Raw genomic sequence first — 70,966 nt, forward strand, 5'->3', positions numbered from 1 at the left:
CTTGGAGACCCTTTAGTGAAAGGTGCTCCAAGGTCTCCCTGGAGCCCTCTCTTCTCCAGGCTGAACACCTCCTGCTCTCTCAGCCTGTCTCCATAGCAGAGGTGCTCCAGCCTTCTGAACATCTTCATGGTTCTCCTCTAGACACACTCCAGTAGGTCCTCTCCTACAGGAATGTGATAGATTCTTTGTTGCTAGTACTCGGTAATAAATCTGAGCAATTAAGTAAATGTTTTATATAGCACACACCATTGCTAAATGCCAGTGCTTCCTTGGAAAAACCAATTTTTAGTCATTGCCCCTGCTGATTTCATGACATCCAGTGTCACCCCTTCCCATCTGGTAGTTGTGAAAAGTATTTGGAGGCTTTTTTTCCCCCTGAGGTTCTTATAGGGATTTCATACACACCTTCTTCCATTTATGCAACCCTCTGCATTCAGGCTGTAGCAGGAAAATCCATCCAAGGAAGACTTACCATGTACACCTTCAGGAGAATTTAAGCCCTATTTGCATTTATTCCCATGTTCTCAGGTAAGACACTGCATACAGATAAGCCAGACTGATTTCCACCCATATAAAGTTTTACCTGGTAAAAATAACTTTAAAATTAAAACCAGAAGTCTTACAAAGAATTGACTGTATTTTTATTAAACTCTTCAGAGGCTTTTAAGGTTAAATGCATGTATTCATTAAGCCTTTTGCCTAAGGGCCATCCAAATAACACTGTTCATTTTAAACAGTCAAGCTATCTAGCAAAAAAACCCATCAACCCCAAAAACCACAAATGAGAAATCCTGCAGTATGTCTTTGGAAGAAAATGTCTTGTAATCCATGTAAGAGCTTGAGTATTTATATCTCAACTCCTTCAACAGCTCCAAGTCCACAAACACTTCTTTAAAAATGGCACTGAGAACCTCAGTCTTACTGAGCTTTGTCCTGAATGGAATGGTGCTTAGCTGCAGTCTAGCAAGTTTTACAGTATCAGAGAAAGGTTTGAGTTGAAGGGAAAAGAAATGGCCCTGTGGCTCTTTGGATGATAACCTGAAGCTAGCACAAAGAGAAATGCCTATTTTTGTACACTATTATTTTCATGTTCATATGGATTTTTAACAAGTTGTTTCTCACAGCTTTTAAGAAGCTCACAAATATTGAAGGCATGACAGATCACTTTGAGAATTTAAACTAGGGGAAAACAATGTGTTTTAAGGAATGTAAGTCAGGTACTATCATTAACTATCATCAACATAAATCATAATTTTGTTTTGGTAATTATTACTAAGTTTTCTATGAGGCACTTCTGTGCATTAAAAGATGCAAGGGTATAAAACATTTATGACTGTTACTCTGTTGTACTTTTGTATCGACAAAAGAGGTAGGATGAACAAAATCAAAGTTTCACTGAAGTGAAAATTTCCAGTCAACTCAGAGTAGATTCCACTGCAGTAGCAATTAGGAATTTAAAGCTTTTATTACATGAGATACTATTGGCAACTGGCCTGGCTTTAGTCTATAAAACCATCTGCAACTACATGCATCTAAGATTCTCAAGGACTTTTATGATTTCAGCCTCACATTCTTTACAATGAATATTTTTATTCTGAACAGGCGAAGTGCTGTAGGAACTGAATGACTGGCAGTGGCAAAACCACAGCTCCAAAATCCTACTCTCTCTTCTGCAACTATTTCAAGGGCCACATCCCTTGTGTCAGTGCCACATTATGTAAATTTTCAGAAGCAAATGTTACAAAGTGCTTATTTGTGAAGGGTGCTGTGTACTGAAAGGTGCATGTGAGGCAACACCACCTGGTCCTGTAAGAACCTTCCAAAGGTTAAAAAATCTTGCAGAGGCCATTTTAAATCTAGAAATAACTTTCCCACAGAAGTACTAAGAAAATATTTTAAATTCAATTGCTAATCGACTCCTAGATTTTTTTATTAGTTTTCAGACTTACCAACAAATCTGTCTGAAAGTCCAGAACTCCATTTGATTCTATTCAGATGAAGAGTAACATGTCACTGAAGAGCTCTTTGAGAAAGAGAGATAAATCCACACAACCTGTCTCAGTGTCAAATTTTCACTCTGTACATCTATACAATCCAAAACAGCAGGTAATGGAAAACAGAGAAGCCATTGTTATTAACAGGTAGTTTACTTAATTGCATAGTAGATGTTGTATATAAAGCAACTGAGATATGATGAAGCATAAATGTTCTTAAACTCAACCAGTCCGGATTTTTACAAATAAGTATTATTTAAAAATTCCAAAGTTAAAGTCCAACAATTAAATGTTAGTTTTCAAGCAGTGCTGTCAGATCTGTCTTCAGTTCCTTACCCCTCTATGAATTCTTGCTTGCAGCCACATTTGTAACCACTTCCAGGCTGGTTGCAAGGTAGCTCAGATGAGACTCATGAAATGTTTCATGGTTGTACTTCCAGTACTTGTAGCATTTTTACATCCTGCCACCTGTTCCTGCTCAAACCAGTTGCCTGCCATGGTAATCAAGAGGTTATCATGTAATCACTGGCATGCCACCTCTGCCTAAGATTTACTGGTAAGATCCTTTTGATTATTCAGGTGGGAGGTATTAAGAGCTTTTATTCTTGTGGACCAAAGCTTTAAAGTATTCCTTTCTTTATTTGACCCACCTGTGATTTTAATTTACAAATTAAAGCTCAGATGTTTTCTGCACTCCATTCAAATGTATGTAAAAAAAGTCCCATCACCTAAAGGACATTGAAACCCTAAGCAATGCAGCTCCTGGAAACCATCAGATTTTAACCATGTATTAGCAGTGTAGGTAAATGGGTTGACAAATCCTTCTGTTGTTTGAAATAAAGATATCCATCAAAAAGTATGCTAGAGGCAAATTAATGAAATAAAAGGTCCATACAGGACTTGTAAATCTTCAGGGATTACATTTCTTAGCCTACTGCAACCCTTTGTGATAGATGTAGTGGAAGTAGCTCCTTCCAGCTGAAGGAACACAACGGGTGTACTTGTTTGAAAAACAACTGCAAAGATTAACAGTAACTTTACAACTGGAATAAAGAATAACAAAAGTATCAATGAAGTCTAACCAAAGCAATTTTCTCAGTTAGCCCTTTATTAAAGAATCAAAACCCAATTAAAAAATATAAAGAATTTAACCTACGTTAAAACCTGAAAAAACAACAGTACTGTAAATATAGAAGGATAACCGTATTCCATCCAAAATGTAAGAAAGGAAAACAGGGGTTTAAACAAAATTAAAATCCAGAAGCTGACATCAGGTGAGTAAAATCCACAGATAAGGTAAAAGTGGAAAGGAACTGAGAAGATTTACATCTGTTTTCAACACTGTAAAAGAAACCTTTAGAGTTTGTACTCTGATCGAACATGAAGTCTCAGAAACAGATCTAGCAGGCTTTTAACCAAACCCACTATGAAACACAGTCAAATTAAAAAAGTTAAAACATACCCAAGTTACTACTCATCGTATTAGGCAAACATCTAGAATGCAAAATTTGGCTCGGCAAGTCGGGCAAGGCACTTGGCTCGACAGCCAGGTCTCTGGGTGCTGCTGGTCCTGTCTGCTGGCAAACCACTTGCCCATGCAGGTGAGGCACCACATGGGCCGGCAGTAGCACTGTTGGCATTCCCCCTCGTTGGGCTCCTGGCAGTTCTTGATGAGCTTGATGTTGGCAATAGTCTGCATACACCCTATGCATGGCTCCAGCTCCTGAGGGAGGAGAAAAACCATCAGAACTGTGAACTGCACAGAATGGTTCCTGTTAAGTGTTTTTCAAAGGCTTTTAGAAAATCATCTGTGGCAGAATAATCAAGGCAGAACTGCCCCACCAGAAGATATCAAATGGTTTTTCTAGAACACTCTAAGGAACAACAGCAAAGCTTTTCTCTGAACAGAAAACCCAGAACTGCTGCATGAGACTAAAGATTAAACAAAAATTACTGAAAAATAAGTGTTCTTTCACTCTTTGAAGAGCTTCCAGCAGCCAGCAGCCACAGCAAGGTAAGCATGCAGCCAGCTTTGTCAGTCAAGCTATTTTTCAAAAACCATACCAGTATAAAGTAAGGAAAACAAACCAAGCAAACAGTTCTTACCACTTACACAGCAAATGGCTGTTCCTATCTTCCATCTTTCTAAGTAAGAGACATAAATGAGGAAACCAAGACTGTATTGAACACAAGGTTGCTCAGCCTGAAGGTCCAGAAATGTACTTAATTTTTTTGGATAAAATTGGAATAACCAATTTTGCCCACAGTTTGTTAAGCCACATGAACTTGCTGTTGCATATGGGGACAACACTTGCTATGAAGTGTTTTACAATTAATAAACAATAATTAGCATTTCCCACATCTTCCAGCTGTCCAAGAATTTGACAAAGCTCAAAAGACAGCACACTGAATAGGCATGGAGACCTGAATCTGTTCAAAATGCTTCTGGTGGAACAAAAACCAGCTTTCTATGTGGTCTCTAGTTCAGATCTCCAGTGACTCTTCCCTTGTCAGCTCAAGTGTCTGTTCAGCTGCACTGTCAGCTGGGCTGTGGAGCAGGTGCAGATGAACGCAAGCTACTCAGCTTTAACTTGTGAAATTAGGTCTTATCTCAGCTTTTAAGCATGAAAAATTCTAGCATAGGAAGATTAACTTTTTCAGCATATTAATGGAGCTTTAGATTAGGGGAAAAATCAATGTTTTTGTGTATTTTTAACATCCTTATCATCATCTGTGATGTCATTTATCAATCAATGTCAAACCCAAGTTCAGTAGCTCAGCTGCCACTTAAATGTGTCACAAATTAAATGTTCTGCAAGAAAGCAGCTTTAATGTCTTCTCTTTACTGTGACCCTCTCTTTTTGCTGGCAGTGCAAATGGAACACACAACATAATGTGCAGACACACCTGATCCAGTTTTATTTTAGCTAATTCATAAACCATATAAGCTGCACAACACTACCAAAGACACCAAACCCTCACTCCATTAGCTGAACCAGTGGACACAGACTTCCTGCAGGGTCACCAGTACTGGTTTAATTGGTTCCCTGTGGTACACTGGACAGTGCTCCAGGCACACTTCCAACTGCTGCACAAGTATAATAATGACCAGGTCTCTGGGAGTATCACTGGAAGTATGACTCTGTGCTGTTATAATTAACACCATATAATAATAGCTATAATAATTATAACTAAAGCAAACCCCAATTCAGAATCATTAGTTTATTTCAGCAGAAGATCCAGCAAAACTTGGCTGTCTAGAAAAGCAAGCTGTATTAGAGCAAACTGCTTAAAGAACAGCAAAAGCAGCTGTGGCTCTGGCTCTCCATAAATGATGACCTTGCAGTTCTACAAGTGCAAGGTCATAATTTCCAAATGTGTTTGTGTAACATTTTAGTAGCAATTACTACAGAGAGCTTATTTCATGATGTTATTTCTCATGTCTCAAAACCCTAATGCTCAAGATACAATTTGTTCCCCGAGTAGGAACAGAAGCTGCAGCCAGAGTTACATTTCTGATGAGTTTACTGACACAGCAGGTGACCATTTGTGAAGGAAGCATCACCCTGACTGAGCAAATAGCACTTGGGTTTCTGGCATCACTGACCAGGAGGCCTGACTGGAGTCAGCCTTGGCTGTGCAGACCCTAAGAAAGTGTGCTTGGCTGCATCTTCTCAGGAAGTTAAGGAATCCAGGTCAAGTCTTATCAGGGGCCAATGAAATGAAACTGTAAGTCCTACAGCTGTACACCCACACCAAGCGGCACTTCAACCATCAGTCACTCTCTAAGTAAGTGACTGCAGCCCCCAAGCCCAAGGAGCTCTCCTGTAAGGCAGCCTCAGGTAGGCAGGAGACCTCTCAAAGGATCTCTTGAGATCAAGAGATCCCTTACTTGATATCTGTTACCTACAGAAAGGTAAGTAAGGTAAGTTTATAATAGATCTAAAACATATTGTATGCAAGCTAGCTGAATTATTTGAAGTGTAGCGAGTAGTAGGGTGCTTAACTGCTGTTCAATTACCATTTAATTACTGACTGAATACTGCTAAATTATTAAATGAGGATTATTAAGCAGTAAACACATGATAATTATAATTTAGCAATAATTTGTCATTTAATCAATATTTTTAATAAAATGTTTTTGCTAACCTCACAACAATGAATTCTCTTAATAATTCACTTGAGATAGCCCTAGGTAAACATTTATCATTTACACAGTAATCACAGGCTCATCTATTTTGAAAGTATAATTGTTACAGTCTCACACGGATAGAAAGTTTCACCTGAGTGCTTGGAACATGGTATGTCTGGTTTATTTCCACCAGAGATGTAAAGGTTTCTAAAAATAAATCACTAAGGCTTTGATGGATCACAACATTAGCTGCATTGCTGATAGGAGCACGGAGCTTCTCCCGGAGCTCCCCATACTCTGTGGAGTTCAACCTGAAGAAGAGAAGATGGAGCAAAATGTTACCATGATTATCCACCCAAATACCTTGACAGTACCTTGCAGAGGTTAACTGAAGTGAATCCACAGAAAAGCTGGTACTTATTGATCAGAATAAATACACAGAATTGTGTTTGTTTTCTTGTTTTCTTCTGCTGTTTAGTTACTGGTTTTGGCACAACTTGGTCAACAGAACACGCTGTCCTCAATCATATCTGTGTAAGATTGCCAGCAGGGTATGTCAGAGATCAGCTAAAACATCGTACAGAAATAAAGGTTTTTTAAGTAATCAGCACGAACAAAAGCAATATAGGTATGTAAACCACACATCAACTGCAAAGTGCTGTTTGCACCATTTCTGTCACCTTTTTAATGCCTGTTTACTTAGACAATATCTAAATTCTCCATTTTAAACTCCTGAGGAATTTAGTTAGGAGCAATTAGTTATATCATGCAGCAGGCATCACAAGGTGTACAGAAGTAGCGGAGAAATGACAATCTATCAGGTTCTGTGGTTTTACGATACAATTTTAGACTGTATCATAACATCATCCCAGAAATTTCACAAAGGTCACAAACCACTGCTGATTTAAGGCTGCAGCAAGCTGTGTTTCACACCAGCTGCTTCTGTAAATTAAATTTAAGTGATGTCCACAGCACTCAAGTGGCACATGAGGCCTCACACAGATCCTACAGTGGTACATCCCTGCTGTCATCCCTTTTTACCATAAGAGTTCTGAACTGTAGTGTCAGAACTCTCTAGCTCAATGCTTCCACTCACTAAACAGCTTTCATGGAGAAGTCCCTGGAAGACTGCCCTCATTTTCCTACTACTCTCTGAGTTCCCAGAGCCCAGCACAATGCAAGGCTGGCTTAGCTCTAGCTCTCGGTGGTCTCCATTGTTTTTACTGCTACAGGAAAATGTCATTGAACAGATGCTGTCCATACAAATCAGAGACATTTACATCCACAGGAACAATTCACACTGAATGTGCAGAGAAATGTGGCCCACCAGCACAAAAGCATTTTTCCTCCAGAAACCTCTCACTGCATTTGATTCTGATTCTGGATATATACAGTGATCCTGTATGATTCTGCTACATTCTAGCAGAGATTTACTATCACTGACATCTTATTAGAACAGCTTTTAAGCACTGTTCTTGATGCTATTCTGTTTAGTCACAAAATAGAGTTTGGGCTTAGGACTTTTTTTCCATAAAAGGTATTGTCAAACAAGTAATGATTTTCTCAGCTGTAGTGTACTCTGGCACTGAAGTGCTTGCAGAAGAAAATCATTCCTTGTTTAATACTAATTTGGTCATCGCTGTCACAGGTCTGTAAAAGTCTCTTTTCTTATCATTGTCATGCTTACCTTGAGCAACCTCTTGTTCTGAGTTGTGTTCACCTGGATCTCTACCATAATCACCTCTTTGCTTTCCTTGTGCTTGCCCCACTTGCACACCTACCTGCATGCTTTTAATTACCTAATAAATGCTCCTGACATACATATTTACAGCAACAAGACACCTTTTCAAATATAATTTTAGGAGCACTAAGATGGCTTTTGACAACACAACAACAAAAACTTTAGCACCCTTCTACTCAGAGGTTTCTGCTGAACTTGTACCTTACCCTGGTTACACAGAGACCAATGAGATAATCAGCATGGGCTTTTGCAAAACAAGCCCTAACAGTTCACAATTGTTATGATTTACTGCTATGAGAACACATAAGTCAGAAAGGGACCAAAATTTCTTCCTTGTTTTAGGAGCAGTTGGCTTGCAGTTGCTCAGTGAGAGCTCTTCTGAGCAGTGATGAAACTATGAGCCTAAAGCACAAGGAAAAATCCAAAGTCGTGGATGAAAAACAGACAGTTTTAGACAAATAGCTATTTCTCCTCACCCAAAATTTAGAAGACCAAAAATTCTACCTTTCACTCCTGTTCTCCATCTCTCACCTAATTTTATCCAGTTACTTCTTACTGCATCCAGCACAATCCTCTCCCTAAGAATGGATCAAAGAGGCCAATCCCTTTGTTTATCTGTTGTGTATTCAGTGTCGCACGGGTATGAATCTTCCTAAACAACCTTCCCTGCACTGCACGGCAGAACTGCACATACAGCAGCCCTGAACACCAGGAAGGGACCAGAAAGGAAGGGATGAGACCAGGGAATCTCCAGACTGGTCACAAAAGTGCTCCCTAAGCACCATCAAACAGCGCACATGTAACATAACAGGTTTAGCAGTTGTTTTACCGGATATCAAATGCCTTGACGTAGGGATTAACACTGGCAACTCGGATGGTGAGGAACTGCACAGGCACGTTGGAGTCTGGGGTGAGCTCGTGCTGTCTGGAGTCTGTCACCGTCAAGTGAATGTCCTGCTGCTGGGCAACATGCAAACAGTAGGTGGTCACCTTAATCACCCACGTGTCCGTAACGATCACCCTCGCTCCTGGCGCTCCGGTAGCGAATTTGTCAATTCTCCTGAATTCTGTGTTGATGGAAGAAGCTACTGCCCTCCAGCCTGACTGTGGGAGGGCGTGAACAGCGAGTGTCCGGGCTAGCGGATGATTATTCCAACCCTTCCGTGACCAGTAATATGCCAGGCCACTGGTGATTGCTGGGAGGAGAACGGCGAAGAACAAGAAAGTTTTCCACTCTTTTGAAGCCAGGTAGAAAAAACAAAGATGTTTTTCAGGTGCAGCAAAGCACATACCAAGGTAATAACCTGCAAGGAAAAAAAACTTACTTTCAGAAAATAATTAAGTACCTGCAAAAGCAGATACCCCTGAATCATATGGTTATCTAACAAGTGAGCTCACCTCCAAGAGAAGTATTGTATTTCTGGATGACTTGAAATTCAAACCTCTTGTCTCAAGCAAGCTGAATTAAATTCTTAGGCATCAATGATTTTTACCAGAATTATATACCTAAAGGAAGGTGATCTGAATTTGGTTGTTGAATAAAATTACCTGTGAGATTCTGTTTAGTTTTAGGAGAATTATATGGCTAAAGGAAGCAGATTTGCATTCCTTGGTTAAATCACAGACTCACAGAAGATGATGCACTGGAAGGGACTCACAAGGATCATCAAGTCCAACACTTAGCCCTGCACAGGAGACCCCAAGAGTAACACCATGTGCTCGAGAGCATTGTCCAAACACTCCTTGAACTCCATCAGGCAGGTGTTGTGACCAAGGCCCTGGGGAGCCTGTTCAGTGCCCAGCCACCCTCTGGGGGAAGAACCTTTTCCTGATACCCAACACAAACCTCCCCTGACACAGCTTCAGGCCGTTCCTTGGGTCCCGTCTCTGTCACCACAGAGCAGAGATCAGCGTCTGTCCCTCCTCTTCCCCTCTCGAGGAATTTGTAACTGCACTGAGGTCTCCCCTCCGTCTCCTCCAGGCTGAACAGACCAAGCGCCCTCAGCCTCCCCTCACACGGCTTCCCCTCAAGGCCCTTCACCGTCCGTGTGCCCTCCTTTGGGCACTCTATTCTAATAGTTTAATGTTTTTCTTATACTGTGGCACCCAAAGCTGCCCCAGCACTCGCGGTGAGGCCGCCCCAGCCCCGAGCAGAGCGGGACAATCCCCTCCCTTGCCCGGCTGGCCATGCTGGGCCTGCTGCCCCAGGACAGGGATGTCCCTCCTGGCTGCCAGGGCACTGCTGGCTCAGGTTCAACTTTCCACTGACCAGAACCCCCAGAACCTTTCCCTGGCACTGCCCTCCAGCCCCTCATTCCCCAGTCTGTACTTAAACTGCAATTCCTTTGTGAGTGCATGTGCTGCGGTAGCGCCCGCTGGTTACACAGCTCGGGGTGCTCACTGCACGGAGGCCGGCGCGCTACTCACCGAGGGGCAGCAGGGAGTGCGCCAGCAGCGTGCCGGTGCTGCGCCGCAGGTGGTACTGCACGAAGGCCGCGTCCTCGCTGCCCAGCCAGGCGGACAGCAGGCTCTGCACCGTCAGCCCCGCCGAGCGCACCTCGTCGGGAGGGAACACGAAGCACACGGCGAACACCAGGTAGGCCAGCGTGAAGGTCACCGCGGGGCTCTCCATGCTGCGCCCCGTGGGGCGCCGGGGTCTCCGGGAGCGGTAGTTCCCGCCGCAGCCCCGGATGCTCCAGCGGAGAGCGATGCTTCCCGCCGCTCCAGCGGTAGCTCCCCCCGCAGCCCCGGATGCTCCAGTGGTAGTTCCCCGGCAGCCCCGGACGCTCCAGCGGTAGTTCCCCGGCAGCCCCGGACGCTCCAGCGGCAGTTCCCCCCGCTCCAGCGGCAGTTCCCCCCGCTCCAGCGGCAGTTCCCGCCGCACCCCCGGATGCGCGGCGCGGGCGCTGCCGGGCTGGCGGGGCCGCCGGGGCGGGACCCGCCTCCCCTCGCACGGATGGTCCCCGCCCCTCCATCATCTCCTCCCTCCCCTCCGCCCCTCCGCGCCTGCCCGGCCGCGAGCCCCGAGCCACGTCCCCGTTCCAGACGGAGCCGGACCTCGCCCGCACCCCGCGCCCGCCCAGCCCGGCCGGGACGCGCAGCCCCTGCCCGTGGCCCCAGGCATTGTCCGCGCTCGAGGTCATGCTCCACAGCCCTGGCAGAAGGAACCGATTCCAGTTCTTTATGCACGTAAAAGAGCTCTGTTGGATGAGGGCAGCGTCTTTCTGAAGCAGGGAAATGGCCTGTTTTACTTAAGCGTCGAAAAAAGCTTCTCTTTGCTCCTCCTTGTGCATTTTATGTGATGTTTTCTAATATTTTCTAATAAGACAAGGATGTAGCATCTTAAAATGCCCTAAAGGGAGGCATGTTTCAAGGTATCTTCGTACACCCCCAAACACAGTAGAGGGAGAGGCTTGACTGGAATATCTTGTTACTATTGAAGTACAAACAATAGCTAATAGCCACAAGATTTGCTGTTTCTTACAGACTGTAGGAAACCCCCTGCACGCACCCTGTTATAACCACAAAGTTCCACATTTCTCTGTTTTAGAGAAAGGGAGATTGTATAACTGGAAGAGCACGGCAGAGAAAGCAGCATGTGATGTTATATGCTACTAATGATGGCAAACCAAGTCAATAGTAAATACCACCCACGGAGTGTGACATCCTAACGCTGGCAGATGGCTGACGTGCTGACGTGATGGAGATCGGGAATTCATGGTGGTTTAGTGACTCTTGAGGATGGTTACATCGGTAAAATCATGCTTGGATTCTGTGCATCTTACTTCATTCTAAGAGACATCCTTGTTAACAACTTTATTGTTTTAACAGTCATTTCATTGTTGCTGCCTGATGACTCAACAGTAGGGACTGTTTAAATGTGCTGAATAGACTGTAAAGTCCAGTAATAAAAACCGGGTTGGTGAAGCAGCAAGTTTTCCTTCTGTGATTTCATGCAAAAGCATGAAGCAGAACAGCTGAGACTGCAGAATCATAGAAACGTTTGTGTTGGAAGGTACCTTACAGCTCATCTCATTCCAACCCCCCGTCACGGGCAGGGACACCCTCCACTAGCGCAGGCTGCTCAGAGCCCCACCCAGCCTGGCCCTGAACGCTGCCAGGGATGGGGCAGCCTCCGCAGCCGGGGCTGTACGTGGGGACACGGGGACATTGTGCAGCCAGGCCAGTTTGTCCCGGGCGGGGCCGCGCCGTCACCGCCCGCTCTGCCCCGCGCGGGGGCGGACTCCGGGGGAGCGCAACGGTCACGCGTGGCGCTGTCCCCGCCCCCTCCCGCAGGGCGCTCTTCTGATTGGCGGGCGCGCCCCGAACGCCGCTCCCTCATTGGCGGGCCGGGGCTTCCGTTGGGTTTGAAATCGTGAGGCGGCGGCGCAGCGGCTGCGGTTGGTGGTGGGTGCCGCGTGCGCCGTCTCAGCTGAGCGCCCTCCGGGCTCGTCCCGGGAGCTGCCGCCAGGTACGGGGGGCTTGGGGACCCCGCTGTAAGGTGGTGTGAGGCTGGGGTGTTTTGGTTTCCCTTTGTGAGATTGGCTGCTGCAGGAGGCTCGGTGAGCCCTCTGTGACCGGGGGAGGGGACGGCAGACTCGGGGACGTTCTGGCTCTGTGGGGCTGGGAGGGGCCGTGTCGGGACCTCTTTGTGGTACTAGAGGGCTCGGGGACCGCTCTGGGAGCTTGGGGTTGCAGGAGGGTTTGGGGACCTTTCAGTGACCCTGGAATGCTGGGCCAGGCGAGCTCTGGGGTTGCTCTGTGTGTTTGAGGGAAGGCTGGGTGACCCCTCTGGTCTTGGAGTGGTTTGAATTTGATGGGGGGACTGACTGAGGACCCCTCAGTGAGTTTGGGGTGCTGTGGTGCTGGAGGAGTTTAGCGACCCCTTTGTGAAATTCACGCTTGGGGTGCTGTGGGACCGGGGGTACCTCCTTGTCTGCGGGTGTCAGGGGCACTTCTGTGAGCTTCAGATTAAGACGTTTGGGGGCTATTTCTGTCAATTTATGGATGAAGAGAAGGCAGGAACTTGGAGGTAATGGCAGGAGCTCAAGGGTGGAGCTCAGGTGCTCCGCCCCACTGAAGTGGGGGTGAGTTAAGGATCTTGGGAGCATCTGTGTGTGTATTTTCAGGATAATATGGGGTTGATGGGGAGCCTGGGGTGAGTCAGGAATAAAGAGGGACTGAGGTTGGGTTTGGGTTTTTGGGGGGCTTTTTTTGGAGTTTGTTTTTTTTTTTTACTTAAAACATTTCTTCGTGCCGGGATGGGCCTCCTGAAAAGCCTTCCCGGCCTTGCTGCTTCTCCCCTGCAGTCAGGAGAAGGTGATTATGAGAGAGTTGCTTCTCAGGAGAGTGTTCATTTGTTCTAAAGTGAGATATTTGCACTAAAATAAATATATATATATATACACTTCAGTCAGCTATGTGTCAGTTTGTATGGCAATATTCACAGCACGTACCAATTTGCTTTGCCATCAGCGAGTGCTCTGTGTCTCAGCTGCTGGAGGAGTTCAGAAGGATAATTAAGTAGAAAAATTCCATCTCTGCCCTGCATGTTCAGTGGCTTTTCAGGCATTTGAGACCACGTTGGTGTTTTGGATTATGTGTCCTGGTATTTGTTAAACAACAGGTTAGGCTGAAGCACTTTACAAATGATGGTTAACTGAGGATTAATTATCTGATGTCATGTCATTGAATTTATGTAGATTCTTAACTGTAGAATGGCAGGTTCCTGCGTGTGCCCACAAAAATATCCTTCTAAAATAAGGAGCATTTTCATTTTTGTGAACTTTGATAGATCCATGGAAAAGTTTGGGCTGAAAGGGACCTTGAATAGCATCTAGTCCAACCTCCCACACAGGGGGAGGACCTCCCAGGGACATGGACACCTTCCAATAGACCATGTTGGTCCAAGCCCCATGCAGCCCAGCCTTGAGGTTTGTTTTGCTGTAATGGGAAAACCTGCTGCCTTTCATAATACTTCTGTGCCTTGGATGCTGACCACTTTAAACAAAGCTATGAATTAGGCCACCCTTTCACTTTATCACCGCTACTAGCTAATGAACTCGTGGAATATTATTTAGATCAAATCTTGACTGCAAATTTTAGAAATAAAATGATTAATTACTTTTAGTATTTTAATCCTAGAAAGAAATTTTTAGATTTAATATCTAAAGTAGTATATGGTGTCAGTTTATTTGGTTTAGCAATGGTGTACAAGTAGCTCAATGACAAAGCTGAGAAAGTCTACAAACAAACCTCCCCTGCTTATGGAGCTTGTTTTAGAAGGTGTTGACAACTTTACCATGTCCTAGGCTTGCTTCTAAAGTAATTCCAGTAAAAAAAATACAGTTTGTAAAGATTTGCTTAATCTGTTGTCTCAATTTTAGTTTGGAATAAAGGAAAGCAGTGAAGTTCACTTCAAGTTCTACAAGTGGTTAATATAAAAATACTTAATACAAAAAATAACCTGTACTGAACATTAATATGATGAATAAAGAAGGACTGAAGAAATAGCTAATACTGGCATGCTTTGCATGCCATTGCTTCTGCAGCTATTGTTTGCATTCCATTGCTGATTAAAAGTGCTGCTGTCAGGCTTGCAGACAAAGCAGCCGAGTTCTCTGGAGAGTAGGAAGCAAATTTTCCCATAAGGATTAATGCCTACATTAATGTGGAGAAATGTTTGGAAGCTTATGTAAAGAAATTTGAATACTGAGAGGGAGGGAGATTGAAAAATATGACATAAAATTTTCAGACCAAATGTTCTTGTTACCTCTTTATGACACTAAAAACAATTGTATGTATAGATTAATCCTGATTATATGATGGAAAAACAGGTTAAGGATTGCATGTTTGGTCAAATCAAGCATTTGAGATCCGTTAGAATGGTTACACATTGCAGAAAGCCAAAGTCTCTTCCACTTGATGCTGGTTATCTTGCACAGGTAACAAAAGACAATACCTCAGCTCTTATGAAATAAATTGCTGCAAGAGCAGTTTTTCAATAAATAACTGCACTTCACAGGTGTCATCCTTCATGGACAGTGGTTATGCTTAGATTTTCCTTGCCTTCTGTCTGTCTCTTTTTTCAAAAGCAGCTGTGCATCACTGAGTGTTAGTGTTAAGTGTTTAAGAGCAGCAGTGGCTTCAATGGGAATAAAAAGCAGGCAGAGTTCAAGTACATATAGCATGGTGGCTTGCCTGGTGTATTTTAAGTGTGCTTTTTCTCTAATTTATTTTCATCCTTACTCTTAGTAACAGCCCAGGCCTTAGTTTCAAATCCTTCCCACTAGTTCAATTAGATCAGTATTTAACAATCTAATAAAGTTTTTGCATGTCCAGTGTATGAACAATATTTCAGAAATACCTTTCTAATTATGACTTTTCTCATTTGCATACCAATGATGTCTATGCTGCAAAGGATTCCTAATTACTATGTCTTTACAAGAGCAGCATATGCTCAGACAGTGCAGGAAAAGGCTAATTTGATCCAGGACTCTGATCCCAAACACACCCTAACTAACCAAATTTGTTTCTGCTGTTTGCTGGTGTACAATGTAGTAATGAGACCATGTGAGTAAACAGAGATGATTGTCATCTGTCTCATCTGCACTTGCAGAAGCAGTTGTGTTGCTTTGCTGGATGCCCTGTTCCAAGAGAGACGGCTGTATGTCACTGGTTGAAGAGGTTGGGAATGAGGGAACTTTGCAGGTGACAGAGCTCCCTTTAAAGGACAGGCAGCTTAATTAATGAGGCTAGAATGTGAGTTGTGGCAGGCATATCATCAACAATTAGCTTCTCAAGCCCCTACCAAAAGCAGAGGGACTGTGCACTGCTGCTTTTAGATACTTCAGAGTCTTCAGAGATAAGACCTTTCCCTGTGAAGCCTTTCCATGCTTCCAACTTTCTCTTTGAAGCTGTCAGTCTTGGCTAGTCAGTGCCAGACTGCCAACTTCTTCCATTATCTCAAAGTGCATCTGGCTGACCACACCCTCTCATTCATGCTGCGGTGCTGTGTGTGTTGATGTTCCAGAATGAGTCTGCAGATTTTAAATGCAGAAAATGGAGAAAATGGAGGAAGCCTTAAGGATGATTTAACAGCGGAAGACTGTGACTTTTTCTTTGCACCGCCGGAACCTACAGGGAGACCTTCTATTCTTCGCCTGTCCCAGAAAGAAAACTTGCCACCAAAAAATGGGGGAAAAGCGATGAAGGTAAACATCTGGTTTTGTATTATTTTTATTCTTTCTCCTTCTATGATATCTGCCACTGAATGCATGTGCTATTTGGTGCTTGAAAAATAACCGTGCTCATGTTTTTTCTTTTTCTTTCCCCCCACCCCTTTCTTAAAGGTAACTTTTCAAACTCCTCAAAGAGATCCTCACACTAGAAAAATCCTGAGTCCTGCTATGACAGACAAACTTCAGACTGCTTTTGCACTTGACGATTGCCGTGAAGATGTGGCAGATGGTACTTTATTTGCACCCTCTGATGCTGAGTGAGTAGTGGGTCTGCTGCTTGCTGTGTTACCCATGTGGGACATGCTCAAGTTAACTTTCCCTATTTTAAACCTGTATAGTTAAAGTATAATTTTCTATCCTATAATAAGATGTAAACTGTGCAAGAGGACCAAAATTAATACTGACCAATGCATGAACTTCTCCAAAGATAACTCTCATTATTCTTAAGAAAATTTTATCTTGATTGCAATATTAATAATTGAACTTTATTCCTAACTCCTCTGTAACTGATTTCATTAAGGTAACTTATGGTATGGATAAATAACTTGAGAAGTGATACTGTAAGAAACAGTTTTGTATTCTCTACTTGATGTAAGGTTTTCGTGTGAGAATACAACTATTCTGAAGTTAAACCTTTAGAATATCTTATCTTGTATGTTAAGTACTGTTGTATCTTGAGGAGTAAAATTTAGAGATAAATCTTCTGAAGGGTTAGCTTGAATTGACACCTTGAGTCAGGCAGTATTAAGATTTTCTTTAATCTAGCAGCACAAAGTAAATATAACATCAGTCACAAATGTAAACACGTTTATGTGCCTTTATAGTCTAGCAGCCTGAGTCTCAAAGTGGCTCATAGTAGCTGTATGTAGAAAAGCATAAAATCTGTAATGTTTCAATTTGGGGGTGTCGTGACAATATTAAATGCAATTTTTGTAACTGCCTTTTAGACCCCCTTTAAGCTAGTATAGACATCTGACACCTGTACTTCCACCAGCAAGAAGTCTTAGGTCTTAATTTTGCCTTCTGCAAGAATATACACTCTTTTATTTAACTACCCAGTACTTTCATTTGATCCCTGTTTTTCTTGTTGGGAGGGGGGAGAAAGGGAAAAAGGTGGCAACACTTAAATGTTTAAGTGTGTATATATGCTTCAACTGTTTATTTCTATTTCTATGTACAGTCTAGTTCAGAAAGCTATTTCTGAACTAACCAGCACAATTAAATAATGTAATGGTGTTTATGCTCCAGATTCATTGCTTGCACAAATAAACAAAGATTTAGTACTTAGGAAGTTCAAGTGAGTTTAAAAGATCAGCACCGAGTTGTTTTAGTTGGGGCATGATTGTATCAATGGATTGCTTGTACTGAACGTGTCCTCTCTAGTTTTAAGGATTTGTTTGTAGCAAATAAGTGAAAGGGCTCCGTGTTGCTGAGAGGGGTCACTTTTGGCTCGTCACAAGCAGTTGACGTTCCAAGCAGGTGCCTCGCTCCTGACTGGCATTTATTAGGTTAAACACGGAAGGAGAGTGGGAGGGACCTGAGTAGTCGCAGCCTGGGGCTGAGCTATTGCCGGGAAGAGGTGCTCAAACCGGGTGAGAACTACTCCTTCAGCTCTTATCTCCCGCCTTTGCTTTCGAGTTTATCAAAGTGGAGTTTTTAGTGAGTGGCTTTTAATCATGTTCTGTTCTGCAGCAGATAAGGATGGCACATAGAAATAATAACTTTATGGAGGGACAAAACAATGGGAGGAAATCCTCTTTCAGGAAGTAATGGCTTAACTCTCTGTAGTCTGAGGCTAAGCTTTCAGAAGTTGTGTAGAGTTTGGGGAAATAAAGTGGACAGCAATAACTTGTAGAATACTCAGAAATAGTAAGTACATAAACTCTTTAACCTGTGTCTTTCTATAGAAAATCTTAACTGTCTCTTAGTGGAGAAGTGTTTTCTTGTATATTGCTCTGCTCTTCAGATCTGCTGTTGTACAAAATTTAGAGTGCCTGAAGTCCAGGTTCTGGTTTTGTATGTAGGCCTTCAAAGACCAAATGCTGGTGCCTACTTTCGGGGGGAAAATATTTGCCAGAATGCTCAGACAAAGTAATGACTAGTGTGGGAGAGCCTGAATCATGACTTGGTTTGGTCCCAGACTTGAGTCTGTCATGACTCAGATGAATCTGCATGAAGATGGTACCACAAGTTGTGCTTGTGTTTGAGCTGCTGGCTGTCAATAGCTCCTCCCAAGCAGTGTGTGTTTCACTGCCTAGTGAAAGGGCAGTGTCCAAGTGGCAATGTCCAAATGCTGTGGTGAGTACAGCAGTCTCCAGGGATGACTGGCATAAGGTATCAAGGCTGTGTAGAACAGGTAGCTTAAGAACACTGGCAACTTCAGGGGTTGATCTCCCTATGCTTCATGTGTACAAGAGCTCATAAGCCTTGACTGTTTAGGTGACAACTGAATTCTGGCTGTTATATTTTGCTGTCAGCTGTCTTACTGGAAAAAAAGAAATCCTATTACTCTGACCATGCAAAGGTACTTGTACAAATCTTTCTAAAGATAATTTCAAACTATGTCTTTTTTTTTTTTTTTAATGCAGCACATGTCAACAGAAGACTGAAGCTGAAACAAACAATACACAAATGCCAGAGAAGGTCAGCATGGCTCCTTACCCAGATGATGAGATGCCAGTGAAGAGTCGAGGTTCCTACAATCTTGATTTTGATAACTTAAATGACATCAATCCTTTTCAAAGTTCAGTACAGTTGCCTCCTTCTCCTGGAAATCTGCAAAAGTCTCCTGTAAAAGTATCCAGCAGCCCTGAGAAAACTATTGAAAAAAGTAATGATTCTCTTCTGCAGGATGATGCAGCTCCTTTTGCTTCAACCACAGCAAGTACAGAGTATTTAAGTGAAGACAAGGCTCTCATCTCTGAAAAAGAATCTGCACTGAGCGAGCTGGAGTCTAACAAATCCAAGCTGTCCCCTAAGCAAGCAATTGGTGACTCTGAGCAGGGTGTGAAGTCTGCTTCCACAGATGCAAGCCAAACTGATAATTCAGTGTTATTAGCAGAGGCACCTACACCTCCTGTACAGTCACCTGGCAGCTTAGGTCCCAGTAGTTCTGATGTAAGTAACTCTCTTAAAACTGAGGAATCAAAGCTTCAGAATGTTTCAGTAGCAGAACAAGCTGGTGCACTAGAGTCGAAGCCTGATGAAGAGCTGGGTGTCTCCAAAGGGAAACCTGCAGAAAGGCCTGATGTCACCAAGGCTGGACCAGTAAAACTGGAATTTGACTTTGATAATACCACTGCTAGAAAACCACCTCCTAAGAAACTAGGTAAAAGACCTGGAATTAAGCCACCTTCCAAAAAAATTCCTATTACCAAAATAAAACCGGAGAATACTGAAGTGCAAAATAAAAGTAATGTGGAGGATGAGATCCCTATTCCTAAAGCATCTTATAAGTTTGACTGGGACAAACTTGATGATCCAAACTTTAATCCATTTGGAGGAGGCTCTAAAATTTCCACCTCACCCAAGCGTTCTAAACCCAGCCCTCAGAAAGTTCACCTGCCAGAGGAACAGGAGAGTACCTCGCCAAGAAGGGAACCTCTTCCAGTGGAGGAGGAGAACAGGCCAAGTACCAGTGAAGCTCTTGAGAAGGAAGAACTCAAAAATCTGTAAGTGAATGCCAAAAATCTGTAGCTGAATGCAGGAGCACCTTGAATTCATGTAAGGAAAGTTAGATAGTATCTCAAACTACTCCATTCCTACTTCTTTGACTGCATCCCTCCCAGGTTGGCTGTGTCTGTTGTAATCTATAACACAATTTTGTTGCAACAGCAAAGATCTTAATTGGGGAAACTCTTGAGATGATTAGCTTTAGGCAAAAGGTGTTCTTAAGTCTGGCAGAATGGGAGAGAGCAGGCTTAGGTGGAAAGAGCATTGTTCATGTGGTGCTGTCCACAGTTCTCCACGATTAAAGAGTGGAGAATCAGGTGACTGCTATTGTCTTTAAATAAAACGGGGAAGTAGGCAGCAGTGTTGTACATGGTGCAGCATGGGAAGGGATCAGGCAATTTTGTGCTCTGCTGCATTCTGAGGTGCTGTTTCTTCCCTACATGTTCTTTGTATCTAAATGCTATCTTCAATAAAAAGACCTGGCTCTGAAGCTGCATTTTTTTGGCAGCACACAGACTTTTAACTTGAGGATGGAATATGTTGTCACCTTTCCTAGAAAGTGTAGTTAATTAATGTTACTATTGACAGTCAGGTGCTTGCCAGAACTAGACTGGCACAAATTGTTTGATTGACAGAAATGTTTGCATGCTTGCTCCCTGTGTAACATGATCAGTTAGGTTTACCAAGGTGAAAAGTTTACTTCCTGATGACAGTGCAAGTGGAGTATGGGACTTCTCTAAGAAGTTCACACCAATAATCACAGCATTGCCTTGGAAAGTGGAGCAGGCTGCTTGTAATTCTGTTCTTAATTAAACAAAGATCCTATCTTCAACTTAGAAAAAGCAATGAGCCTAACAAATGAAAATAAGAGAGCAGTGTTAAGTGAATGGAAATAAGTGATGCTGCTGTGATTTTCTGCTTCCTGAGAAACACTGCTTCTCATGGAGGGAGAGCTTTCTGTCACCCAAGTTGTTACCAGGCAAGACAGTGAATTTACATTCCCACCCTCTGGAAAGCTTCCTGTGCTGTGGCAGTAGAATCTCTCAAAGGAGCTACCTTTGTTCAGTTCACCTGGTAATACAGAATTTGAACTGTGTGATGCAAATGCTGATTTTTTTAAATTCTGTTTGTTTGTTTTTTAGGGAAATTGTTGAGCAGAGACAAGACATGCCAAAAGCTCAAGAAGAGAAGCCAGGAGTTCAAGTAGAAGCTGAACTTCCAGGAAAAAGAGAAGTGGTAAGGTATAGGAAAGATAGCCAGTTCTTACCAAGTTGTTCCATGAAACAGAGTTCTCTGGCTTAATGACTTAATCTTGTGAAACCTATTTTTGATATTTTGTCAAAGAATTAGCAGCCCTAAAAGGAATGTCAGCTGTGCAGACCTGTGTTTTGAAGTTAACATCAGAGACAGCCAAATTGGTGCCTTGGTATTTAGTATCTTTTTTGATCAGTAGTTGCATATGAGGACAAACATAAGTGTGTGGACTCTAGAAAAGTGGCTCCTGAGCTGTGCTTAGTGTTGGTAGTTTATTTTTTATGCCTGTGAATTCTTGTTTTTTTTATATTGTCTGCCCAGTTAATGACAAACCAATTTGATCATTAAAATTATTTTCATTGCATTTTAAAATAATTATTTTAATAATTAAAAGGATTTTGTTTTTCTCATCAGGAGAAGCAAAGGAGCCTATCTAAAATGTCTCCAGCTAGTGTTGCCCCCTGTCAAGATAATTTTGTTTCCACTGACAGTGGAAAAAAGTCAATGTCTGCAGAAGAAATTAAACCTAGTTCCCCTAGAATTGAAGTAACAGCTGAGGAGACAGCTAATGCTGAACCTGAAGAGGTCTTCAGACCATCATCAGAAGGTAAGGGCATTTCTTTTAAGCAGATTGAAAATGTATTGTTTCAATAATGTGCATAGCTATCTTTCTACTTAAGTTTTATTATAGATAGCTTTTTCTCCCATTCTGCCCTTCTGAAAGGACTCCAGAACCCACAATGACTAGCAGTGCTGGGAAATATATCTAAGCCTATTTCTAATTTCCTCTGGTTTAAGCTAAGTTCAAAAAGCTAGCTATTACAATTCAGTGGCCTGCGAGGATGGAATTTAGGCTGGTACAGAAACTGTCTTTTTAGAATTTTGGTGTAAGTTTCTGTGCTGAAAAACTGCTCCCTTAAAATAATTCCTAGTGTTAGAGATTTCTGGTGTAAATTGAGAGTCCATGAGCTATACAGCTGTGTGTTTGTGAGTCTTGTAGGTTAGTGCAGGCCTTAGCACTACTGGTTTCATACTGCAATGTGAATGATCTTCCTGACAAGCATGCTTGTCTTGAGAGCTTCCTACTTGGCTGTGATTTAACCACTTGGAAAGGTTATTCCTGGTAGGAGCATTGTGTGGAAGAATGAGCAAATGGTGTGACTGCAGTGCAGCCTGTCACTCTACCTTCATGCTGGAGTGGAGTCATTGTATTGGGAAATGGTTATAACTTCAAACTTCATCCTTCAAATCTGAGCTCTGTGTTAATTTTAATGGTGAGACTGGCAATCTTGCTCTTTCATGGGGCACTGTGTGTAACATAATATCTGAGTGTGCTTGTCACTTTAGTCATAGAACAACAGAAGTTCTTCAACTGTGTGTTAAATCCTATGTATTCTTACAAGTACTTGGGAACAAATGGAAGTTGCAAGTTTGCATAGCTTAGAAATATTTGCTTTTTTCAGGTCTGGATAGAAAGACAGTATTTTTAACCAATGAAGAACTAGAAGTCATGATACTGAGAGCAGGGGTTTATTTGCTTTATACACGTTTGTTTCTGTCTATGGTAGGACAATTTGGCAGTATTGCTTCTTCATTGTGTTGTTTCCTTATTTTCCAGTTTTTGGAATGGGCATAGACTATCTGGAACAGTTTGGGTCTTCATCAGTAAGTATGACATTAAATGTTTTGTTTGCCTTCCTGGCAGTGTGGAGAGGAAAGCAAGGATGAAAGTGTCAAGCCTTAAATGTTTTCATGAATTAACTTCACTTTGGAGTGTCCACAGAAATTATCTATTCCAAAGAAATGTGATGACAAGGCTCAGTAGGGGGTGATGGTGCAAGGAAATGTAGTTATAAGCAGTTTAACTAAAAATCAAAGATCTCTGGCTGTCAGTGTGCAGAGGTGTTACTTTTCTTTAATAGCAGTAAAACTGAGGTGAATGGTGACTCGCTTCTGGCCAAAACTGCTAGAAGAGGATGCTTTAAAAGTGCAGGATCATTGTTTCAAAAACATTTTTTCTAAGTCCTTTTGCTTTATGTCTAGTTTCAGAAAATGTGTCTCTAAGTGGGGCTTGTCATGTTTTAATCAGTTCAGCTTAGTTATTCTTACTGTTATTCTGGACCCAAGCAAGGGAATCTCTGAATAGTGAATGCACTGAATTGAAATTATTTTAATCATGCTGTGTTTGTACTTTTATGATTTTATAAGCGAAGAGAAAATTGCATACACTGGTTTTTCAGCTTGTAATACTTTCCCTCTGTGTCTTCTGGTTTGGAATAGTTCATTAATGTTTACCCTTTTGATTCAGTCTGTGAGCAGATTGAGTTCCCTAGATATTACATAAGGACTTAAGCATGTGAGCATGGAGTTCTCTTATGTAATTTTCCTCTTGAGAACGGTGCTCTGGCCACTGAAGAATAGGCTCATCCACTCTTCAGAGGATTATTTGTGTGGGTGGGATGTGTGTGTTGAGGTCTGAAGCAGATCTGTCAGTTTATGCCTCTTTCCCTCCTTCAGTTCAAAGAATCAGCCTTGAGAAAACAGTCATTGTATTTGAAGTTTGACCCTCTGTTGAGAGACAGTCCAAGAAAACCAATTTATGGTACTATTGAATCAAGTGAGAGTATCGTGACACTTCCATCTCAGCTTGGGTAGGTATTGACTTAGTACATAAAATCAGAGTTGTTTAGTTTGGAAAAGACTTTTCAGATTATCAAGTCCAATAGTTAACCCAGCACTGGGGAGTCCACCACTAAACCATGTCCAAGAGCAACATCCACACATCTTTTAAATAACTGTAGGTCTGGTGACTTGCCTGTTCCAATGCTTGATCACCTTGTCAGTGAAGACATTTCCCCTAATATCCAATTTAAACCTCCCCTGGTGCAATTTGAGGCTATTTCATCCAGACTTGTTCTTTGGGAGACCAACCCAGATGTCACTACAAACTCCCCTCAGGTGGTTGTAGAGAGTGAGAAGGTCCCCCTGAGCCTCCTTTTTTCCAGGCTGAGCCCCCTCAGTTGCCCCTCTTGTGCTTCAGAGCCTTCCCCAGCTCTGTGCCCTTCTCTGGACATGCTCCAGCACCTCAGTGTCCTTATAGTGAGATGCCTGAAACTGAACACAGGATTCAAGGTGTAGATTCACCAGTGCTGGGTACAGGGGTACAATCACTGTCCTGGCCCTGCTGGACAGACTGTTACTGGTACAAGAGCTTTGCAAAGAAAGACACCACTTGAATTTAATGGTGTTATGTTTGTTCATTTTTAGTCCTGTTGCTGATTTAAGTAATGTGCCTGAGGAAGCTGGAAAGCCTCTAGTGAGTCTTCAGAGTGACGAAAAACCAAAAGGACTAGATCTGCTGGGGACATTTACAACTCCTGTAAGGGTGTGTGGAATGCTATCAGGTTTCATGTTGATAGTTTAGGAAGGGGATAGCCTAAGTTCTGGATTTAAGACTTGGGTATTTTAGGGATTGAAGAATCTGATAAATGTTTACTTAAATAGTTGATTTAAACCAGTTTGAATACTCATTTATATTGAAGTTGAACTTTGTGATGAACGTTTTCTTAAGTATTAAAAGTATTCTTTGTGGAAACTGATGCTATTGCACACAGTCTAAAGGAATTTGAGCTGTTTCTAAGAATTATCTAGTCAAGCAATATTTTTTTTATGCAAGTCAAGCTACAAAAGGCAAGTTTTATGTTGTGATTGCATTGGTGGGATGAAAAGCACTTAGGTTAAACTGGATGCTCTTGCAGCTATGGTTTATAGCTTGAACAGATCTACCTGCAGCAGCTGAAATGGTCTCTTTCACTTGTGAGAAGCAGCATAGTGTCATCTGCTTTGTTTCTGATAGCTATAATTGGTGGAGAGCTCTAAGAAATACCTACAAGGTAGAACCAAAACTGCTATGTGGTCAACTTCAAAGTAAGACAGTTTTATGGTAACAAAGTTGTGGAGGTATCTGGTGTGTTTAAGTGAGATACTCTGACTTCAAATAACATGTGTGCACCTAATCAGTGGCATGACAGTAGGAATCTGTTGAAATTTTGCATTTTTCTTTTCTTTACAGGATGCTGGACCCCTAATTCCAGACTCCCTGAGTAGTAATGTTTCTCCAGTTCTTTTTGCTACTTCTGCAAACACTGCAGTGGATGCTATTATAGATGTGCTAAAATATAGCCAAAAAGACATGGATGCAGCTGTTGAACTGGTGAAGAGAGAGGTATGGTGCCCTTCCAAAGCAGAACTTGGCATAGCATTGGAAGGTCCTTTTCTTTGGATTATCTGGGATAAATCTCTGCTTTGCAGTTTTTCTCATCACACTTGACATAAGTATCTCATTATGAAAAGCTTGCTGTGGACTTGATGGGTGCCATAGGTATAGAACTTGTTGGAGCTAACACTTAAGGAAATAGGACAGACTTCATTATTAGTCAGGTTCTGCCTTACATCTGGTCACTATTAAAAGGCACATGTTATCAGATGAGGTAGTTAGGCTTTATATCATGATCTGGATGCTTCTTATTCAACAAGCAGGAATACATTTTCATGCCAATGGAAGAGAGTGATTTATGTAACTTCTCTAAAACAAGATAAAGCTGTAGTGCCAGTTCAGTGCTATGATCAATTCTTTTCTTGTGGGACCTGAATGCACAAGAGCATGTCTAGCTAATAAAGTGAGTTTGAGATCTGGAGCTCACTCTAGAAGATAAGGACATTAGTGAAGGAGGGAAGAAGTAGTGGGTAAGATTGTAAGCCTGTTCTGTAATTGCAGAAATTGCCTTTAAAAGCCCATCTTCTGACTGATGCAAGAAGACTTATATATCCACTTACTTCAGCAATTGGAGTACTTGATTCATTATGACTTCTGATTTATGTAACATTACAAACACTAAATAACGTAAGAGGAGAATTTAAGGATAAATGTCCTTAAAGCTAATTGTATCACTTCAGGAAAAAAATGGAGCTTTCAAAATTCCTGACTGCTGTACTGCAGGCAGTGGCATTAGAGACACCAAACAAAGATGACCTATGATTATTTGCTGCTTAAGTTCTTTTGTTTTAGAGTACAGAGACAGTGATTTTTCTAGGAATAACTTTTACTTTCTGTCATTTAGGAGGTGACTTTCACTCAGCATATTGTCTAGTACAGGAAAATAAATGTGGCTTTGATAGGGGACAGCTTTTAATGCATTGATCTAAAATGAAGAACCTATGTAATAAATAGCAGGGGGTAAAGCTTGTAATGTCTTTAAAGTGCTGCTCTTTCATGTTGGAAAGAAGAACTTTAAACTTGCAAACACTGTTGTAAGTGTGACTGGGTGACTCCAGCTGTGTCACTTAAAAAAAAAAGTCCTGGAATTACAATATCAACAATCAAAGGAAGACAGGCTAAACTTAATTTTTTTTTTTCATTTGTGAAACAACTCAGGAGTAGGAGTAAAGTGAAAACTTGTTTTCTATCTGAGCAAATACAGCATTAGGAAAGCTTGCTTTTTGGGGTCTGCTGAACCCTTTTTGAGCTTGCAAGTGCAAGTTTCTAACTTGTTTCCATCTTCACATGCTTTTGCAACATTTTTTTTTTCTAGCTTAGCTATCACTACTTCTCTTAATAGTTTGTACATTCTGTTTTTGCTAGTGTCCTGCTTCCTGTCACCTGAAATATTGCAATATATTTAAAATCAGATTGCTCTAAAATAAATACTGAAAAATCTGTGTACTACAGTTTACTATGTAGTTTTGTGACTATTTGAAATCATGTGCTTTCACTTTCTCTTTTAAATTGCAGTTTATTTTATGTATTTTGCGCCTCTTGTCTTTGAAGACCTCCCACAGTGCAGTCAGCTCTGTGGTTACAGCTCTTAAATTGTTACGGAACTTGCACAAAGTGTTTAGCAAAGACTAGTTGTGCTGCTTAATTCTGTTACTGTGAGCTCTGCTTTAATTTAGCTGATGTGAAATAGGTGTCATTATTCTCAAAAGAATTGAGGCATCTTTTAATCCTCCCACTTCCACATTGCCCAATTTAGTGTTGAGTATAAGTTACTGCAAACAGCAATCTGATCTTGAACAGGCTTCTGGTATTTGTTCTCTCAGGTGTTAATATTAGCAGGTTAATGAAGTGCTTTTTTTGTCTGCCCTGTAAATAAGAGGGAAATGTGTGTCACTTGAGAGAATGTTCCTTGGCCCATTGTGTTCTCTCAGAAGTTACAGTCTACACAGACACTGAGTAAGAGTAGCCAAGAGGTTTGTTGGCTGAGTTGACTCTGATCTTGCCACTTGAAGAGATACTGGCAAAGTGCTGGGAATCATATATGCAAAATCTATGTATTAATCTAAATTTTGAGTCAAGCTTGTAATTAAACAATTTTGATACTGTTAAGCAATTAGAACTTATTTCTCTCTCTGTATTAAGTTAAAAGTATACCCAAGTTGCCCTTCAGACTGTTTTTAGTATCAAATCTTCTATCTCTTTTTGTGCAAAAAGTAAAGGCATACCTTTTCACCCTCAAAGGTTCAAGAGAAAGAGCTGGAGATTGAGAAATGGAATGAGAAGTATAATAAGCTTCATATGGAATACAAAGAAATGGGGTATGAATTTTTCCTGACTTTTATATCTACTTAGTTATTCCAGATGCTTTTTCTAACTTATGTTCAACTTTTCTCTTTTGTGGTTTTTAGAAAAATAGTTGCTGAATTTGAACAGACAATAACACAAATTGTGGGTAAGTTCCATATTTACACTCTGAGTGCTTTGGGGGGCTGGTGTGTGCTTAGCCTGGAGCTACTAAATGAGGTTAGTACTCTTTCACCTCTGACATTAATATTTCAAGTGCTTCCAGCATAAGTGTAAGGTTTAAGACAAGCTAGACTAACAATTTTATGCATATCCATACAGACATATTACTTGCCATGTATTCATGACATTTGAATCAGATACAAACCCAACTTTATTCTTCACTGGAGCTATTGGTTTATTAAAACTGGCAGATCCAGTTGTCAGCACTTTGTGTTTAATTGTTTACTCTCTGACATCATTGAAGTGGCAAGGTATCACTAGAAGTTCTTGCTGGACAGATCTTGGCTTTTGCTTTAGTCAAGTTTGTGGCTTCAAATCTAGGAGAGATGTCTGCCAGCTCTTCTGTGCTCCTCTGAAAACATGGGAAACCTAGCTTGGGTGTACTAACCCATACCTCTTCTGAAAGTCTGCTATGCTAATCTGACTCTTTATCCCAGTCTCTTCCGGATCTTCCAGCTGTTGTGTATATTTAATGAAAAATATTTTTGGATTCCTTACTTCCATCACAACATTTGAGGCTTCTGTTACGGTAAACTTGAGTGAAGTATTTTGACTACAGTGCAGGAGAAAAAATGCTCTAGGCAAGCATATTGTCATGGTGTGAATTGCCTTAAGTTTGGTGTGAGGTAATATGTAACAAAGATACAAAGACTTCTTAAAAGCACAAACATGGTGTCTTTACAGGTGGGAGGCCATGTTATGCAACCTTTGTAAGGGGAAGAATTGAAGGTGTGGGGGTTATCTGTCTGTACTATGGAACTGGTTCTATGCTAAAGCAATAACTAGCATGGGTTAACTCCACTTTCTCTAGAGGATGCTCAGAAGCAGAAGGAAACCTCAAGGAAAGAAATACAGAAGCTGATGGAAGAGAAGCAGCAAGCTATTTCAGACCTGAACTCTATGGAGAAGTCCTTCTCTGAGCTCTTCAAACGACTTGAAAAACAGAAAGATGCATTAGAGGGTTACCACAAAGTAAGATGATTAATACAAGTAATACCCTTCCAAAATAAATGAGATTTAGTGGAGAGGAGATGGTGAAATTTCTAGAGCAGCCATTAATTAGGTAGTATAGGGACTACCTGTAAACCCAGGTGCTAAATTCTTTAAAGATTTTAGAAAAACTAATTTGTTGTATTTTGTGGCTGACTTAAAGTAAGATAATGACATCTTAGAAGGCAAAGTTTCTTCAAACAGAAGTGAGCTGTTTCTTGCTGCAGCACATCTTTTTTACTAATCATAGAGATACTCTCATGTGGCAACTGCTGCATAAGAGCAGCTTGGTTCCCTATCATCACATTGAGTGAATGCTGAAGAGGATGTGCAATTACAAGTCAGAATAATAGGTTATTAGGTGCTCCCTACTAAGATGCTTGTGGGATTTTTCTAAAGATAAAGTCAAACCTTTGTACTGCAGCTTCTTCAGAGGCTGGAGGTAGGAAGCTAATTAGTAGAAGTTACAGTTTCTTACTCCATGAAATGCATAAAAATTGATTAATTGGTGCTTTAAGAAGTGCCTTCAGATTTTTTTTTGTTTGGTTGTCTTTTAATGTCCCTCTTTACTCAAACTCAGAAACTAGCCCCTTAGAAGTTTCATGGTAGTCTACATTTTAGAAACAGGCATAGTGTCTGTTACAACTTCAGCTTCTTCTTTGCTAATCTGTCAAGCTTCCTTCATCTTGTGTCCCTTCCATCTCCACCCTAAATTTAGAAGCCCTTTCCTTAGTACAGAGATAAACATCACTTGGAAAAACTAAATTCAAGACCTGCAATTAATAGAGTCTTAACAATTGTTTCAAACAGTTTCACCTTCTACAATGCTAATAAAATATGTTCATAGTGTGACTACCAAGTTAACTTTCTTGCTGTTAGTGTTGGATTTGTTTACATCATGGTCGGAAGCCTGAATCTTTCCATGGGTTCTTTGGAGAAGTTGGATTTCTAGCTATTCTTGTGACAATTGCAACTTAATACAAAGCTGCTTTAAAAATAAATTGGAGCAAAATAAACAAAACCAATTAGTGACTGTCATTTTAGTGACCTTCTTTACTGAAGTTTGCTACTAAATAATGTACTGGGGGGAAATATGGTGAATAAATGGCTGCAAGGTTAAGACAGATGAAAGGAAGCAGTTTAGTCCATATAGGCCTGTGGGATTTCATAGTTGTTCCTGTTACTCCAGTGAGCAAATACTGCCCCTCAGATGTAGTCAAATAACCCATTTGACAGGGGGGGAGACTCCTCCATCTACTAGCTTAAACAGCTAACTGAACTTCTTTGGGTTTTTTGGGACAGAATGAAGAAGTTCTGAAGAAATGTGCTGAAGATTACTTGGCTAGAATTAAAAAAGAAGAGCAGAGATACCAGGCACTCAAAGCACATGCTGAAGAAAAGCTGCAGCAGTAAGTACCATGTCAAGAAGCCAGGTACTAGGAATGGCATACACAATTTTTACAGTAGCTGCAGAATGTAGTTCAATAGTGCCAAAACTTGGCTTAAACATATTTCATTTAGCAATTAATCTGAAGTATAAGCATCTAGTGTGATTCTGTGAGAGCTTTGCTGTGCTAAGGGGATGTAAACACCATCTTGCACCTCTTTCAGAGCCAATGAGGAAATTGCTCAGGTTCGCAGCAAAGCAAAATCAGAGACTGCAGCGCTTCAAGCCACTCTGCGCAAAGAACAGATGAGGATCCAGTCTTTAGAGAGGAGCCTTGAACAAAAGGTCAGTCACAGCACTGTGGGTGAGTCTCTTCAAGCTATTGCCTTAGAATAAGTTAAGATCTCCCTTGTATCAGGGCTAGGAGGAGCCTTGCTAACTGTGCTGGTTTTGATGGCTGCTGTCCTGGCAGCCTTTGGGAAATTCGCATTGACACCTAAGACGTGACTGTCATGTCAGGACTTGTCTGTATACTTAGATTTTTTTTTGGAGCACAAGGTTTGTTTCCAAACCAGTCTGGACTCCTGTGTCAGGAAGTTACTGGAACTTCTGCAGGAGGTGATTAACAGTTACACATGATGCAGAGCAGGATCTGGGAGTAAATGTGAATAACTGTCTGGCTCAGCTTGTTCATGAACATGACTTGTAAGCTGTTAGCACATATTTAAGTGTACGTGACTCAAGTTTTCAATATTGTTCAGGCCATTAGTCCTTGTACTTTATAGTGTTTCATATTGCATAGGTAAAGTCTTAGAATGTTTTGTAAAGGCATATCCTTTGCTGTAACCCTTCAAAGGAATAAGCTTTTTGGAGATGAAAAGTCACTGCTGGTAATGCACACTGATAGTTTTTTTGTATCATTGTTGTTGCTGCCAGTATTGAAGACTCAAAAATTGATAATGCTGACAGATTCCTATTATGGGAAAAAATCATATTTGTGGGTCTTGAGATTTATGGCTGAAGTTTGCATAGCAGAGGAAACAGTAGGCCTGTAACTGGAGAGAGAGGAGACAAACCATTTAACACAGAACTAGGTTTGGTCTTGTCATAAATACAGTAACACTATAAGTTCTTATTAAAATGGTTTAACTCTTCCATAAGAAGTTCTACAAACTGGAAATTTTCACATGTCAGTAAAAGTATCAAGGCCTCATTTTACAGAGTTTGTCTTGTGAAGATTAAAATCTAAATTGTCCATGTCCTGAATTTTGGTGTACCTAACAAAGGCTGAGCCCCTGAAGTCTTGTTTCCCTGGATCAGTTGGTCTCTATGTATTATGGGAATGTCTGTGGAAGAAGCAGGAATAGTATAGTGGATTCTGGCACATTTCCTGAGGCTCCTAAGGATGCCATGTGACCTTTGGTATAGTAGACTCTCCTTTACATTAAATTTGCATGAGCCACCATAATGTAAATGAACTTTCTATTGCATATACTGGTTTGCCAGTATTCTTATGCAACCAGCTCACTACAAGGTTGTAACATAGGTTGGACATACATGAAACTCACATTTTTCTTTCTTCCACAGACTAAAGAAAATGATGAATTAACGAAAATCTGTGATGACTTGATCTTGAAGATGGAAAAAAATTGATCTCTTAAGTGTCTTGTAAATATGTTTATTTTCTGACTTGCTGTCTTGTGTGTTCACTCACTTTTTTATGTATGTAGGGAAAAAATAAAATTCTTGATTCACAGTTGTCTTCCATATTATTGGCTGTATCTTTTGTATCTATTAACTCAAGTTCAATTGCTGCTTCCAGTAAGTAACAATGCCTTTCATAGCATTTTCACACATTGCTCAAAGGAAAAACTTTTAATCAGTGTACCTTCAGTCTGTTCCCTGTGGAAGAACTTCAGAGTTCTATACTCTTGACCTGGCTTTGCTGGGAAGGGTTGCCATGGCATTTTCTCTATTTTGCACTTGCTGCTTTCTCACTCACATAAAGGCATACCAGAGTTACAAGACTGAAGTAAAACTGAGCCTGCACAAATGCTATAAAGTATTTAGTAATGTAAAAAGATTTATAACTTAGCCTTGGCTTTGGTTTGTGGGTTTGGGTTTTTATTATTATTAAGAGGAGCTGGAGTGATTTTTTTTTTTTTTTTTTTTTTTTTGCAGATAAGCTAAGCAAAGGGTTTAATGGCAGGACTGATTTCTGCTCTCCTTCTCTGGGGTTTTCCATGTTATTAGTCTGTCTGGCACTATTGATTATAAAATTTTCAGTCAATCTCCCTGGCCCTGCCTGTAGTGGAGAGCCTTGAGAGCCGTGGGCTGCAGGTCACAGGCCATCATGAAGTCAGCTCTAGGCAATAGCAGACGTCTTGGATAAACTGTGATTACCTGACAGACAGCAGCAGGACTGTCTCAGTGCAAGCTATAGCTTCTGATTTCTAAAATTACTTGGGAGGTTATCCCCTCACTTCCTTGACTTGTAGGTGCATCTTCCTCAGAAGGGCTGTTGCTGCTGAGTGTGCTGAGCTGAACTTGGAGCCCTTCCCTTAAATCAGGGTAGTTTGCCTGGGCAGGTGGAAAATGAGCAGCAGTGCCTTCAAGTCCAGAGTCAACTCTGTGAGGCAGTTACTGCTCAGTGTAGGTAGCAGGAACACCTTAGAGATCAAGGCTAGTTAATCCAGATTTGTGATTTGTGGGGTTTCTTTGTGATTGCTGCATTAATGTGAGAGTGTGAGCAATGATATTAAATGCCTGGCTCTTGTAGAAGTTGTGCTGTACTTTTTAATTTACAGCTTAGGGAAGTGGTGGATGGAAGAGAAAGACATAGCTATTAGAGGAGTGTATAAAACCAAAGTTAATTATCCCCTGCCTCAACTTCAGATTGTAGGGCTCCCTTGGGCTGTTCCTTTGTAAAAAGACTACCATACTGATGAGAAATATTGTACTTGGTCTGATTTGGGAAATGCCTTAGTTATGGAAAGATTCTCACTAGATTTGCAATAAAATGGTTTGAAAGGGACATCAAGATCATCTCATTCCAATCCCTGGTCATGGGCAGGGATGCCCTCCATGAGACCAGGTTGCTCAGAGTCCTATCCAGCCTTGCCTTGAACACCTCCAGGGATGAGTTATCCACAAATTCTCTGGGCAACACATGACACTGGCGCTGGAGTTGCTGCTACTATTAGGCTACAATTAGCAAGGGACCTGTGCTTTGCTCCCTGGAGCTGGATCATTGCCAGACTGGTCTGGGGGATTAATTGGCTGAAGCTGCTGTTTTACAATAGATCAATGTGTGGTGCAGGTTCACTTTGTACGTTGTGCATAAAAAGAGGGCAGCAAAGGGCAGAGCATTTCATGGATAAATGGAAATTTATTAGGGATAAGCCTGCAATCCTAAATTTTTCCACAAGATGTAGCTGCTCCTCTTTGAAATAGGGGCTTTATGGGGTGGTGCTTCAGCACATTGCAGAACTGGAGGTTGAGCACAATATCTGAGTTGTGCTTAATGCTGGTAGGACAATTGTTTGTATGGGTTTCTGTTGGAATGGATAAAGAGATACATCCCTGTGCATGATAGATAGTAAACTGTAGTGACAATGCTCTCTGGAGTTTTTGTGCTATAGGTGCCGCAGCATTACCATAGGTGAAGATTTTTTGTGCTATAGGTGCCGAAGCATTACACCACTTATGTGCACCTTTAGGAAACTGCTGCATCAGGGAGCACTGGGCTCTTCCTTACCTTCCTGTATTCATTCAGGGTAAAATGACTTTCTGCTCTTCCCCCTGGCTTTCTGCTATTTATGCAGCATATCTCTGGTCCAGTTTGCTGGGTGAAGAGAGAGGAGACTTAAAATGTATTCTGTTGTTTCTTGAGTATAGTAGCTGTACAGGCACCACCACCCCCAGTGTGTTGATGGAGGTGGGTACAGAAGGCCAGTAGAGACCAGGATGCCAGATAGAGATGCAAAGGGTTGTTTTGGTGCCTGAAAATTCTTGTCTGAACTCTTTATTAAGAATTACATCTTTTGTGTCCAGTTACTGCCTGTTGATATTAAATACTGGAAATTGCCACATTCCTACTGTAATCTGTGACCCCTGCCTGGGAAGTCTGCCCGGGGCTCTCTTGTTTGCTGCTTGTGTCAGTACCTACAAGAAAACTGACAGAACATGGAAAACAATGCTTGAATGGAGATGGCTATAAAATGCCAGGGCACTGAGCAGGATGAGTGAGCAGCTTTTGTATGTATGAGCCCCTGAGGCTTAACTTCAATGCATTGCCTTGGATAACTATTTTCCTTGCCAAAGGCTGGGGGGCAGGGAAGGCCTCTACATTTTAAACTGCTCAGAAAGGATGGTTGATTTTTCTCTGCAGGTGCATTGTGTATCTCCAACTTAACACTCACCTCACACCATCTGTAAGAATTTGGTATTCTGTAATTCCTGCCTGAAAGCATCATTTAAGTGTTGCCTTCCTTACTTAAAGAATTGTTCTTGTTACTATCCTAATGTTGGCTAGTCCCCTCGGAACTCACCTTTATGGTGTACAGTGGAGGTGCATAATACATACTAGTCAATTTGTGTGAGCTGTTGTGTGGAAAATACACATGGGTTTCAGTAGGATTAGCTAGTGTTCACTTACTAAGATAAAAATTAAGCTGTCTTGGTTTTTGCACTATTGCCATTTACTTACTGATGAACTGCCTGCTCTGCAAGCAGGTTATAGGACAGAAAAGTGATACTACTTGCTGCCTCTGCCTGTTTAGTTTCTTTATTTATTAGTTATATGAAAAATTGTCAGGTGCTGTACAGAGGATGACAGTTCCTGCTCCAGATGGTCTGTTTGCAGCTGAATTACTTGGGAGGATGTATTTTATCTCAGAGCTGATTAAGGTGGAACAAAGGTACTGAACTTTCTTCCCAGCCATTTCCATTCCTGTTCCACCAAGACCAATTTTCAGCAGAACATTCATCATGGTCCAAGCACAGACTAGTCTCTTGCATAATTAAATACTTCTGTTCAGAAAGTGTGGCTTAAATCTCTTTGGAGTCAGGGAATATCTCCAGATTGATTCTAGAGTCAGTGGGTTATATGATGACCAATTTTCTAGTCCTGTTGTGCAGCTTTGACAGCACAGAGTACGTAAAGAAATGTCACAGTTTGACATGAGAGAATTTCAGGAGTCACCTTGGTGTGAAATTGAAACCAGGCAAGACTGAATCAAACTCTGACTTCAGCTGGACTTCTAAACATAGAACTCTACTTCTTATGTTTAAAGTTACACCTCCAAATCAAGTGTTTTTCTCCTCTCTGTTGTGAAAATTAAAACACAGAAGCGAATCAGAGAAATAATGAACAGTCTCCTTTTTTTACTCAGTATGGAGGATGAATTTATCACCTGAACAAAACCCAACAGAATATCTTAAAGCAGAAAAGGGGAATTAGTACTAGTTTTCCATCAGAAAACAAACACTAAAAGCATTTAATTTCAGCATGCTATCTTTGGCTGTATGAGGACCTCTCCATCTCTTTAAAAGTCATTAGGTCATGACATGACTAATCCTTTTATGGTTTTGAGAGATCTGTGTGGTTTGACTTTGACAAATGGATCAGTCACAGCATCTACTTTCTTATAGATTTCTTTTCCTCTCTAGCACATCTAATACAGACAAACGAAATCCTCCGTATTGGTCACGGGGAAGGAAGTTCCTTGTGAATTTTGTCCTAGTTTTGGAGATAGTGAATGTAAAATTAACAGCAATTTACATCAGCTATTTGCTTTTCAGCTCCTGCTACCAGATTTTTTCTGGTGATGTCTTTCTTGGTGATGTCCTGATTTTTTTTTTTCTCCTTGTTGTGAGAGTGTTTCACAATGAAGTTCTGCTGTCCTCAAGAGGTTTGTGGTGTAACTTTATTCATCTCCACGGAGCCTCTCCTGGCTCTGGGTGTGTAAGGAGACAGTCCCTTGTGTAGTGCCCCTGTCAGATCACTGCTGGAGCTGGGGACCAGTGTGCTTGGCTGTGTGTGTGATAGGTCTCAGTGGCCCAGGAGCAGCTGCGGCTGTTCAGTGGGGCTGACACCCGTGTGCTCCCCAGTGTTTTATGGCTTGTTTGGCTTGAGGAAAGAGCCACTGGGGACACAAACGTGGTGAATCCTCCTCTCTCCTCTTTAAATCCACTTGGACTTGCAGCACAAGATTATGTGGGGAAGATCAAACCCTTCCAGTGCTAACTTCTGTATCACCTCAGCCCCAAACTTGATGACTTTTGTACAATGCCAGGGTCAACTTCAGATTGTTCTGGAGGAAATGGTGCAGGATGGCATTGTATTAGCTAATGAGTATATTAATTTTTTTCTTTTACCTCCGTTTTCCAAGCTTGCTAGGCAACATTGTATCCTAGAGCCCAGATAACTACTTTATTTTTTACATTTTAATTTCTTCTAATACCTTCTCTCCAGTGCCATATCATTTCTTTCTCTAAATCAAGAGCCTGTATCACCCCCTCCCAACACAAGTAAATGTGTGTGTCAAATTCAATGAACCTATTTCCTTTTGAATAGGTTCTTCAAACCAGTTATCCATTATTTCCTCTGGGGAATGCACCAGTTAAAAAGAGAACAAAGCTAACTGAAAGCTTTGGGGATCAAGCAGCCCATATTAGTCAGCATGAACAGGCTGTGCTTCCCGGAGCTCAGGAAGGTGCCAGTCAAGGTGGCGAGGAAATCCAAATGTTTCCCATGAATTCCATGTCTGGGATTTGTCTCCAATTTAATGGACAGGTAGCATTAATGAAAGAAAAACAATGAAACAAACCAACAATGGATGGTAAATCCAGGAATTGAACATTTTTGGGGAAGTTAGTTATGCAACATTTCAATATGCAGGAAGTTCTGTTGGTTGTCTGTCGCTTTTTTTTTCCATTGGCAAAGCCAACTGGCCTGTGCTTGGGAGGCAAGTGACAAGAGCTACCCTGGCTTACACTGAGGAGTTTTGTGAGAGCCTCTGCCTGACAGGTGATAATTTTATTTATGATCATGGCACCACACTTCATTGTTCTGTTTGAAAGCATTGTTGGTGTTACATGGGAGAACTATGTTTGGGTTGGAAGAGAGGTAAATGTTGGTCTAAAAATATATCCAGCCTGGCTCCTAAACTGAGGAGACTCAGATGTAATGACTGCTTTGTTTTCCCAATCACAGCATCATCTGCTGCTACTCTGATCTTTTTCCTGGTATTCACCCTGGCCCCCAGAGTTTAGATGCAGAAAGTCAACAAATATAATCCATAATATCAGTAAATAATGTTGTTTATTGGATGTTGTAGTGAAGATGGGGTTTAGTTCATTTCAGGGTGTAATGACGTCGGTGATAGGAGGTGAATTTGGGCACAGGGATTTGAGGGCTGAGTAGTAACATACTCTTGGAGAAACCACTTTTAGTGCTCTGCACCTCTCTTTTCCATGGAAGTGTCTGGAGATTAACAGTGTCTGTTGCTTTTACACCACACACTGGAGGTTTTCAGTTCCAAAAGCTGAGTGTGTTGCTAATATTTTCCATCTGAGGGGCAGACTGGAGCTAGCACTTCAAATTTTAGCTGCCCAGATCTCATGATAGGAAAGCTGTTGTTCCAATAGATGAACTAATTAACAATGAAGCATCACATCTGGTTGAAAAATCTCTGCTGTAGTTTCTATGGAGATTTCTGTAAATAAATAGAATCCTTTCCAAAGAGTGTTTTGATCAGCAGTTGGTTTCCAAACAATAGAACTCATATCTGGGTCCCAAATCTGAAGTCTCCAGACCAGATCTAGTATCACTGGAATCTGGGACAGAAGGGCTGGTAGATTTGCTGTGGATTTAACTCTTTAATGTAGGCGATGCCCAGAACTCCCCCTTCCAAAGGGAAACCTGACCTAAATTTTTTGGGTGCTTTTTGCATTACCTCTGACAAGCTGTGTAGGAGCTGTGTCTGTTCTTAGAGCACGTGGTAAAACATCACAATCTTACAATAAGCAAAATGTGATGCTTCAAAATTAAAGTGGAAGCAGCTCCATATTTTCTGTAAAATGAGTGCTTGGAAGGAGTTTCTAAGGTGTGGCTGCTGTTAGGACCCCGAGCAAGGCAGAAGCACCTCATGGGCATCCCTTTGTAGAGCCCAGAGTAGCTGGTACTAACAAATCCATTACTCCAGCTCAGGATATTTCAGTGCTTGGAGTGGCTCTTCACAAGCAGTGAGAGTTATTAACCTCTTTCTAGAGCCTGAGGTCCCTGCAGTGGCAATTATGCAAAGTGCAGCCTGGAGTCTGTTTGTCTGGCAGGGATCTGTAATTCATTCTTCCAAGTGCTGTTGTCCTGTTTTACCATAAAACCCATTTGAGGAGCCCTGGGAAAGCACTGGGATAATGACAGAGCTCAGAGGCAGAAGAAGGATGCTGGTGATGACACCAGCTGGTGATGTGGAATGAGGTGGTGGAGAACTGTGTGTGTGATAAATATCTGTATCAGGTGTGAACGTAGCATGAGCTGTCTTTGGTCTGGACTGAGAAGATTATGTCCATTCAGACCACACACACACAAAAATAAATTAGGAAGTATCTGTGTATACTTGAGAGTAAACATTGGTTTTGTTTGGCAGGGTCCTGAGAGAGGAAGAATCCCATCTGGAAAGAAATGAGTCTCCCAGAGACCTTTGGGGTTAGCAGTACCTAATCCTAATTTCCAGGATTAGATCTAATCTGAGCATCTATGTTAACCTGGTCAGGAAAAGAACTGCAGCTGGAAATATTGGCAGCATATTTGCCTTTTTTCTGCTCATCTGTGTATAAATATGGATGTACATGTGTCCATAGGTATATGCACGTATCTGTAGGTTTCACTCCTTGCTGTTTTACCAAAGCTTCCTAGCACATCAGAAGCAGATGACGTTGTGCATCTCTCTGCTAGGAAGTTAAGCATGTTTTTAAAATCCATCTATTCATTTTTATCCCAGCACTGGCTGGGCAAGATGCCACTTGTGACAAGTGCTATCAGAACTGGAGCTGCTGGTCTCTAGTGGTGCTGTTGGGGGATCACTGAGCTTGAGCCTGGCTGCAGAGAATTGACTGCTCCCCTTTGCACACGAAGAGAGTTTCAAAGCCCTCTGCAAAAAATAGGTGTGCAACTTTTAGTCAGGGTCCAACTGTCTCCTGAGTACAAGTAGCCAAGTTTCTTGACCCTACAAATGATATCTCAAAATCTTCATGTGCTGTGGAGGGAGAGGTTCACAGGCAGGTGATGATAAGTTTATTTCAGAGGTCCCACTACAAAACAGCAGTGGTCTTGTCAGGCAGCCTGGTCTCAGCCCCCCATGCCCTGCACTGCCAGGGATGTGAAGTGCCCCTCACAGCCCCACTGGGGTTCACCAGCTCCCCGAAATCCTGCTGTGGTGTTTAACCCTAGTTGGTTACTCAGTCCGATGCAGCTGTTCCTTCACCCCTCCAGTGGATCTGGGGGGAGAATGAGAAGAGTGAAAGTGAGACAATTCATGGGCTGGGATACTGCCAGTTTAATGGGTAAAGCAAAAGCTGTGTGTGCAACAAAGCAGAGCAAGGAATAAATTCAGCACTTCCCCAGGCAGGTGTTCAGCCATGCCCAGCACAGCCGGGCTCCATCACACGTAATGGTGACTTGGGAAGACAAATGCCCCCACTCTGACTGTTCCCCCTTCCTCCTCCTTCCCCGAGCTTTATATACTGAGCCTGATGCCACATATATGGTATGGAATATCCTTGGGTCATTTGGGGTCAGCTGCCCCAGCTGTGTCCCCTCCCAGCTCCTTGTGCACCCCCAGGCTCCTCGCTGCTGGGGTGGGGTGAGGAGCAGGAAAGGCCTTGGCTGTGTGTGAGTCCTGGGCAGCAATAACAAAAACACCCCTGGGTTATCAACACTGCTTCCAGCACCAAACACGGCCCCATTGCAAATTCTGTGAAGAAACTTGACTCTATCCCAGCCAAACCAGCACACACAGCTGACCAGAACTCCTGATCTGCTGACAGGAAAGCACTTTGCATGTGTGCCAGGTGTTTTTCAGCTGATTTGCATGGATGGACAGGGAGCAAAGCAGGTTGATTGCTCTAGACAAGGCTGGCTGTACTGCCTGTCCAAGTGTGACATTACTGTGTGCTTAATTACTTGCTGTGCTCACAGTAATGTTCAGTTTCTCAGCCTTGTAAATTATTATTTATAGGGACTTTATCCTCCTGGCAACCAACAAAGTAATTACTTCAGACTGCATCTTTCAATTGGATTTTGCTGTGATTTGTGGCTGTGAAATCCAGAAGGTGTTAAAGAAATGGATAAAAGGGATTTACAATTGCAATCTTGCAAGTAAAACCAACAGCAGCTTGTGCTTTGGTTTGATTAACAATCAGTAGAATATAAAGGTAAGGGCTTTAAAGATCACAAAGATTGTAGGAGAAATCAACTGGATGGGCCAATTTGAGTTCCAAGTCCTCTGATGTGGCCCAGGCAGGGCTGTGGGTCCCTGGATTAGCAGTGAGTGTGTCTCCAGGTCCACACAAGAGTGCCAAGAGGGATCTGAACTGGAAATTTGTGACACTCAAGAGAAGACAGGGCACAGTACAAGGCAGCATTTTCACACCATCTGCAGCTGGCTGTGTGAAGGAGTCAGGGGGTTTTGCCTTCACTGTCAAACTGTGCACTGTCAGCTTGCTTTATTCCCACTGAAAAACTTGGGGGACTGGGTTAGCACCAACAGAAACCAGCATCATCTCAACGATAATGAGCTCAGTGAGGTGAAGTCTCAATTCTTCCCCTCCACTCTAGCCCAAGTCACATCCATCCTGACAAAAGCGACGAAGAGCCAACATCTCTTTGCACAGAAATAAGGGGATCAAATCCACCTTGCTAGAACAAGACAGCAGCATCTTTATGAGGCACAGAACAAGTTCCTGGGTGTTCTGGTGCTTGTCCCTGGCACAGACACTGCAGGTGCTGGGCTGTCTCTGTCTCCAGGAATGGAGGAAGCCAAATTGCAGCAGGAAGGGTTTCCAGCCCTTGTGCCCATGTCCCTGAGGCTGCCCAAAGTGCAGTGTGTCCATGGGCAGAGGCAGCTTCTGGCAGGTCCCAGCTGGGAGCAGGCCGACGTGTCTGATGTGCACAGGTAACACAAGGACCTGTTGAGCCAGGATGAAGACAAGGTGGGGAAGATGGTATAGCACAGAAGGCAGACACCTCAGCTCCTTTCTATTACAGGTGAGAATTCAGATGCTTCCAGAGACCAAGAAATTCTTGCAAATGACCTGAATTTTACTTAGACTTGGAATTTTCAAACTTGGAACTTCTTAAATGAGTTTTAAGAGGCTCTCTCAGACACAAACTTGCTGAGTGAGAGGGAGAAGCAAAACAGGGATTTTATTTACTCCCTAATCTCTTTTTTGAAGCCATTGGTGAGGAAACAAGAAGCTTGTTTTTTAAGCCCTCTATTGCTCTCAGACTTTTCTGCTGGGAGAGAGGGGTGGTTTTTCCCTTATTCTTTATTGTGACTCAGGACTGTGCACACTAGCAAGTGACTGCCTCTGCATAATAAATTGGTGACCTGAAAAAAAAAAAAAAAAAGGAAAAGCTGCAGTTTCTAGGGAGTTCAAAAACATATGCTCCAAAATCTGTTTGTCTGTATATTGACTATTATTTCCAATTGCCAAGAAACTACATGTACATTTCTGTTTTTTCAAAAGCACATTGTGTGTGTTGTTGACTGGAGGCACTTTGGCTCCAAAATACTGCCAAATAGCCTCGTCAAATGGAGATATTTTTTCCTCTCCTTTCTCCTTCTCTCCTCTTTCTCTCTCTGTCCCTCTCCCTGCTTTTCCCTCTCTCCTGTCCTCTCTCCACCTCTTCCTCTTGTAGAGCGTATGGGGTGAGGGGCTGTGCTGTGCAAAGGGATGAATTTCAGACTGTGGATTCAGCAGTGCCTTTTTGTTTCTGACATTTTAACTGCTGAAGGAGCCAGTGCCATGGCAGTGACCTTAGCAAGGTGACAGGGCCCACAGTGTCACTCACACAGGAGAGATCATTACCTGCAAAAGGACACGGGAATGTGGCAGCACTCGTGCAGAAATGCCAAAGGTGGGGAGAACAACCCAGGCTCCTAAAGGCATGTGTTGCTGACAGGGGCCTTAATATTTAATTACTATACAATTCTGAATTAATGCAGTTTTGCTTAAATAATTTAAATACAAAGTTACAAAGTATTTTGGGTTGTGTTTAGAAGCAAATGTTACTGGGAAAGGCAAGGAGCTAAAGTTGGTGTTTTGGCTCAGGAAGTGTAATATGAAAGGGAAAGGTAGATGGCCTTTTTCCCCTGGATTTTGTGCCTCTGGTTGTAGCATTCTGGTTTAGGAATGTCTATTAATATTAAATAATTCATTTGGGTGACTTTAGTAGGTGGAAACTAGAACTGATTTCAAAGGACTCTGAAGGAGGCCCTTCATAAAGGAAACAAATAATTACACATTGTTTTTTATTTTGTTGTTTTTACCTTATTTGTGTCCAAGAAACTTTTAAATAGGCCTTCTTTGTTTGTCCACACTGGAGCAATATAACCAGGGAATTTGGCAGAGTCCCAGATCCTGGCAGCAGCTGCCAATAAAAGCTCGCTGAGCAAATACAAAAAATAAAATCACACAATATCATTTTTAACTTTAAGTTGTGCTGAATTGCTCCAAGGGAGGTAATGGCAAGCTCCAAGGGGTTAGGACCAGCCCGGGATGTGAAGGATGTTTATCTTGCAAGTGTTTGCTTTGGGCTGTGTATGTAGTTCCCACTGCTGGGGAAACACTTTGTCAAAAGCCCACTATTAAAAAAGAGTTTGGGGAATAAACATCGCAACAATGGGAACAAATAAAATCCTTTATACTGTAATGTGCATAGCGAGCCACTGTCAAATATAAAAGCTGAATATGCTTTAAAATACTCCGAGCCATCCAGCAGGGGGGCTGCCTTAGGGCTGCCAGCGAGTGGCTGGGCACTGCCAGGGCCATGGGGCTGGGGCTGGGGCTGGCGTGTGCCACCTGGGGCAAAGGGTGAGGGCACGGCCAGGCTCGTGCTGCAGGGTGAGCACAGCAGTGCTGCTGCTCAGTCTGGGGACCCTGGGAAACTGGCACCTGCTGTTTTGGGCTTCTGTGCAGTGAAATGTGGGGTCAGGGAGGTCTCCTGGAGAAGACTCCTCTGGGAAGGGGAGGAGGAGGAGACCTGAGGAGCAGCTCCTGGGACATTGGGCTCCTTGTGTTGGACAGGCTCATAACTGGAGTTTAGAATGGTGAGGAGTTATGATGGATCCACATTCATGAAGCTAAAGGACTGGAACCATTCTGGGGTTCTTCCCTCACCTGAGCCCGTGGGGGCTGCTGGCTGTTTTATCCTTATGCCTTTTCCCCACTCTGGTCCCTGGTTGCTCGGCACGGTTTCAGTAGTTTAGGGCTGGCCTCCTGCTTAGCACATCCTCAGCTGGATCTGGACTGTCTCTGTGACTCCTCTTTGAGATTTACCTCTGAGGATATGTTCAGGGAGCTGTCAGCCTTCAGGTGCTTCACATTTGCTTTTTCTTTAGGGTGCAGGCTCTTCTCTCAGTGCCCAGCATGCCAGGGACATCAGCTCAGCCTGTCCTGCTCTGCTCTGCTCCATGGGGGGACAGCACATCCTCAGAGTCACAGCTCAGGACAGCCTCTCCCCTGACTTATCCTGTCCTGGAGTAAAAGCATCTTTACATGGAGGGGAGAAGACTGGAGAGGAAAATCCTCTAACCCTGTCCAATTCCACCTGGCCTTGAGACCTGCTCAAAAAGCTGCCATTGTACTGGAGGTTCCAAGGACTCACAAAATCTGCTTTTTCCTTCCCTGACTTCTGGCAAGTAGGATTAGCTGGGGACACAAAGTACAATTCTTTCCCCCTGCTCTGGTGTCCAAAATGTAACTTCATTTTTACTTTTCTACATCCCTGCACTGCCCTGCAATAGATGATTTCCCCTTTCCCAGTCTCCCTTCACTTGAAGCTGTATCCTTGCTCAGCTCCTGTGTTTGTTGATCACATCCTCTCCCTGGACATTTCTAATGGCCTTCCTGTTTGCAGGTCTAGCTTTTTGCCTGCAGTAATTCCTCCTGAAAGTCTTGGGTCCCACAGAGAGCTCTCTCTCGAGTCAGGAAGTATTTGTGCTTCCTGGTTTGTATGCAGATGCCAAAGTTCTCAGCTGTGGAGCAGAAATCTCTATTCTGTCCTCCATTCCTTGGTTTCAAGTGAAAAACAACACAAAACCCCAAGCCCCAACAACAAAAACCAAACTCCAAAGCATTCTATTCTTTTTTCATTCTTCCCATTGATGGAGTTTCAGTGTTCATTAAATGACTCTTTCTTTAGCTTTTGCATTCCTGAGGACATCATTCTCCAATGCCTCAATTCACATGCTTTTTATCACAGTGAGGGAGTAAAATCCATTGCATTTTTGTTTGCTCCCCCTTATCCCATCATCTGCCCATTACATACACTGTGCTTGCTTCCACGTTGGTCTGAAAGTTGTTTGGTTTGTTTTTTCTCCAGAAATCCATCCCTCCCAGAAGCTCTGGCACTGGTTTGCTTTGTTGCCAACGGACTGCTCCAGAGCACCTCTGGTCTGACCCACATCATTATATCTCACAGACACATAGGCTGCTGCACCTGGGAGAAGTCAGAGAATGCCCAATATCCACACAAGAGGAGTGAGATCTGCCAGCAAGGCCATCAGTGGATGCACAGCTCCAGGATAGCCCTGGCCAGGAGAGCAGAGGAACTGGGGTGAGTAGTTTATGGCCCAGTAGAGACCCATTGCTCCTGTGCCTAGCAGCAGCTTCTTTAAAACCTTCACCTAGGAATTGTTTGGCCACGACCTGGCAGGAGGGTCCTGCCAGTTCCTCTGGGCAGCCTGGCTGGACATCTGCCAGCCCAAGGGTGAAGGACACACCTGATGTGAAAAATTTATCCCAAGGCATTGAATGTGAAATTCTTTGTGTGATAGCACCAAGGAGAGACATTTACTCTCATTGGTTTTCTTTATGAAAACCCACAGGTTTTCTTTGGCTCCTTCTTTAGCACGTTTGAAAACACAAGAAACCATTTCTTAGGGAGCAGCCAATGAGCACTCCAACCCCCAGTGCATTTCCATTGACTTTCACATATTTTTGTCTTATTTCTCTTGGCCTGTGCTGTAATTTAGGCACTTGCTTCTATGCCTCTTTGGTAAAGGTTTATATGGACCTAAAATCCCATGGTGCTTTGCTGTGTAGGCTTGGGCCTGGCTACATTTTTTTAGGGTCTTCAGCTCTTTTGAGTTTTTTTGTATGCTGCATAGTACCATTGGTTAAAAGCTCTGCTTTTGCAGTAAATTGAATGGGAGCCTGTTTGTATTCCTGGTGTTTTCTCTTGCAGAAATGCCAATAGTCATGAGGAAAGCTTCAGCAGCAAAGGCTTATGTGACAATATTTTTGTATGTTGGTGTGTGAAATGGACTCCAGTTGTGCTAGGGGAGGTTTAGATTGGGTATCAAGAAAAAATTCTTTACCAGAAGGGTGGTCAAGCATTGACATGGGCTGTCTAGGGAAGTGTTGGAGTCATCATCCCTGGAAGTGTCCAAAACATGTGTGAATGTGGCACTTGGGGACATGGTTTAGTGGTGGACTTGGCAGCGTCCACCGCTGGTTTGACCTGATGATCTTAGAGGCCTTTTCCAGTCTTAATGTTCTTCCTCACTGTGCATTTTTTTCTTTAGTATTTCTGCCCTATTGTGGTGTCCTGTGACAGAGGGAGAGCTTATGCTCTTTGTCAGCAGCTGAGAGCCTCACCCATGCACTTGACTGCAGGGCTTGCAGCTTGAGGAGCAGAGCCCCACACCGAGGGCATGTTGATCTAGAGAGAGCTGGAATCAGTGTGTGGCTGTGAAACTGAACATAAACATGCAAGACTGAAGAGCTGCTGTGTTTACCCACCCTGCCATCCCTTTTATAGCAGTGGCTGACAAAGCTTGAAAGGATATTTATACTGGAGCCAGTTCCCATTAAGTGAATTGAACTTCTACCCTCTTCCCCCTGAATCTGGTATCAAAACACCTCAGCAGAATAAATATAACGACCGTAAAATATACTATTTACTTTTGATACTTTTTGTGTTTACAGCATGTTTGCCCAGTTCAACCACTGGCCACTCACTCCAGCAGTGCCTGTGGCAGGGCGAGCTCCTGAAGCCATGGCTGGAGGTGAGGTCCTTCTGCTTAATTATTTTTAAGCAACGGAAGTTTTTATTTGGTGAGATATTTAGAACCGGATTCTCTTCAGCCATGGTGAAGCTGAAGCATGGAGAAGCCTGCTGACTTCCAGCAGTGATGTGTGCATCTTCCCACAGCCGTGTGGGGACTGCTGTGCCTGGGGCTTACAGCTGGAGACCCTTCCTGGGGCTGAAAACCCTCTGTGGGCTCGTGTCCTCACCCAGAACTTGGCATATTCCCTCCTCAGACATTTCTTCTAGAGGGTCCTTTCACACTCACAGAGGATGAGGGGGGTTTACTCTTGATGGATGCAGCTCTTTAAAAGTGGGGACATGTGCTTGACATGAGTTTGTTGTCTTGCCTTTTGCCTGGTCACTGGGGAGGGAAAGGCATTTCTGGAGGGGGATTCAACCTTCTCAACATCCTATCTTTAGGATGGGATGGGATGGGATCAAAACCCCAGAAGGGCTGAGGGGGACTCAAAGCTGGTTTTTGCATTCCCATTGCTGTAAGGCAGGGCTGACTTCCATAATTGTCTGAAATGTCCTCACAAGGAGTTCTTGAAGGAGGTTAGACTGGTGGTGGTAAATCCAGAGCCATCCCAGCACCACTTATCCTCTGGCCTTTTCCTTCTTACCTCCCCATGGGGCTGTGTGCCACATGCCTGCACCAGTGTCGCTGAGGACCACTGTCCTGGGGCCCTGGGGCCTCTCTGGTCCCACCTGGATGCTTCAGCCACAAGGTTTCTACGAGAGAAACAAAGCCAGTCTCTGCCTATACCTGTATAACATGAAACTGCAGAACAAATTTTCATATGCATGCATAGATAATCAGAGCTATCAGGATATTCCGAATAATCAGAAATCAATATATTTTCATACACTGACATCAACAGTGCTATAATTTCCCTGGCTCTCTTGCAGGGCAGAAGGTCTGCAGAGATCTGACTTAGGTGGTTCATGTGCAGCAGCCTCTTTGTATCCCAGTGTTATTACAGCTCACCCTTAAAGAAAATTAGCACTCCACTTAACAGCTCTTTATATGACAGCACACCATAAGTTAAATTCAGTATAGAAGTGTATGCATTCCTGGCCCTAGTCTCTGAGCCTTTTCTGTTAGGAGTATAGCTATATTCCAGATTAAGACGCTATAATAGCTCTGGGCGTTGCCACAATTAAATCACCTTCAGGTTTGAGCTGTCACCCAAGACAGATTCACTTTCTCCTGAACAAAGACACGAAAAGAAATGAGAATAGGCTGTAATGGGGAAATTGGCCAAATGTCTTAATTTCCAGGCAAACATTTTGGGGTGGATGAAAGTATGAAGTGTCTGTGACAAACACAGAAAGCCATGAAGAACAGCCATATGTGGGTGGGGGGGGAGAGATTTGGAGGAGCCTCTTAGCAGTGACATTCTGGAGAGGTCCTAGTGAGTAGCTTTGGATGCTGCTCTCGTGCCAGTGAGGTCAGCATCTGATCTTGGGGCTGACACCTCAGGCAGCCAAAGGCTGAAGATGACCTAAGTGGGGTGCTTTTGGGACCTACAGAAGGTTTAAAGGAAAGACAATAGAAAAATAGGAAATAGTGAATATTTAAAATTATTCCCAAGGGCTATCACAGCTTCTCTATCACTGGACATATCTCCAGCTCAAGAACTACTCAGCTAATGCAGATTCTGATCATGCATGGGCGTTATGCAGATGAGACTCGGATGGCTTGAGTGGTCTCCAGTGGGGTACACCCTCACTCTGGAGAATGTGACCATAACCATAAATAAAATAAAGGGGAGGAAAAACCTCCTGGCAGGAGAATGGCCTGACAAGAGAAGGCAGACTGGACAACTAGGCTACATTAGGTAACCAAAGCCTGGGAATAATTCATACAAAGTAGTGGACTGAGTGACAAATGCTGGTGTGGCATTTGGAACTCACTGCTACAGGACACCGTGGGGGCTGGGAACTTATTCTGAGGCAGAAAATGAGCAGACCTTGGAATCATGTGGGGGAGATACAAAACCTGGTTTCTCACCTCTCCTCTTGCCCTCAGGAGAGTCCTGTAAGACACATTTAACCTTCATGACTGTGCCTGAAGATCATCCCCTCCTGAGACAGGGTCCCACAAGGGAGTGGTCTTTGACACTGGTTTACTCATACTGGCTTCAGTGGGGGCAGAGGCAAGGCAAGGCCAAGGGCTCTGTGGGTATGAGGGAATGCTCCAGTTCTTTTAGACTTCATTAAGCCACCTAAAAAGAAAGAACTGAAGATGTTTAGACTCCATAGTGAAGCCATCCCAGGCTGGGGAAATTGGAATGGGATAACAGGTAACACCCTGACTCCTCTGCAGAGGGGGGAGTGCTAAGAAATCAGCGTACACACACTCACACACACACACACACACACATCTATCTGTATCTATCTATCTATTTATCTATCCATCTATCTATGTACACTGATATGTAGGGCTTATAGTTACAGACACTTGAAGAACGTGGTCACTGCACACGGGCATTGAAATGCCAATTACACATCCCTGCAGGTTGTTCAGCTAAGGAGAAATGGGAGCAGAAATGTGTTTCTTCCTCTTGTTAAAAAGGCACACTTTCAAATGCTGGGCCCTATCCTGTCCTCAATTACTTTGAGTGGCCTCTACACTGTGAGTGAGGTGGTTTGCTTTATGCTGTGATGTTGAAATGGGGATCTGTCCTGTTAACTGACTTTTTATTTTAATCTAAATATCAAAGCTCCTGAAAGGATGGTTGATCTTTAAAATAGTAGTTGTTCTCATTAATTGTTCCAAGTGCAATTCAAACTGGGTTGTAGAATTCATAATTTAAGGGAATGTGTAAATTTTAGTCCATCCCAGATTCAGCTGCAATTAGCATTCCCATTAATATGCTAATTTATTCCCATACAGTCCTTTGTTACTCAGGGAGCCAGGCAGTGAACAAGATCAAAGACATGTGGTCCTGGCACTTCAGCATCTCCTGGGAAATCTCTGCTCCCTCCTGCCAGGAATTTTTGCAGTTGTGGCTTTGGGACTTGCGTCTTGCTGCTCCTGGGTACCCAAAGCTGCAGTGTCCTACTGCATATAACCACTTTCCCTAAAGGGATCAAACAATTCCTCAGGAGGAGAAAAGGTTTCCATCCACATTACCTATTGTAAAACCAGTTCCTGGCCCATGCTGCTTTGTTGTGCCCCGTCATCTTGTGAGAGGCCAAGGACACTCATGGGACTATAGACAGGGTATTTTTCCACTTGGGATTCTAGTATGGATGTAGCCACAAGGTGCAATCTGTTCTCCAGGACTGGTGGGCCCTGGCTCAGCTGCTGCCAGTACAGCAGGTCCTGGTCTCTGCAGAGGAGAGGGAGAAATCTGTCTGTTCCTTGTGATCACTATTCCATGGCTCCTGTAGCAGCAAAACAAAACACAGATTTATTGCAAAAACAGAGAGGCTAGGTTAGGACAGTTTGTTCCAATTCTTTGGTGCACCCAGCTCTTCCTCCCACATTTCTGCGTGTACCACAGTGCACATGTGCACAGCTGCTGTAACCTCCTCAGTGGTGGCTTTAGCACTGGGGCCATGCAGGACCATCCTTTCCTGTACAAACCTCTGTGTCTGGCTAGCCCAGATTTGAGGAAATGACATTTCCAGATCGTTCTGGGGAAGCATGCACCATCCCACATTCGTGTCTAGGGCACTGGGCTCCCTGTCCATCTAAGTCCTTCAGAGGCCAGCCCAGGGAGTTTGAAGTGATGGGTCATGAGGCAGGGTTTCCCCCAGAGCAGAAGGTAGATGTAAGAAGCGTTTTTCTCACTTTTGCTCTCCTCTGTGAGCATGGAGCATGCTCTGCTTGCCGGCATTATCTCAGAGCTTTGTCTTACAAATCCCTTCCTAATGAATTTCACTGAATATTCTGAGTTGGAGGGCACCCACAAGGATCATGGAGCCCAACTCTTAAGTGAATGGCCCAGAGACCTGCATTTCTCTCCAGCTCTCTTCCACTGGCACATCAGAGTGATTTCCCAAGGTGTTCTGCTGCCGGATGTAAGTTGGCCCTTTGAGTGGTCCTTGGAAGCACTGCAGAGCACCCCTGCCAGCCCAGGTGCGTGGAGGAGCTGTGCATCTGAACTGGGTGTGTGTTTTTAGGACACTGGAGGCAGTGACCCTCTCTGTTTGCCTTTGGAAAAGTAGCAATGACCCCACTGTTGGCTGGGAAACTGTGAGCAGCGGCCACAGGCTGCTGTCACCAGCTGCTTTTACATCTCTGCCCAAGTTGTTTCCCCCGTTTTACATCATGGAAGCAGTATACAAGGATCATACACCCCTGAAGAGCTTTTTTCTCCATATACATAACAGTGAGAACGACATTACAGCTACAAATCACACCCCTTTTGCCTCCAACAGTACAAAGCCTACCTCCCTGGTTTTAGTGCAATACACCAGCTGCATATGACTGTACATTAGCTTTACTAGCCCCAGAGGTGCTGTCCAGTCTGCCACATTCTCTTTTCCACCCTAACACCTGCACATTATTTTTGTTCCTTGTGTTTCTCAGCTGTGGCTGGAAGGCGTTCCCGCAGGCACATGGGGACTGCACATGTCAGAGGCGGCTCTAGATGGTGCTGCTGTCCCGGGAAAGCAAAGCTGGGCTCTCGATTCACCGATAGTAAAAGCTCCGATAAAAGCAGTGTAAAATGAGCAAGTCGGAGGCCCGGAGAAAACCAGGGCGGCTCAGAGCTGCGGGAGCACCTCGCTGGGTAAATCCGGAGCTCCAGGGCCAAACACTGGTCAGTCAAAAATGGGATGCAGAGAGACTGAGGAGTGATCATGGATCACTGTGGGATTCATCGGGGCACTCTCCTTTGGCTGTCCCCTGCAGACCCTGTCTGTCTGAGGTGAAGCAGGATGGCGCTTTGCACATGCCAGTGCTTCCTAGGCACAGGCTGGAGGCTCCGGGAGGAGATGTAGCGCACCTCAGGGCTTCGGGAATAGCTGAACTTCAGAGAAACATCTTCCTAATCCCTATTCACTGGTTTAAACTCTGAGGAATTTTATTTCATCCAAACATCTTATTTTTTGTTTGTTTAATTCTGGCTCTTGTGACTAGCTAATCTTGTTAGCCGTAAGTGCAAGCCATTCTCTTTTGGATTCCTGCTAGGTTTGTTGTGTATGGGAGGAAAATCACAAGGAGTTGAAGTATCATGGCATAATGAATTACCGCTTCTCCAGTGGCCATTTGTGAGCTCTTAGCCCTCTGCACAGCAAAGCTCAGCAGCAGTTTTAGCCAAGATCTAACCTGCATTTACAGAAGGGGAGGATGTCCCCAGCACCAGACTGTTTCAGTGTCATCCAGTGTGCCAAGGAGCAAGCCATGATCTGTTTATTCCCAGACTCCTGGTAATGCCTGTAGCAATGAGTTTCACAGGTCAGTTGGATAGTATTTAAAGCATTTCCTGATGCTGGTAACATGTCTGTGGCTGGCCAGGTGCCTCCAGCTTTCCTGCAACCTTGCAAAAGAGAGCCAAAATGGCCACATAGAAGCTTTGACTTGACTGCTGTGACTTGCCAGGAGGTTTTCAGCCCCAAAATACATACCTAGTACTGCATATCCTCACCCCTTTCTGTGTGGAGATGCTTGAGGAGCTGCTTTCTGAGCCCTTCATCTGTCCTGTGCACAGTGCTGGAATTTGTACCACTACAGCAACAGTTTGGGACAGTTCAGATTGGGCATTTTTTGTCATATGATTCAAAGAATGCTAGGTAATGCTTCAGCTTTAGAGCTGAGTCTTTACTTCAGGGCTGGCAGCACTGCACAAGTCCTGAATAACACCTTCATCAGACCCTTCAAGCAAATTAAGAAAGCCAGCCCTCCTCAACTCCATTTCAGCCTTGCAAAGACTTTTTCTTCTTTGCCTTCCCTCTCACAGAGGAAGTTTATATCAGAATACTGCTGAAATTCAAGATCCCTCATCTGCCTCCCCCCACAAAAAACAGAGGCACAAAAGAGGCATTAAAGACACCGAACATGCAAATAATCAAATGTTTTCATATGTGGAAGAATGGCTGCTTTTAGTAACTCATCCCAGAACACGACAGAATTAGAGGTTTTGGAATGAGCACCTCCCAACAGCATCAATAAGGGGAAAAGGTCCAAAAAGTAAGCCAAACAGTGCTGCTGCCTGAATATAGCCTTTCATTCAGCTCTCCCCACACCGTTTCAGGCCCATTTTGGAGTTTTTTTTTGATAAATGATGGAATTTGTATTTTTTGGCTCCCATTCAAGAGTTTATATTTTCATTCTATAATTTCCTTAAACATTTAATTTCCTACATTAGCTGACAGTCTTTTGCATCTGTTGGAAAATTAGTTCTGGTACTTCTGTGCCTGTGCTGGGAATTTATTTTTTAAAATTTGTGTTGTTGAAGATACAGGGAGAGTGAACCCACCTGCGAGTAGATGCTGTTGCACACTGACCTCCAGTTTTGCAGATGATATAGATAGACATAAAGGATAAAGAGACATTTGAGTCAAAGGGCTCCACTTTTAAAGTTATTAGAGAATGTTCTGTTCTGCTTGGCTGTGATACTGTGGCCATCCCCTACAGATCTGGACCCAGAGGTGATAAATGCACAGCAAACAGAGTTTTCTTACAAATGCTGCCATTGACCTGTGCAAGTTGCTGCTTCGAGGTATTGGTGCCACCTTCAACCATCAGGCAGCATTTCTGTGAGGTCTCCCCACTCCTCCTCCATCTACGCTGTTCTTCCTTCCCAGTGCTGCCTCTGCAAACAAGGTGCTCCTCATTCCAGACTCACCTTTCCTACAATGGTGGAGCCAGCACATCTGAAGAGTGGCAATCCCAAAAAACAATATGGGGAAATATTTTTTCTAGTGCCCTTTAGGTCTCCAGGGCAAGAATTCATTTAGCATGGAGTATCAAAGAAGGTGCTCAGCATCGTTGGAGGAGAGGCAGTGGCAAGGTCTAGGAGCAGACATAGGAAACAACTGCATAAACAAGAAATTAATTATGGATAGAGTAAAAAAGTGAGAGGAAAAATTACCCTGAAAAAGTGTAGCTAGGGAGCAGACCACAAGAGTGATTTTACCTGATCTGTCAGGTATGGAACCCTTCTCTGCCAGACTGGGTACCATTAAGCATCCCCCCCAAAGCTGGGGCCAGCAGTCAGCAGACAGGGTGGCCTCAGGGTGCAGTTGTCCCTGTCTGTAAGTGCCTGTGGACATTTTTTCTTGGAGTTTTTGATGGCACTTTGCATCTGGAAATTCTGATTCCTACAGTCCTTAGGAATCATTTAATTTGAGAAGCGTCATTTGACTCTCTGGTGTCTTCTTCAAATAAACTGAGATGAGTTTTTTTGAGACAAAACCCCTGAACTTGATGCCACAAGTTGTTTTGTTTGTTTGTTTGTTTGTTTGTTTTTGGTTTTTTTTTTTTTTTTTTTTTTTTTTGCTACTGCAGGAGTCAGAAGAACTCAATTTGATTTCTCTGTCACCAGCAAATTATTCCCCACATGGAGTGACTCCTCATCAGTTCCTACTGGGCACCTTTCAGATTAATTTGAAGATGCAAAATGTCAGGATCTGTCCCAGGTTATCTAAGCTGTGCAGTATTTAGGCTACTGGAAATCTGCAAATTTGTGATTTCCTTGATGCTTAGCTAAAAAGAAAGCCATGTGCTTCAGCTTTTTCCAGCACACGGGACTCAGGGTTCTTGGCACTGAGGCAAGTAAAAGGGTTGAAGTCCTGGGCTGAATTGGGATCAGACATCTGAATGGCAGATGATACACCAGTGGCACCATCAATAAACTACCCCATCAATAATTCAGGTGCTTTCTGACCAGGTTACATTATCTCTAGGATTTAGGTCAGATGAGTCTGGTCTTATGAACACTCCTGGCTCTTGTAGCAGCCTGAGCTTGCCACCATAGTCTCTGAGGAAATCTGAGCTGGTTTGAATTAGTGTAGTATTTGAGAGATAAAGGCTTCCTCCCAATCAATATCAGCTGATACTTGCTCCAACAGACATTTTGCTCAGTCTTTTCATAAGTAAAATCTTCCACTGTCTGGGCCTTAAATTTTGTCATATCTTAGTGGAAATGATCTGATGGAACACATAACAAATTCTCTTTGTTCATTAAGCTCACAACATGCACAGTCCATTCCTTTTGATGGCTGGATTTAATCTCCTTCTTTTCTGCACAGTGTGCTGGTCGTCTCCTCCATCCCCTTCTTGTTCATCAGGCTGGGATAATAGAAGAGCTGTGTGTGGTCCTGGCCAGCTACTGAGCCACACTTGCTCCAGGAGAAACTGAGGTTTGAAAGAAAAAGTGAGTGTGTGGAGTGGGACTTATTTTTCTTGATACCAAAAATGTCTGGAAAAATGAAGTTAGGCGAAGAAATGCCTGCAAAAGCCACACATCACCTGAATTCCCAGAAAGGCAACGGTTGGAAAGCACAAAGCAAGATGTGAGAAAGTATCAGAAGTGGAAAATGTACAATAGCAGTTTTTAGGCCAGATGTGTTTGAAAAATTAAAGCTCACAATCAGTTCTGCTATCCTTTTCAGGTGAGGTAAAACCTGATGCTGAGACTGGCCAGCAAGAAAAGGCACAAAGGCTCTTGTCCTGCTGGGAGTTTTTGTTACAGCTCATTGTTGAGAAGGAGGTTTTCCCCCTTTCCTCCAAAGATGACTTTCTTCCTGATGGCCCTACTTGCTGCTCTGACCTTGATCTCCTCTAGAAAACTCTGAGGACAGGTCTGGGACAAATGACCACAAGAGGAGGACAGATTCAGTGGGAGAGCCTGATGTCTTGAAGATGGTGACAGAGGGAATAGATGCACAGATCCACCCCTCAGAATGGATCCAGGCCAAGGACATGCTGATGTGGACAGACATTCCCAACGCTGGCCACCACAGCCCCACTCTCCCCTCATCTGTGTCCCAGGGAAGACAACAAGGGTGCAGTCCTGCTGTGCAGTTTGAGGTGGGGATGTCCCTGGAGTGCTGACAGACCAATAAACTGATACAGCTGGCTAAGAATTGTCCATCATTTAGGCTAAAAAATAAACAAGACCAATAATGCTGAAATGAAACATTTGGGCTCAGCTGTGTTGAGCATTTCTGTATGCTCAGCTCGCACAGAAGGAGATCTGATGGCTCCTTCTCCTACACAGACCAAGCCATTGGCTGGATTAGGAATTCTGTGCTGAGCTACTGCTTTCTGCCTTGTTGGATTTCCGTGTGGTGCCACGGGACCTGGTGATGAATGCTGGGTGGGAAGCCCTGGATGTTCTGAGCTGGTCAAAAAAGGCACTAGCATGGAGATGGCTGGGCAGCTCAGCCAGGTGCAAGTTCAAGCCTGAAACACATCAAAATGACGTAAAAAACACTGCTTCCCAGAACACTTCATCCTATGAAAATGCGTTGATATTTCAACATTTTGTCCCCAGTCATAATGGAAACAAATACTAAAATATTGGAAATTCCTGTGGGATGAAATTCCTGTGAAGTTCATTTTTGCACTTAGTGAAAGAAAGTACAAAAATGCCTTGTGGGTGGTTTTTTGTTTTTGCTCCCTTAATTAAAGTTTCCTGATTTTTCCACAGTGTAGGGATGGTTTTAAGAGCTTTCTTCCTTCAAGAGTCATTGCACAGAAATAGGCCTTGAGATTTCCCCATGGTGAGGAGGGAGATGTGCATGGAAATCCAGATTAGTGAAGCATAGTCCAAGGCTGGGGAACAAAACCTCCTCCTTGCGTGGTTACGGGCACCTCTGTGGAGAGTGCTGATTCTTGCTCACGGCTTTGCTCACTGCTTTGACTCAATGTGATACTGTCAGGAAGAAACAAAGATATGCATTTTTAATTCATTTTCTTCCTGGCATATATAAAATGTGGTGCTTTGTTGGGAACCTTTTTGGTTTATTTTTAATAGGAGCGTGGGACGTCAGGAAACATTCAGATTTCAAGCCGTGCACAGTGGCAGAATTCACATTCAATGAGGTCTGAGGGAGCACTGCCTTTGGCCAGCAAGGTGCTCGCCAGCCCTGGCACTCATCTGTGGGCCTCCTCCTTCTCCTCCCTCATGCCCAGCTCCAGTAACATGGCTGGTAAGTTTACTGCTGCCTTGTTTGACAAGGGATTAACACCAGGCTGGGGCTTTACAAGCAACTGGCATTTTTGGCAGGTTTAGTCCATCTGCCTCCTGAGATTCCCGGTTTGAGGTCTATACTTTAATTTTTGTTCTGCCACAACGCCCACAAATATTAGTAAGTTGAGATGTGACCTTTTGCTCCAGCATACACCTTTCCCATCAGCCAGGGACCCTTAACCTCTCTGAAACTCAGCACCAAGAAACTCCTTCTACTCCGTACAGCAAAGAGCACGTGTGTAACAGGGCCATGCTCTCGATGTCCCACTCAAACTTCTGCATCTTTGCTGTGTTTGGAGTGTGCAGGTGTTCCTCTGAAGGGGATAAGTCTAGGGGTGTCTGTGGTATTAGGGTGGGTTGATGCTACCTAGTTTCCCTGCTGTTGCCACTCTTCCAGGATTACAGCTATCCAGTGCCTGTGGGTGTTTCCTAGCTCAGAGCCAAGGGAGCAATTTAGGATGGCTGACCCTGAACATAAGGGCCTGTTATCTTGAGCACAGACTATTCCCTGGCATTTCCAGCACATCAGAAACCTGTTTGTTATGTTTGTCCTTGGAAAGGAAAACGTTACATATAAGAGCCAAGTCCCAGGTTCATAACAGTGGCAAGGTATAAGCACAGTACTTACAATGTGTGAGCAGGAGAGACACAGAGGGACATGAACTTAAGGATCTTTGAATGTTTGCTGGGGCTGTGGCCCCACACCACCCCAGGTCCAGAGAGGTGACATTTCCAAATGACTTTGAATCCACTTGCACATGTAGATTCTCTTGAAAATTGCCACTCTTCCTGTGTATATAATTTGGGATTCTTGGATCACTACAGTGGTTATCTGAGCAAGTGGTTTTGGGCATAGGCCCTCTGAAGGGACTGGGGTGGCTCCAGAAGGCACAGCTGCTGTGGGCCCTCCTCTGCAGGCTGATAGGGAGCAGCCTCTCCTCAGGTGAATGCTGCTGAGGAACTGACCACTGACACCAAATGACCACCTGCTGAGGAGCTGACCACTGCAACCACAACTTGTTTGGGGGAAAAGCTGGGAAAGTGATGTGTCCAAGTCAAGAAGACAAGCCAAAGGATCTCTTTTGGAGGGGCAATAGCTGCTGCAAGCCAGGGCCTCTGCCCCTAGCACAGGGATGGGTGGCTCATGGTGATGCCTTCCATGCAGGTCTCCACTGCACCCTCTGTCCCCAGCAAACTGCAGTCTGCTTTCCTGAAGTGGTCAGAGCAGTGTCCCCTCAGGACCGTCGTGTCAGCAGGTGACAAAGCTGTTTGGCTGCAGACAAGCCATTTGTCTTGTCTCTGCAGAAGGGCAGGCAAACACAGTTTTCACAAAAGCCATTGTGTACAGGAGAGGTGCTGGCTGGGAACTGCACATCACACAGGACCAGGGCAAGTTTGACAACAGCTGACATGCAGCCTCAGCTCTTTTATTATCCAGCAAATTCAGTAGAAATGCCCCCTCCCTCCAGCAACTCCAGCTTACTAATATAATCCTTTCTATCTACACCAGGGATGAGCTTACCCCTGTGTGTTCCAATCTCTTTGGTTCTTGGGAACATTTAACCATAGGAAATGTCAGACAGAAAAAATATGGAGTCATGTGGGATTATTTCACTGCATGGAAAAATAACTTGAGGCACAGACTTACCAAACTGTTTAAAGTTTTTTTCAGCCTTGATCCCCATGCACAATGTGATGTTATTTTAATACAATATGTACTACAGTGCCTACGTGGCCACGCTGTCAATATTATGGTACAAAAGTACCTTAATGCTAGAATAAGCACAAAATAACTAAAACTTCTACACAGAATAATTAAACTTGTCCAAAATCCCCTGTGCATGGGGAGATTTCATCCTCAGCTCAGGTGTGGTAGGGCCAGGAGGATGGATCTGATAAATGAGTGATCCTGAGGAACTTGTGTCTTCTGACAGCAGCTTCACACACATCCTGAGCCCATTGCTGCCATGATGCAGCCAGTGAGAAAAGTGGTTGTGCCAAGTCCCTTTCAAGTAACTTCCATTTTTTCCTACATTTTTTCTATTCAGTACCCAAGAACTAGTTGCTCTTTTGTGCAAAAATAAGCATTAAGATAATAAGACTCTAATCTTGATTGACTTCAGGACAGTTAATGTTAACTAATGGTTCAGAGAAGGGAGACATTTCAGAGGAGATTAATAAAAGTCACACAGATACGCTGAGGTTTTCATGTTTGTCTTGAGACTGCTACAATTTGAGTTTCAGTGTGCTTCCCAGGCAGAAAAATAGCAAATAGTTCAAGCACCAGAACAACATACACATTACAAGAATAAGAGGAATGGAGAGGTGGCTTCTTAGTTGGGTGCAAGTGGTGAGCTATTGGTATGCTGAGCACGAAAAATTTGTCAACAAATTCAAAGAGCCCAGGGGTGGGGGATGACTGACATGGCCAACATAGCCTTGGGAGCACACTTCAAAAGGTGAATGTGTGGGATGCTGCCAGGCATGGTGAGAGGGGACAAGTAGTAGCAGCTATTGCTGTCTGTGAGCTTTTCCTGAGGGAAGCAGATGGTTGGGAGATGAACGGGGAGTCCCCAGAATCTTGCTCACACAAGCCTTCTCCAGGACAGCCCCTCTGCTCCCCCCACTCTCACGGGCACTGGGTGTGCACGTTGAAGGTTGTGCTCAAATGCTTTGCCCTGACAACGTGTTTTCCTCCCCTGTTTATGGACAAGCTCAGCTGAACAGTGTTTGGAGCTGTATAAAGTCACTAAAATAAATGAGTGGAGAAAGCAAAGCTGACACTGATGGCTGTGAAAGAAACTTAAAAAAATCTTTTAATATAACTGTTCCTCCCTCAGGCATTGAGGAATTTGCTCCCTGTTTCTTTAGCTTCCCCAGTGTGCTCTGGTGCATGATTCAGAGCAGACCTGTTCCTCCATATACAACTCACCCTACTCCAGCCTGACAGATTGAGCAGTCCACAGGGTGATGGAAACAACTCCAGAAGAGACTGTCCCACCTGGGGAGCTGCTCCTGCTGCACTCTGCATCATTCCTAGTATTAGATTTGGCTTTGAGAAGCCCCTCACTGCCTCTTGGAGGTTTCACTGACTATCCACGTGCATCCTTCAGCTGGAGACCCTTCCCACAGATCCCCCTGTGAGGAACCTCCATGTGAATCCACACCTGGAGCATGCCTGACCCTACAGTCAGTGTGCATCCCCGTTTCTCCCTCATCTTCTCCTGATGGTGGGCTTTAATCTATTGGGACCCATCCTGTGGGAGCTGAAGTTATTCTTTTTTCACAGAACAAGGAGCTTTGCAAATGCAGAACACATCAGAGAATGGGCAGAGGTCAGCTGGCACTGAGCTGGGTGAATCAGTCACCATGCACATTTTTCTTTGTGGTTTGTGCTTCTTTTTATCAGAGAGAAGGTGGTTTTTGTTCCTGAAGTAGGGGGAGACTGTCTATAGTACTGCTGGTATTTGCTTAAATACCTTCCTGTGAGTGTAAATCTTCCCTCTTTCTTTCTCTCTATGGGGGTAAAACATTCAGCAAATCCCCTTTTTCAAACGAGGGATCAGGTATATCAGCAGGCACAAAATGAATTTCGCATTGAGTTTGGATCTCCTCCTCTGCAGGGGTCTCTGGGTCTGCTAAACTTTCACACTTGATAGCTGAAGCCTGCTTGTGATTAAAGGGGAAAATGAAAAGCAGACGGCTGAGGTGAAAGGTGCAGATTGCTCTGTTTTACTGCCCTGGGAGTGAAGTGAGTTGGTATGCAGGCCACTGCAGAGAAGCTCAAAAATTTCTTTCTTATTTCAAAGACTGAAGGGAGCATCACATCTTCCAGACAGTGCTGGTGAAGGGCCCCGTTCATACTGCCCAGTGTCAGGATGCAGCTTTAGCAGCGCAGCAGCTTCTCTGTAGAGGGAGTTGGGGCAGAAAACCTGGGAAATAAGTGCCCCAAATTGCCCATCACTCTCTCAGTATTGTCCAGGGGGATAGACAGGCACCTGCTGGGGCAGTAAACCCAATCTGTACCTGTCCAAACTCCTTCCATGGGTGGAAGTATCAAAGGAAGAGTGAAGCAGAGGAATCAATAAAGCAGTGAGTGATGCTTGCCCAGGGTCCTGTCACTTCTTCCAGAGGAGATGTCTGAGACACTGTGGAAAGGTGTGACATCTTGCTGATTTTAGCAGTCCTGGCAGGAGCTGGAGGGGAAAAACTGGCTGATGCATTTGTCCATGGTGATGGAGTGGGAGGAGCAGAGCAGATAATCTGGTACCCGGTGAAGCAACTGAAGTGGCAAAATCTGTAAACAGAGGTGAAGAAATGGTTCCATCCTTCACTTACTCCTTTCCAAACCCTCCTAGTTCACTTCTCCCAGCCTGGCTGTGTGCTGAGGTCGAGCTGGGACTCGTGCTCTGTCTACACTCTGTGACTGCTGACTTCAGCCCAAGAGCTGAGTGAACCCATCCCATCTGACCAACACAGCCCTGGGGCCATTGTCACAATTTCAAGTCTTATTGCATTCCTGAAGGAGCATTCCCAGCTTGGGGGATGAAGCAGAGGCCAAAATACAAGAGGAAAGTTGAAAAGTTTGGATTACACAAGCAGAGCAAACTTTGCCTTGACTTTTGTGCTGGGCATCAATCACCAAAACAGAGGAATGTTTTTGTGTGAGTTAGAAATCATCACCAAACCTTCCCGGACAGGCAGAGCCACCACTTTTGTCTCCCTCAATATAGATGGGCCTGATGATGACATGGGATGTCTCTCTGTCTCTCTCTTCAGCTTGGGAGTGGAGTTTTAAGCAGGCTGACCCACTGTGGTGTCACAGGCTCTCTGAAGTGGATCTCAGGCTGTGGCCTGAGAGATCCTACCCCGGTGATCAGATAGACACCCTGCTCGCCTCAGTAAATGAAGTGGTGAGAAATTATGGAAAGGATTCACTGCAGATCCAAAAGCTCTCTGCTGGGGCAGCCAAAATGTCTCTGCTGGTTCCTAAGCTTCCTCTGGTATTGTCTGTGATCTCATAGTTTGGGGGTTCACAGTTCATAGGGGAATTGGACCGGTGAAGCAGCAAAAGGGCAGATTTCTGAACGAGAACTCTGAAAGAAGATAAAATTAGGAATGCTATCAAAATGCCATTTGCTGTCATTATCCATGGAGCCAAATCATAGAACAGACTGAGAAGGGCCAGGCCAGGGCTCTGCCAGGTAACTGCAAGAGGCAGCTGAACAGAGCAGCCCCTCTTCCCACCCCTTGCTCCACTCTGTTTATAGAGGGCTAAGCAGGTACCTGACCTTTTCTGAGGCCCTGAAATATTTGCCAAAAGGCCATTCTGGCTGAGTTGGGAGAAGTCCCAGGCCTCATAGAGAAGACTTTAGCACCTTGCCTGCCCACCTCTCCTCCTTCCTGCCAGCAATCTCTTGTTTGAGAACCTGGGATATATTTGGTCAGGACTTTGCCCCATAGCTCAGCAATATTCCACTGAAGCCTTTTACTTCTGAGCCAGTCTATATTTCTTGTTATCTTAGGTGATATAAAATGAAAGGTGTAATTTACTCACGTTTCCACAGTGGTTCCTGCCAGAATAAAGAGAAGTAAAATTTGCCCTGTTGCTTGACTGCTTGCTCCCAGCCTGAGATCCTGGATCTGCACTCCCTTGAGGGCAAGTGGAGACATTTAGATCCCATGTTTAGCTTAAATTGTGGACACCAAAAAAAAAAAAAAAGATCTAGGCTGTCTGGCACTCCAGAATTCAGGGCTATGAAGACCTCAGGCTTTGGTTTCCTAATTATATATTGTCTATATATGAAGCTAAGACAGGAAGCAATGAGCATAAATTAGAGGAGAAAAACAATTTAGACATTCGGAATAGTAGAAAGGCAGTGAAGCATCAATAGGATTAGCTGTGGGATCTGCCAGGGAAATCTGTGGGAACAAGATTAAGCCTTATCTTCATAGAATTATGGAATGCTTTGGGTTGGTTGGGACCTTTAAAGGTCATCTAGTCCAAACCCCCTGCAATGAGCAGGGATACCTTCAACAGGATCATATTGCCCAGAACCCTGTTCAACCTGATGTTGAATATTTGCAGGATTGAGTCATCAGCTAGCTCTGTGGGCAACACCTTCCAATGTTTCACCACTCTCATAGTAAAAATTTCATCCCTGTGTCTAGTCTAAATCTGCCCTCCGTTAGAGTAAAACCACAACCTCTTGTGCTACTGCAACAGGCCATGCTGAAACTTCTGTCCCCACCTTTCTTATAAGCTCCTTTTAAGTACTGGAAGGTCACAATAAGGGCTCCTTGGAGCCTTCTCTGCTCCAGGCTGAACAATCACAACACTTTCAGCCTTTCCTTATGGAAAAGTGCTCCAGACCTCTGATAATTTTCCTGGTATTCCTGTGGACCTGTTCTAGCAGGTACTTCTTATCTTGGGGACCCCAGAGCTGGATTCAGCACTGCAGGTGTGGTCTCACCAGAGCTGAGGGGCAGAATCCCCTCCCTCACCTGCTGCCATGGGGCTTTTGATGCAGCCCAGGACATGTTTGGCTTTCTGGGCTCCCAGTGAACATTGCTGGGTCATGTCCAGCATCTCCTCCACCAGCACCCCAAGTCCTTCTCCACAGGGCTGCTTCTTTTAGGACAGCAGAAGGTGGTACATGATTCCTGGGTGTCATGGTTTGACACTGGCACAATGCCAGCGACCCCATGAAAATGCAACTTTCCAAATAATTGCTGAGAGATGTGATCAGGAACAGAGCAAACCAGGCCCAAGCTTAATAACAAAGAAAAGAACTTTATTAATCTACTACTACTATAAAACTACAAACACTAAATTCTGTATGAAGACCTTCCAAAACACCCCTCCTCCTCCCACCTAATTTCCAAACAAACCCAACAGTGAGACACCACCCAGGATCTTGATCAAATTGCCACCCTTCAGATAATCAAATACTCAGTCCTTCAAGGGAGACAGGAGTCTCTCCTGTGCCACAGACCCCCCAGGAAACACAATGTCCACCCTTGTGTTTCCATGTCACACATGGCAACCACCCGAAGAAAATCTGCCATGGTGACACTCTCCTTTCCATGTCACAGTGCTCTCACCACCGTGCATGGACAGACTGCTCATAGGGCTCCTTTAAGGATGCTTTGCCATGGACCAAAAGAGACAACAGTTCAGTTTCTCATTTTGGGACTACAGTCCCCCCCACTTTCCCCTGGGGCCAAGGGTCCAAGAACAGAGGTCTTCTTCTCCTCTTCTTCTTCGAAGACAGAGGGCTTCTCCACACTTTCTTCAACTCTCCTCTGTTCTCTCCACTCTTCTGCTGGTAATCACTGAAACAGGTCTCCTGGCACACCAACGCACCCCCCTAAGTGCAGCTTCTGTCAGGACAATTTGGTTCAGTCTATGGCTAACAAGAAAAGTCCAGCCACAAGCCACTCCATCATCTCCTTCCAACTCAACAATTTCCTCTTCCATCATCTCGGATCCCAGACTGTCTCTCTTCTACTTCAAATCAAGGAGGAGTAATATTTTACAAAGCCTTCATTTTCCAGGAAAGGGTTAAAAGCTCAGACTCCCTGGATGGCTGATATCTCTGCCCAGCAGCCGATTCCCAAGGCCAAGGCTGGGCGCCTTCCCCCCTCCCTCCTTCTCCTCTGCCGGCAAAGTTACAGGTGCCGTCCGGACTCTCTGTCTCTTCCCTCTGTGGGGGGGGGAATGTCAAAGGCATCTCTGCTTCTCTCTACTCTTCCGTCCACAGGAGCTGGCTCGGTTCCAGTCCTTCTACCCCTCAGCTCACCTCGACCAGGCCGCATGGCTTCCCCTCCCCCACCCAGCCCCATGGCTGGGCAGGGGAGCTCTGCACAGCACCCTGACCCCTGACTGGAACCAAAGAGAGCGAGCTATTGGGAGTTCTTGCTTTCAACCCCCTGTGTTCTCAGAGGCGTATCCACACCTTCAGTGGCCACTTTGGGTGCCAATATCCAAACTTGACCACTGATTGGTTTGACCCAACTTCCTGAAAGAATTCACTTCCATGTCAAACCACGACACTGGGATTGTTTTCAGTCCTTTTCAATGATTTTGTAGCAAAGCTTTCCTTAGTTTCAGCTGGATGCAATTTTTTTCTCTACTTCTGGTCCCAATGATTCTCTTATTCTCTTTTGTCATAAGGTAGGCTGAGGAAGGTGGAAATATGTCCATATGTAATCTGTAATCCTGAGTTCCTTTGGGATTGCCAAAATGATATAAGTACACATATGATTTATTATCTTCTGTGCCGAACACCTAAATGTTCCTGTGTACCCTATGTTTGGACTTCATTCATGCCATGCATCTCTTGTCCCCAACAAACTCCTTGATTCTTGATTTTGATTTGCAGTGCTCAAGGAGATCTGCTGCTTTCACAGACTTGCACAGTTTTCTCCATCAGTCATTTCACTTTCTCTGGATTTATTTTATGAGCATAAACAAAGGTTATTCTTCAGTTCTTTTAAGTGAGCTAACCAAAAGCAGGGAGAACAACACACATAGAAGCAATAGAGAGTAGAATGGAAAACCTCTGATTGAATTGTCAGGACTCCAATGGCTTTTTATACCAAAGCTCTGCTTGTCTGAACTTACAGCCATTACCCAGATAAAGATGTGAGGAGAAGGCACGTTTTCCATGTTCATCAGAACTGATGAACATCTGTTGCATGGACAATATTTCTAAGTCTTTACCTGGCTGGTGCAACATTGTTTTCCAGCTTGAGGGAGGTTTCTGTGCGTCTGTGAGTAATTTGGTGTCTACCAGAATGATTTATGTTGGTGTTATTAGTTGTAGCTACCCAAATGCCATTTCAAGTGCTGAGATAACATGAGATCCTTGATGAAGTACTGGAAAGCTGAAGGAGAAAACCTCTCTACTCTCAGGAAAAAAACAGTAGGGTTAATCCTGATCTGCCTGAAGTCCACTTCTTACTGATTGCAAATTATCTGGTGTCCAAGCAAGCCTTTCTTTAGGCCCATAGGACTTTCTTACAAACCTACATTTGTTTTATAAATGGGTCTACAAACATTCATTAGTTTGTATAGAGCTGTAATAAATCCTTGAGTGTCCAGAAATAGACTTTGCAAGACAATAATTACTTGACAATTCCCAAGTAATGGCATTTGTCATTTGCTCTTTATGCTGGAAAATAAACTGTTTAATTAAAAGGAAGAGTGGAATTAAAATGATAGAGATGAAAAACTCTTCAGTAGGTCAGACTGTAATTGGTTCCTTAGCTCAGTGTGGTTCAATGAACTGTCCTGCACTCAGTGGCTCAATTATCTCTGAGTATCTAGGGCAGTTTTGCAGCATTTCCTAGCTAGTGTAGTGAAAAGGTTTAAAATAGAAATATCTAGCTATATCAGAGGTTTTCTGTTTTGCTTTTCCTATGCAGAATCAGGGAGTGGTTATAAAGAAGAAGAAGACAAACTCTGGCATTTTGGTGTATCTCTTGGAATGATGATGTTTAGACATTTGCTTAATCTTATCAGGCCAGCCAGAATGTCTGTTGTGTCTGTTTGTGTTCCCTCACACGATTTCAGAAAACAGCCTGGGCAGTGGAAATTCCAAGATGATCCCACCAGGGCAGTCACAGGCAGAGCTGGCTGTCAAAGATCATCCTACACTTCTCCTCTGCCTGGCTTCTGGTTTTCACCTCCAAATTCAGGTGGGATTTGAAGGTGATCCCCATCCTCTACAATTCTCCTGAATTGTATCTCCATCAAAGTATGAAAAGCAAAATAAGAAATGCTCAGGTATTTCTAGATGTGCCAGTTGATTCTTGCTGGACTGAAGATCTGTCAGCAGGGAGAAAAATCCATGCCTGCATGCAGTAGAGTGTCCCAACCTGCAGTGCCTCAATAGCTTTAATCAAGGTCCATCTGTGCTTTAATCAAGGTCCCTCTGTGCTGGAAGTTTGCGAGGTGATAGTCAAGGTGTCAAAAGAAGAGACAAGTTCATACAGTGAAAAGATACTTTTTAGATTCCTGTATCTAGATAGAAATATTTCAACAGTTATTTGGACACACAGAGCAAATCGGAAGGGCTTAAATTCCCCCAAAACTGTCATGTGAGCTGCACAAGAAGGGCTCTGTGCCCTGCAAGCTGATGTTTAATTCCAGCTCTACCTGTCAGAAGTTTGCCCATGGCAGACTTGCATGGATCACCAGGGAGGGGCCCGAGCTCACAGCAGGGAATTAAAGCAGGCAGGGACCTTGGGGAAAGCCTGCTGTGGGACAGGAAGAATAGCAGCATTCATTGCTTTGAGGGAACCTGGCAGGATGGGCAGCTCCCCCTGTATCTTGGCACTCCTGCTTTTGATCCAGGGACCCTGAAGAGCTGAAGGGAAAAGAAAGACAGGAGAAGAAAAAAAAAAAAAAAAAAAAAAAAAAAAAAAAAAAAAAAACACCAAAAAAACAAACAAACAACCCAAACCTCTATTATTCAGACTTTTAAAAACCTCCATCAAAGGATTGGTTTGTGTTTTGGACATGTCTCAATGTAGATTGTCATTCGTGACTAGCTAGCTATATTTGAATAGATGCAAGTGACAATCCAGAGCCTTTTCCCAGCCTTTTTTTTCATTCCGGCATGTAGTTAAAAAAAAGGTTCATTGCAGCCTAAAATACATGTGCAGATGGTGTGTGCTCTCCTTGGCTCCAGCTGGGGCTCAGAGTGAAACGCCACAAAATGCCTCTTGTTACCAGCACTTTCTGCCCTGCTATGGCAAGAAACCCTGTTTGGTGTCAGCAGATTTGGATCCCAGTTCCTGGCTGTAATGTTTCATGTGAACTTTTTGGATGGCACACTAGCCTCTCTGAGGTTTGCCAGTTTCTGATTATAGGGTGGTTCTTGGGAAAAAGAAACAGAGCAATTGTCCTTCTGCTCCAAATGTGGGCTGCATCCCAGGACCCCTGAGGTCAGCAGATCAGCAGCAGTGGATGTTAGAGGGAGTATGAAACCACAACAACTCTGCTGAAGCCCTTGAAAGGTGAGTGAAGTTCATTACCCTTCCACTTCCAGTAAGTCTGGAATTTGGATCTTGATCCACAGAGGTATTTAGGTCCCTGACTCCCAGTGGTTTCTTTGCCATGGTGCAGGTTAGGAGTGAGTCCCTAAATAACTGGTGGCTGTGAGCCCAGTCTCTCAGTGTGTTCAGATGTATCTCACATTACTTGTGTTATTGTTGTATATTGAGATCCTGACTGGAATCTGGGCTCCTTGAAATAGAGACAGGGACACACAGGCTGGGATTTAGGTGGCCAAATGTTGAAGTTTATGGTGTGGGTGCCACATTAGAGCTGTAGACAATGGAAACAGTACAGCAAATTCAGTTTCTGTAGAGTGGGATATTATGAAGTAGTCACCTAAAGCTGATCTTTTGAGAAAGTCTCTTTCTCTTCATCAACAGCAAGGGAAGTTGGAGTTACATCTATGTTATTGGTATCTAAATTTAGGTAGGAGGTGTCCCATTCAGAATGGAAGGCAATTCCTTCTCCAAGAGGTCATGATGCTGTATAATCGAGGCAGCTGGAGCTGGGCTGTGAAAAGCAGAGGCAGTGAATTTTAGTTAAGGTCCAGCCTGCAGAGCCAGGAGTTGGCACAAGCTGTGGCAGTCAAAGTTGTTAGCCACTCCTGAAATCTTGGTCTGTCTGGTTTTCTCTCTGATCCTCTTCCCCTCTCTCCTCTTGCTCTCTGGCTCAGTTGTTATGATTGTATGAAGTGCAAACTCTTCTTTCTTGCTGCCTTTGCCCAAAACTCCAGCAAGACACTTTATATCTGGTTTCCAACATCTTTGGAGCAGATGAACAAGTTTTAGAAACGTAATTTTCCAGTGGTAGCAAATAGGAACATTTCACCTGACCTCAGTAAGTTTTTGCATAAGCTGAGGCTGAAGCATTTTATCTTCTGTTATGTACTTCAAAGAAAGATGGCAAAACATGAAAATGCTTGCTGAGTTTTGTTTTATGGATTATGGGAGACTATTTTATCATTTCTAAGTTGTCTGGGGTAAACCCTAAACCATCAGTTCTTTACATGTTCTGCTCAGATGATGTCAGAGCAGATGGTGAGGGAATATTTTCACTTCAGCCTCTCCATGTGTGCTCAGACAGTTCAGCTTCATAGACCTTGATCCCAGCCTGGGCCTGTGGCCATTCCTGCAGGACACATGCTAAAGAATAGCATGTTTTTTTTTTCTCACATCAAATGCTGGGTGTGTTTCCATCCCTTAGATAAACTTTGTAGTGTTTCTATTTCCCTTTCCCCTATGGTACTGATTATCCCAGAAATAGATAGGCACTGGAAAGCTATGTTCTGGATCTGAATTATTTCTGCATTGCATCTGGCATTGTGACTGGATCCATTTTTGGGAATGTGATAATTCTGTGTTTGCCTTTGTGCCAAACTTTCTGTCTTTAAGTCTTATTTTTTTCCCTACAGGCATGGATTGATTTTTTTGTGCCATTTCAAGTGCTTCTTATTTGAATAGTTTTGTTTTCATCTTCATCTTTCTACTTGTACATCTTTCTGCTTCTCGTTTTTGTTAACTTCTGCTGTGTCACCCACCCTGATCTCACAACAGCTGAACCTTCTGCAGTTAAAACACAGCAACATTGGGACACCGTGTCCTAAAGGGAAAAAAAGAGAAGACAAAGGCTACCTTTAAGTTTAGCCTTGCCTGAAGAGAATCTCAAACCCTGGGTGAGATGCTCACCTGTTGGTCAGACAGAGGTTTCAGCTCTCTGCAGTTATTCTGGAAGGTTGTGAAACTTCCCCAGGAAGAATTTGATGCCTTGATGTCCTTTTGGGAAGAGCAATACTTCAGTGTTGGGTTTTCTACCCAGATGAGTGTGGGATGGGGTTAGCTAATGCCTGTGGAGATGATGGCACAGATGTTTCACTTTTATTGTTTGTTTCAGGGAAGATGTGTCTGTGGTTAGGACAGAGCCAAACACCAGACAAGACAAGACACAACCAAAATGAGTGGCCAGTGGCCAGAATGGGCTGGAAATGGAGTGAGCACAAAGGGCAACACAAAGTGCCACCAGAGTGCTGGACTGCAGGGATTTACTGTCCCTTCCCTGCACAGCACACAGCCATCACTGGAGCACCACACTGCCTGCACTGCTCACCCAGACTCAGCCTAATAGCTCTCCAGATTTATTTTGGAATTGTTTCCCCCAGTTTGGCATTCCTCAGGGTTGCAAGCAAACTGAGTAAAATAACAATGTTCCAAGATGCAAAAAATGTGACGTGGTCCATGGGGAGGGGAGCTGGGTCTCCTTGCTCTTCTCCAATTGCACAAAGGGGATATCAGGGAGAAAAGAGCTCCTGTCTGAGGCAGGGAGAATGACCCCTCTGAACAGATAACACCATCACAAATACACAACCTGCAGTCTTTGGAACAGGCCAGGCTGCTCCAGATTTTCCTACTGAGATGTTTTCCTTCTCTAGAACATAAAACAAAAAAGGAAGACAACCCTTTGCCTTATTCCAAAACATTCTACTAAAGTTCAGGAAATTGGATCAAGAGGTGAACAATGCTGAGCTGTGTCTGCCACTGCTTTGGCACCATAAATTACCTGGAACCACAGCCTGCAAGTGTTTGGTGTGGGGCAGGGAATCCCACAGGACTGTAGAGAAATGACACTAATAGGAGCGAAAAAGCAATGGTTTGCTTCTCCAGGATGGTGCTCCAGGGATTTCTGGTTAATCTTGCCATCTATGAGCTGATACTGACTTTTAAGTTTACTTCCCATGGAAAGGTAACTTCAGTCTCCAAGAACACTGCAGCTTTGGAGGCTCCAGAATGAACTTGGGGCATCTCCTGACATGGGAGACAGGGTCCTGTCCATGATTTGCAAAGCTCTTTCAGATCCTTGAGACACAATTATTATTTCAACACTATTGTGAAATCTTGAGGGTCGTGGCTGAAGAAATAATTGGCGGTATAGAAATAAGGATGAGATATTTCAGCAGATGACAGGACTATCCAGAATTTTAATAATAACATTTTAAAGACTACATAAACAACAGCTATGGGAAAGACATAAACTTTATGTTTCAGGGCATAACGCTTGTGTGTCAGGAAGTAATTCCCCTTTTAGGCCACTTGTTCTGTAACTGGTGGCTGTAACTGGACTTGGACACCATCAGAATCAATAACCCATGGCAGAGGCACCTCTGATTGTTTGTTACTTCCATGTTTTGCAATTAATTCATTGGGATAAACAAGCTTTTGTTTTC

At 43.5% G+C, this 70,966-nt stretch overlaps 2 protein-coding genes across 3 annotated transcripts; one reads left to right on the top strand and one right to left on the bottom strand.

The window, feature by feature from the left end:
• Positions 1-3,084: 3,084 nt before the first annotated feature.
• On the bottom strand, positions 3,085-10,692 carry TMEM129 (transmembrane protein 129, E3 ubiquitin ligase). Its single transcript, XM_068188464.1, has 4 exons — positions 10,295-10,692; positions 8,697-9,171; positions 6,278-6,437; positions 3,085-3,717 (listed from the first exon to the last, which is right to left on the bottom strand). The coding sequence occupies exons 1-4, from the start codon at positions 10,497-10,499 to the stop codon at positions 3,469-3,471; spliced, it is 1,089 nt and encodes a 362-aa protein (XP_068044565.1). The 5' UTR covers positions 10,500-10,692; the 3' UTR covers positions 3,085-3,468.
• A 1,520-nt stretch (positions 10,693-12,212) lies between these two features.
• TACC3 (transforming acidic coiled-coil containing protein 3) lies at positions 12,213-31,971 on the top strand. 2 transcript variants are annotated; one of them, XM_068188466.1, is made up of 16 exons: positions 12,213-12,338; positions 15,900-16,080; positions 16,219-16,364; positions 18,696-19,778; positions 20,922-21,015; positions 21,448-21,640; positions 22,652-22,698; positions 23,551-23,684; positions 24,301-24,412; positions 25,106-25,258; positions 27,551-27,627; positions 27,718-27,761; positions 28,647-28,807; positions 30,128-30,234; positions 30,437-30,557; positions 31,800-31,971. In XM_068188466.1, exons 2-16 carry the CDS (start codon positions 15,901-15,903, stop codon positions 31,863-31,865), a joined length of 2,718 nt encoding a protein of 905 aa, XP_068044567.1. In that variant the 5' UTR covers positions 12,213-12,338; position 15,900; the 3' UTR covers positions 31,866-31,971. The 2 variants fall into 2 exon arrangements, with proteins under 2 accessions (XP_068044567.1, XP_068044568.1); XM_068188467.1 differs by lacking the exons at positions 12,213-12,338; positions 15,900-16,080; positions 16,219-16,364 and adding an exon at positions 17,581-17,699.
• The last annotated feature ends 38,995 nt before the right edge of the window (positions 31,972-70,966 follow it).

The sequence above is a fragment of the Anomalospiza imberbis genome, chromosome 4 (assembly GCF_031753505.1).
Source record: "Anomalospiza imberbis isolate Cuckoo-Finch-1a 21T00152 chromosome 4, ASM3175350v1, whole genome shotgun sequence".
Lineage (NCBI taxonomy): Eukaryota > Metazoa > Chordata > Aves > Passeriformes > Viduidae > Anomalospiza > Anomalospiza imberbis.

Excerpts from the sequence above, each read along its gene's own strand:
- TMEM129 (XM_068188464.1), bottom strand. The coding sequence starts at position 10,499 with ATGGAGAGCCCCGCGGTGACCTTCACGCTGGCCTACCTGGTGTTCGCC. Across the intron at positions 9,172-10,294 it reads GCACTCCCTGCTGCCCCTCG|GTTATTACCTTGGTATGTGC; the intron begins GTGAGTAGCGCG and ends TTTTCCTTGCAG. Across the intron at positions 3,718-6,277 it reads ACCATGTTCCAAGCACTCAG|GAGCTGGAGCCATGCATAGG; the intron begins GTGAAACTTTCT and ends CTCCTCCCTCAG.
- TACC3 (XM_068188466.1), top strand. The coding sequence starts at position 15,901 with ATGAGTCTGCAGATTTTAAATGCAGAAAATGGAGAAAATGGAGGAAGC. Across the intron at positions 19,779-20,921 it reads AAGGAAGAACTCAAAAATCT|GGAAATTGTTGAGCAGAGAC; the intron begins GTAAGTGAATGC and ends TTTGTTTTTTAG. Across the intron at positions 21,016-21,447 it reads TTCCAGGAAAAAGAGAAGTG|GAGAAGCAAAGGAGCCTATC; the intron begins GTAAGGTATAGG and ends TTTTCTCATCAG.